Source organism: Oryctolagus cuniculus, chromosome 7, assembly GCF_051225735.1.
Source record: "Oryctolagus cuniculus isolate XC-2025 breed Fujian yellow rabbit chromosome 7, ASM5122573v1, whole genome shotgun sequence".
NCBI classification, from domain to species: Eukaryota; Metazoa; Chordata; class Mammalia; order Lagomorpha; family Leporidae; genus Oryctolagus; species Oryctolagus cuniculus.
The window spans coordinates 21,353,195-21,424,947 of NC_142873.1; the positions used below are offsets into that span (position 1 = coordinate 21,353,195).

General features: G+C 43.3%; 1 protein-coding gene and 1 non-coding gene across 3 annotated transcripts; one reads left to right on the plus strand and one right to left on the minus strand.

Annotated features, from left to right (window-relative positions):
- Window positions 1-386: 386 nt before the first annotated feature.
- On the minus strand, window positions 387-493 carry LOC149125359 (U6 spliceosomal RNA). The gene has a single exon (XR_016211463.1). It is a non-coding gene; the product is annotated as a U6 spliceosomal RNA (small nuclear RNA).
- A 7,197-nt stretch (window positions 494-7,690) lies between these two features.
- XRCC2 (X-ray repair cross complementing 2) lies at window positions 7,691-45,829 on the plus strand. 2 transcript variants are annotated; one of them, XM_008263926.5, is made up of 3 exons: window positions 7,691-7,875; window positions 32,238-32,319; window positions 44,842-45,829. In XM_008263926.5, the coding sequence occupies exons 1-3, from the start codon at window positions 7,837-7,839 to the stop codon at window positions 45,561-45,563; spliced, it is 843 nt and encodes a 280-aa protein (XP_008262148.3). In that variant the 5' UTR covers window positions 7,691-7,836; the 3' UTR covers window positions 45,564-45,829. The 2 variants fall into 2 exon arrangements, with proteins under 2 accessions (XP_008262148.3, XP_069933398.1); XM_070077297.2 differs by having other exon boundaries at window positions 7,693-7,875; window positions 32,238-32,343.
- Window positions 45,830-71,753: the final 25,924 nt, after the last annotated feature.

Sequence of the window (71,753 nt, forward strand, 5' to 3'; positions counted from 1 at the left end):
ACCTCACATAAATGCCTAGAAATCTTCTTTATTCTTTATTTTTTTTTTAAGATTATTTATTTGAAAGTCAGAGTTACACAAAGAGAGAAGAGACAGAGAGAGAGAGAGGGGTCTTCCATCCGATGGTTCACTTCCCAATTGGCTGCAACAGCCTGAGCTGCACCAGTCCTAAGCCAGGAGCCAGGAGCTTCTTCCAGGTCTCCTACGCGGGTGCAGGGGCCCAAGGACTCCGGCCATCTTCTACTGCTTTCCCAGGCCATAGCAGAGAGCTGGATTGGAAGTGGAGCAGCCGGGTCTCAAACCGGCGTCCATGTGGGATGCTGGCGCTCTAGGCCTGGGTTTAACCCGCTGCACCAGAGCGCCAGCCTTCTTTATTATTATTTTTTTAAAATATGGAACGCTTCAAGAATTTGCATGTCGTCCTTGTGCAGGGGCCATGCTAATCTTCTCTGTATCATTCCAATTTTAGTATATGTGCTGCCGAAGCGAGCACTCTGTCTTTATTCTTTATTAGTGCTTCATAGTGCTCCATTATGTGGCAGTGATTTTTTTTATTCAACCATTCTTCTATGTATGCACATTTAGGTCATTTCCAATATTTTACAATTACAAATAATGCTACAGCATATATATTTTTTGCATATGTGTTTGCAATGTTGAGAGTATGACCTCTGAGGTTACTGCCTGTGACACCAACATCCCATATGGGTGCCAGTTTGAGTTCTAGCTGCTCCACTCCCGTTCCACCTCCCTACTAATGTGCCTGGGAAAGCAGCAGCAGATGACCCAATTCTTTGGGCCCCTCCCCCCACATGGGAGATCTGGAAGAAGCTCTTGGCTTTGGTCTGGCCCAGTCCTGGCTGTTGTGGCCATTTGGGGAGTGAACCAGTGGATGGATGCTCTCTCTGTCTCTCTCTCTCTCTCTCTCTCTCTGTGTAATCATGCTGTTCAAATAAATAATTTTTTTAAAAAAAGAAAGTATGGGCCGGCGCCGCGGCTCACTAGGCTAATCCTCTGCCTGCGGCGCCAGCACACCAGGTTCTAGTCCCGGTCAGGGCGCCAGATTCTGTCCCGGTTGCTCCTCTTCCAGGCCAGCTCTCTGCTGTGGCCCAGGAGTGCAGTGGAGGATGGCCCAGATCCTTGGGCCCTGCACCCGCATGGGAAATCATGGGAAGCACCCGGCTCCTGGCCTCGGATCAGCACGGTACGCCAGACACGGCAGTCATTGGAGGGTGAACCAGTGGTAAAAGGAAGACCTTTCTCTCTGTCTCTCTCTCATTGTCCACTCTGCCTGTCAAAAAATAAAAATAAAAAAAAAAGAAAGTATGACATCAAGGTAATTCCCTGGATGTAGGCTAGCTCAGTAAAAAATTAATGATTGTATCATTTGTTGGAAATTGCCAAATTCCCCTCCAAAAAGATTCTATACTTCCATTTCTACCAGCAGTATATGAGTGCCTAAAACATCTTTTACATAATAAGCGATGCAAATTACGGGAGTAATTTCAAAACCATGTTGTACAAGATGGCTAAAACAAACAGGTGTGTGGTTAATGGACCAAACTAGTTAATCTGACAGGTAGTCTTCATTAGGCACATTGCAAGGACTCAGAAACTCATTTAGCCTGGAGTGCCTATTTCATTGCAAAGCCTTCTTTCTCAAATCCTGGTTTGTTGTATGTAAGCTTCTCTTTGAATTGAAGTGAGTAGAATGGAAGAGATGGGTGACCTACAGATGTGATTTTGGATGTATGTGTCTTCATGGTGGAGGATGCAGTGAAAACAGCTTGTCCTACCCAGCATCCACCACCCACTTCTCTTGCTAACCATTTAGATTTTATTATTGTTGTCATTACTGTTATCCATACCTTTTTTCACAACACCTATATACTTTAAAAAATTAAATTATTTGAAAGGCAGAGTTACAGAAAGAGAGGGAGAGACAGAGTGGGCGAGTGAGAGAGAGAGAGATATCATCCATTCCCTGGTTCACTCCCCAAGTGGCAGCAACGGCCTGGACTGGGCCAGGCTGAAGCCAGGAACCAGGAGCTTCATCCACATCTCCCATGTGGGTGCTGGGGCCCAGGCACTTGGACCATCTTCTGCTTTCCTAGTGCGTTACCAGGGAGCTGGATAGGAAGTGGAACAGCTGGCAGACAAACCAACACCCATATACCACAACAGTGCTGCAGGTCATGGCTTAACCTGCTAAGCCACAGTACCAGCCCCATTACCTATATGCTTTCAAAGCAAGTACCTCTACTGCTGGGTCTAGAAGTGGAACACATAGCTCAGGCTTAAGCTACCCAGCCCAAATTCATTCCCTGCTTGTTATTAATGTTTCAGGTGTGCACACACTATAGGGACCTAGGTTGAGAATAGGAGTCTACAGAGAGGGGAAGAAAACTAGGTACATTTGCCTAATTGAACCTTTCAATTAAACTAATCTTCAAACTTGTCTTCCTCTTGCACTTTCAGTTATGCGTCCCCACAAATACCAATTATTATTTAAATAAGAGTTTGGTTTTCTGATTGCAACCCCAAAACATTCTAATTTATGCAATGAGTAACTTAAATCACATCATGAAGAAATAAATTAAAAAAAAAGAAATATTCAATAAGTCATGTTATTCCCTCAGGTTTTTTTTTTTTAAGATTTATTTATTTTATTTGAAAGGCAGAGTTACAGAGAGGCAGAGGTTAGAGAAGAGAGGGGTTCTTCCATCTGCTGGTTCACTCCCCAGACAGCACAACAGCAGGAGCTGCACTGACCCGAAGCCAGGAGCCTCTTCTGGGTCTCCCAAGCAGGTGCAGGAGCCCAAGGACTTGGGCCATCTTCCATTGCTTCCAGCACTGGCCCCTCTTGCCTTTCTTAACTACGGTTACATTCCCACTGCCCTAAGCCTCTGCTTTGCTCATACAAAAGTGTTTATTTAGGGGCTGGCACTGTGGCATATGAGCTTAAGCCTTTGCCTGTAGCACTGGCATGCCATATGGGCAACTGGTTGGCATCCCAGCTGCTCCACTTTCGATCCAGCTCTCTGCTATGGCCTGGGAAAGCAGTAGAAGATGGCCTGCACCCGCATGGGAGACCTGGAAGAAACTCCTGGCTCCTGGCTTTAGATTGGCCTAGTTCCAGCTGTTGCAGCCATTTGGGGAGTAAACCAGAGGATGGAAGACATCTCTCTGTTAACTCTGCCTTTCAAACAAATAAATATATCTTAAAAAAATGTTTATCCTGTTACAGATTATTTAGTAGAAGTTGTCAAGAACTGTAAAGAGTCAAAGATTTTTTTTTTTTTTTGACAGGCAGAGTGGACAGTGAGAGAAAGAGAGAGACAGAGAGAAAGGTCTTCCTTTGCCGTTGGTTCACCCTCCAATGGCCGCCACGGCCAGCACGCTGAGGCCGGCACACCGCGCTGATCCGAAGTCAGGAACCAGGTGCTTCTCCTGGTCTCCCATGGGGTGCAGGGCCCAAGCACTTGGGCCATCCTCCACTGCACTCCCGGGCCATAGCAGAGAGCTGGCCTGGAAGAGGGGCAACCGGGACAGAATCCGGCGCCCCAACCGGGACTAGAACCCAGAGTGCCAGCGCCGCTAGGCAGAGGATTAGCCTGTTAAGCTGCGGTGCCGGCCAAGAGTCAAAGATTTTACCCTTCTTGCAAGTTGTAGGTCTACCACAATTTCATAGATTCTGGCAGAACATGCCAGAGTCCAGTCAGAGACAGAACTTTATTACTCAAAGCAACAGCAGTAGCCAGAATATTGGCACTTTTTTGCGATGATTATCGTAGCCTAAATAAGCTCAAGACAATGAAAAAAGAGGGCCACGCAATACCTACACATGGAGTGGGCCATGTTACAGGAGAGGAACTCTAACCTTTTATAATGGACAATAAGCATGATTTGACTCCTAAGAGAGGAATTATGTATATTTTCCATGACTTTTCATTATACAAATAATTCTGACAACCTGGAGAATAAAAAAAAGTAAGCTTCATAGGAAATCCAGGATCTCAGTTCAAAAGGAACTATTGCCCAATTCATCAATATCAACATTATAATCAGAGTTGGATTAAGATTTGTGGATTCGCTCAAAGAAAACAAATTAATTTAGCACCTCTTCTAAAGGTTCTATTTTAAATATTTGTACATTGTTAGAGATTCAGAATCCCCCATCTTGGTGCGGGAGGGTAGGGAGGAGGCTGAGTAGAGTTGGCTGTTATCAGTGAAAAGACACCAGCTTGTTCATCTTATTTCTATCACAATCTGCTAACCCTCATGTGCTGTCAGGTACCTGCGCTGCTCAAGCAGGTCTTTGCTGGTGTCTCTCATCTCTCTTCCCCAGTGCCTTATCTTTCGCTTGAAAAGACTTGCAACGTGGGGAGGCATTTGGCATGGTGGTTAAGACACTGCTTGGGATGTTGTGTCCCCTGTCAGAGAGCCTGGGTTTTAGTCTCAGCTCAGCTTCTTTTTTTTTTTTTTTTTTTTTTTTTTTTTGACAGGCAGAGTGGACAGTGAGAGAGAGAGACAGAGAGAAAGGTCTTCCTTTTGCCGTTGGTTCACCCTCCAATGGCCGCCGCGGCCGGCGCGCTGCGGCCGGCGCACCGCGCTGATCCGATGGCAGGAGCCAGGAGCCAGGTGCTTTTCCTGGTCTCCCATGGGGTGCAGGGCCCAAGCACCTGGGCCATCCTCCACTGCACTCCCTGGCCACAGCAGAGGGCTGGCCTGGAAGAGGGGCAACCGGGACAGAATCCGGCGCCCCGACCGGGACTAGAACCCGGTGTGCCGGCGCCGCTAGGCGGAGGATTAGCCTAGTGAGCCGCGGCGCCGGCCTCAGCTCAGCTTCTAATTCTTTTCCTACTGCATACCCTGGGAGGCAGCAGGAGATACCGCTAGTGGTAATGTCCCTACCACCCATGTTGGAGACTTGGATTGAGTTCCTGGCTCCTGACTTCAGTCTGACCCACCCCTGGCCATTGCAGGCATTTGGGGAATGCACCAGTGGATGCAAGATTTCTATCTCTCTCTACCTCACAAGTAAATTAACAAACAAACTTTAAAATTTAAATATTTATATATATTTATTTACTCGAAAAGGCAGAATGAGAGAAACTGAGGGAGAGACAGAGATTGAGATCTTTCACGTATTGGTTAAGTTTTCAAATGCCTACAACAGCTGGAGCAGGGCCAGGCTAAAGCCAGGAGCCTGGAACTCCATCTGGGTCTCCCACATGAGTGGCAGGAACTCAAGTACTTGGGTCATCATCGGCTGCCTTCCCAGGTAGATTAGCAGGAAGCTGGATAGGGAGTTAAACAGCCAGAGCTCGAATTGGCACTCCAATACAGGATGAGAGTCGGATGCAGTAGCTTAACTCACTGTGCCACAATGCCCACCTCAGTTAAAAAAAAATTTTTTTAAACTACATGACTTACAGTCTATAAGGGGAAAAAAGGTTACAATAGAACAAACAGAGTTCCAATAAAATTTTTTTTTTCCATTTGATAGCTCTACAATTGTTCAGTATGTAGAAGAGTTTTTAGCATCTTTTATGGTCTACTACCATGGACAACTGCCAGACAGCTCATGCCTTAATCAGGCCTTAATTACTGCTATCATCATGAACAGTAGCTCTATACTGAGTATTTATTGTGTCTCTGGCACCAAGTTAATTGATGACCTAAGAGAGATAGGGAGGTTAGGAAAGGAATCAATATTTTTGTGCTAGACTCTTCACTGATTTTTAAAGTACATTATTTTATTTAGTCATCACAGTACCGTTCAGAGTGGTTCAATAACTTGCATTGTGGTAAAAGAAAAAACTGGATTTAAAATTCTAGGAAAATGTGACACCAAAATCCCTAGTGTGCTCAGAAAACTTGTCTTGGAATTCAAGAAAACTATAATGCAGTCAGAGAGAAAAACTCGATGCACTGAATAGCTTTAACATACGCTGAGCATTAACCGTGATTATAGAGAGGACCACAGGAAATCACAGAGTCAAAGTTATCGTCATACTCCATGCCAGTATAGTAGTTTAATTCTATCACCCCTGTCTGTATACTAAAATAGATCAAGAACAGTTTCTGAGGAAGATTTTTTTTTTAACCAAAACCTATGAAAAGGGTAACAATCGTATAGGTACTTTACTTGATTAGGCATCTTCATTTTCCCAAGAGAAATCTAACTCAGGACTCTGAACATCACTCTTTCTCAACATAAGCCCTCAGGACTGGCGCTGTGGTGCAGTGGGTAAAGCTGCAGCCTACAGTGCCTCCACTTCTGATCCAGCTCTCTGCTATGGTCTGGGAAAGCAATAGAAGATGGCCCAAGTCCTTGGGCCCCTGCACCTGTGTGGGAGACCTGGAAGAAGCTCCTGACTCTGGATCGGCCAGCTCCAGCTGTTGCGGCTAACTGGAGAGTGAACCAGCGGATGGAAGACCTCTCGCTCCCTGTGTAACTCTGCCTTTCAAATAAATAAATAAATCTTAAAAAAAAAAAAAAAAAAACCTAAGCCCTCAGACTAAAACTTCCTGAACCTTTTTACACTAATCACCAAATTTATCTGCACCTGTTCTTGACTAGTTGTCTATGGTCACAGCTGAAGAGATCCTGGCCCTTATCTAAAAAAAAAAAAATCCGATTCCTAGAACTTTCTTCTTCAGATCCCAACTCCATCAAATAACACTTTTCAGATCATATATTTAACCGTTAAGACTCTACAAACTCTCTCCTGTTTGCATTTAAATATGCCATTGTCTTTGCTTTCTTAAAAAAAATCATCCTTCTTAGCTCCTGTATGTTTTTGCTAGATATTATCTCTTTCCCTCACAGTCAAGCTTCTTTAAGGGCCTCTCTGAACACCTGGTCTTCATTTCCTGTTTGCCATTATTGTTATCAACCCACTACAAGCTGATCAACAAAGCAATATAAGCCAACATCATGACTCAGTTTCTTTATCTATAAAATGGGGATAATTGTACCCACCTTATAGGACTGGACGGTTATTAAATGTAAAGCCCTTGGAAGAGTCCTTGGCATATACTAAGCACTGTAAATATTAACTCGTATTATAATCATTATTTCTTACACAGCTGCAAGAGAATTGGAAGAGTGCCAGCCTCAGTTTTAGCCAAGTAATGAACAGCTGTTGAAAGTGAGTTTTTAAAACACATTTCAGTAAATAACTTAATAGTTTGTAAACTATTTAGGCATGTCATATGCCCAGAACGTAATCCAAATTTGGTATATGGCAAATATTCTCTCTCACATATTACAAATATATGCTAACATATCTTAATTTTTTATATTAGATATACAAAATATGTATCAATGAATGGACACAACAGTAATAGAATTATTCTCTGTGAAAAGGACTTGGAAAAGCTGAAGGTTTCATATATTTTCAGAATTCTTTTAATTTCGTGTTCCTTTATCTTTTCCAAGGACTAATCACACAATCAGACACGGCTTTCCATCCCAGCTTGGAGAAAAGAGCCTCACTGCTAAGTAAACGTAACTTCAAAAATTAAAACCTGTTAAATACATGGGGAAAAAGTTAAGTATATGCTGTTATTTTCACCCAACAAAAACGAATCGGAGTACAGGACGCTCGGTCTCCAAGGAGACGGAAGACAGCCCGGCGCGCGACGCCGAAGTCTGACGACACGGCTCTAGTGCGCATGCTCCCTCCTCGCCGGCGCCGGCCGGGCGCAGTGCGCACGCGCCGCGGGTCAGCGGGTGTCCTGGTCTGACTGGCTTCGGTCCTCTAGCTGTTGGTCAATGGCGTTGGTGGCGGGAAAGTTGAGTGCCTCGCGCGCTGAGCCTTCGGGGCGATGTGTAGTGACTTCCATCGGTCTGAGTCCGGGACCGAGGTGAGAGCTGTCGGGATGGGAACGTGGGAGAAGAGAACAGGGCCGCTGGGTCGGGGCGGCGCGGCCTGGGCAGCGTCCGCTCTGGGACTGGCCGGACAGGGACGGACCAGGGACAGGGCGCCCGCTAGCCGCACCCTCGCCGCGCCCCACGAGTTGGCTGCTTCGGAGCTGGGAGCCTTCCGGGAGGTCCGAGCAGTGGTGCAGGGTTTACTACGTTCGTTCCCAGATTTGTGTAAAATATGAGGTCCCTATTCTCAAGGATTATGGTCTGAAACCTGTATCCAATTAACATCCGTCAGAGATGGCAAACTATTCAGGAGAAGCTAGGAAAGGGAAGAGGTCACCAGTTGGAGCGTTTACGGAAGCTTTTCCGGCACTGCCGGTATTTGAATGGGTTGCGCCACCGTCTCCGTGTGGTCCACATACCTCTGCCTGTGGCATCCAGCCCTCGATATCCCAGGATACATTTCCAGTATCTCTGGAGCCGCAGCAGCCGGTTGATGCCCTGCAATAATTCATTCAGGGCATTGCCACGCAAGGGGTTAAGTCACAGCCTGTGACACCCGTATCCCTTATGGGCGCCGGTTGGAGACCAGGCTGCTCAACTGCCGAGCCAGCTCCCTGCTAATGCGCCTGGGAAAGCAGCAGAAGATGGCCCAGGCCCTTGGGCCCCTGCACCCTGGTGGGAGACCCAGAAGAAGCTCCGGGCTTCAGCCTGGCCCAGCTCTGGCCAGTGGCAGCCTCTTGGGGAGTTAACCAGTGAATGAAAGATCTATCCCTCTCCCTCTCCCTCTGGAACTCTGCCTGTCAAATAAATAAATAAATCTTTAAAAATAAGAATTGATTCAGGAATGGAACACTTAAGTGTACAGCGCTTATTGTGTATCAATCACTGGTTAAGGAGTAGGAGTAAGAAACAAGACACAGCTGTCACTAAGGAAGGGAGGCTGCTGTGGGAATTGCAGCGCTCCTGACGGTTGGCCTAGGGCTTAAAATGCCAGGTAAGATGACCGACGCATCCTGCTTAGGAGTACCTGACTTCCTTCCATACCCTCCTCCCACTCTTGATCCCAACTTCCTGCTAATGAAATCCCTGGGATGCAGCAGGGGATGGCTCGAGTAATGAGGTTCCTGGCATTTACCTGGGAGACCTGGATTAAGTCCTTGGCTCCTGGCTTCTGTGCGGCCAAGCCTTCTCTGCAGACCTTTGGATACTGAGCCAAGGGTGGGAATTTGCTCTCTGTTTTTGCCTCTTAAATCAATAATTGTAAAGAATTTTTAAAGTTACAAGATATGTAGTAAAAGCATGCTGTCCAACAAAGGAGTGGGTGTAATCAAAGACTAACTGCAGGGGATAACTTGGAGTTTGGGGAGGTTATTTGTTTTGTTTTTCTAAAAAAGTTTTAAAAGATTTAGTTATTCCTTTATTTGAAAGGAAGAGCAAGAGAGAGAAAGCTCTCCCATCTGCTGGTTCACTCCCCAATTGGCTACAAAATCCAGGTGTAGTCTAGGCCAAAGTCAGGAGCTCCATCTAGGTCTCCACATGGGTTCCAGGGGCCCAAGTACTTGGGCCATCTTCTGCTACCTTCCCAGACACGTTAGCGGGGAACTGGATGGGAAGCCAAACAGCCAGGACTGGAATTGGCACTCTGATATAGGATGTTGAAATCACATGCCATGGCTTAAACTCCTGTACAATGCTGGCCCCCTAAAGAAATTATTTTAACTAAAGTAGGACCATTTGCAGTGCTTTTGCAAGGAGAGGAGTAGCAAACAGAGGTTTTGAATTAAGAGCATAGCTATGTAGGGGAACAGCAAATAGTTCTGTACATTGGAACAAAAAGGTAGAACAGTGTTGGCAAGGAAGCCCTGAAAAATAGGTGGAGTAAAAAGGATCTTTTATACAGCGAGGAAGAGGATTGCTTCAGTCAGCTGAAAGTCAGCGAACTTTCTATGAGGACCAGATAGTTAATATTTACTTTTTGCAGGCCATGCAGTTTCTGTCACAACTTTTTTGTTCTCTTCCAGCGTGAAGGCAGTCATAGATAGTAAGCAAATGAGCTTGAGTGTGTTTCACTTTTAAGCTTTTGGATTTGGCTTGTTGGCCATAGGTTGACAACTCCTGCAACTTAACAGAAAAGCCACTTCTTAGTATAAGAACTGCTACAGTTAAAGGCTTACTTACTTTTTTTTTTTTTTAAAGATTTATTTATTTATTTGAAAGTCAGAGTTACACACAGAGAGTGGAGAGGCAGTAGGGAGGGGAAAGAAGGTCTTCCATCCGATGGTTCACTCTCCAATTGGCCACAATGGCCAGAGCTGCGCCGATCCGAAGCCAGGAGCCTCTTCTGGGTCTCCCACGTGGGCGTGGGGGCCCATGGATTTGGGCCATCTTCGACTGCTTTCCCAGGCCATAGCAGAGAGCTGGATGGAAAGTGGAGCAGCTGGGTCTCGAACTGGCACCTATATGGGATGCCGGCGCTTCAGGCCAGGATGTTAACCCACTGCGCCACAGCGCCAGCCCTTACTTACGTTTTTAAAAGTTTATTTATTTGTTTTTATTTATTTAAAAGGCAGAGTGACAGAGATCTTGTATCCACTGGTTTACTTCCCAAATGCTCAAAACAGCTGGAGCTGGGCCAGGCCAAAACCCGGAGCCAGGAGCTCCATCCACATTTCCCATGTACCTGAGCCACTATCTGCTGCCTCTCAAGGTGTGCATCAAAAGGAGGCTGGATCAGAGGCAGAAGTCAGACTAGATCCCATACACTCATGCTGGCCTCCCAAGCCATGGCTTAACCCCCTGGGCTACAATGCCTGTTTCAAACGTTACTTATTTAAATGATAATTTAAAACACAGGTTAAACTCGGATGACTTTTTGTAGTCAGAGCAAGCCTAGCATCCAAAAATGAGGAGTCTAGCACAGTCAAGTCATAGAACAAACAATTGAGCATCATATCCTTGGGATCAGCGCTGTGGCGCAGCAGGTTAACGCCCTGGCCTGAAGCGCCAGCATCCCATACGTGCGCTGGTTCTAGTCCCGGCTGCTCCTCTTCCAGTCCAGCTCTCTGCTATGGCCTGGGAAAGCAGTAGAAGATGGCCCAAGTCCTTAGGCTTCTGCACCTACGTGGGAGACCTGGAAGAAGCTCCTGGCTCCTGGCTTTGGATCAGTGCAGCTATGGCCATTGCGGCCATCTGAGGAGTGAACTGGTGGATGGAAGACCTCTCTCTTTACCTCTCTCTGTAACTGTCTTTCAAATAAATAAAATAAATCTTTTTTTTATTATTATTATATCCTTTGCCTACCATGTTTGTCTGACAATCTTAAGTAGGGTTGCCTAGCTAGTATTATTTGCAGTAGAGTAGGATGAGGGGAAAAGAGTAGGAAGTTAAGCAATTGGTGCTATTCTTTTTTTCTTTTTATTAACAAAACCAACTAAGCAAGTCTGTTCTCTTTTAAGTGTCTTTTTTAACTGTATAGCTGCTGCTTAATTTGTTAGGATGCTGTTTTCTTTCTCTGTTTATTAATTTATGAGCTCTGCTTGGAGGCATTGCATTGAAGATATCTGAAGATATAAACTATTCCAAAAATCTCAAAAGGGTACTTTAAAGTTTTAGTTCACTGGAGTTATAATCTTATAAAGTAGGACGTTAACCTTGTGAGTAGTAGGAGAAAGACAGCTTCATACGAGGTCTTCAAGAAAACAGAATTTTAAGGGCCAACACTGTGACTCAGTGGGTTAAGCCACCACCTGCAGCACCAGCATCCCATATGAGTGCTGGTTCTATTCCTGGATGTGCCATATCCAATCCAGCTCCCTGCTAATGCACCTAGGAAAGCAACAGAAGATGGCCCAAGTACTTGGGTCCCTGTACCCACATGGGAGACCTGGGTGAAGCTCTTGGCTCATGACTTTGGCCTGTCATAGCCCTGGCTGTTTTGGCTGTTTGGGAGTGAACCAGTGGATGGAAGATTGGAAGATTCTCGCTCTCTTCCTTTCCCTCTGTATCTCTGCCTTTCAAATAAATTAATAAATCTTTAAAACAAACAAAATTGCAAATAATATTACCTTTTAACAGATTCTGGAGATGCAGCTCACTATGTGGCAGGGACCCAAGCCCTTGAGTATCATCTGTTGCCTCCCAGGATGCACACTAGCTGGAAGCTGGATCAGAAGCAGAGAAGCTGGGAATCAAACCAGGCATTCCCCTATGGGATGTAGGTGTTCCAAGCAATGACTTAACTGCTGTGTCAAATGCCCACCCCTAATCACAGACTTTTGGAACAGTGTTTATCTCCTTCTGTCTCCCTTTCTTACCCAGAGTAGAATCCATGCTCTATTGTTATAATTATTTTGTTATAAATATCACCAACTTCTTTGCCTCTTTAGCCCTCTAGTCTACTTGTTTAGCCATCAGTAAACTCAACTTTGTATTTTTAGTGTGTCAACACCCACTGAGCTGAATATCGCTAGAGGAAAAATTACAAAGGATGATTGATTTCATTTTGTGTTTAGAATCATCAACCTCAAATAGATCCCCCAGTCCAATTAGATTTCCCTGGTAATTTACTCGTTCACTATAAAATATGTTATAAAATCCAGCCTTACCCCTGAATCCCAGGAACATGTTATATTTTCCTCTTTTATTTATTATTTTTATTTTTAAGGTTTTATTTATTTATTTGAAAGGCAGTTACATTGAGGGAGAGAGAAAAAGAGATTTTCCATCTGCTGGTTCACTCCCCAAATGGCGGCAACAGCCAGGACTGGATCAGGCCAAAGCCAAGAGCTTTACCTGGATCTCCCACCTGGGGTACAGGGGCCCAAGCATTTGGGCCATCTTCCATTGCTTTCCCAGATGCATAAACAGGGAGCTGAATTGGAAGCAGAACAGCTGGGACTCGAACCAGTGCTCATATGGGATGCTGGTGTCTCAGGAAGCAACTTAACCCACTTACTGTGCCACAATGCCGGCCTCTCTACTTTCCTCTTGACATAGCGACATGTATGTTTAATAGGCATTCCACACTTAACATGTTCATCCTTGATTGACTCCTTATTCAGGGAAAGTACAATAGTTTGTATTATAGAAGAGTATTTTTACTCTTGTTAAATTTATGAGCAAGCTCATTGTAATGTGGTTATGAGGAAGAATGTGATTTTCTTAAGAGGTACATATTAAGTATTTGAGGGGACTTGGTTTAGCAACAGAAAAAGTTAAATTTGATAAACAGTAATTAGTGAATCTAGGTATAGAATATGCATGTTCATTGTACAATTCTGATAGTTTCTCTGTAGGCTTGAGATTTTTACAAAATTAAAGAATTGGAAGAAAAAATTTAGTATGTCCCAAACTGAAGACTTGGTTTACTTACCAGCACCCCCATATACTCCACCTCAACTTGCTTCTTCTCTTGTCTTCCCTAGCTTAGTTGGTAACTGTATTATACCTGTTGTATAAGCCAGACACCTTGGAGTCATCCCTGGATCCACTTTTTCTCTTAGATCAGTTCACATCCATTTCATTAATACGTTCTACTTTGCTTTCAGAATACATCATGAATTTGACCATTTTCACTATGTTTATTGCAACCATTCCTATTCATAGTCTCCATCACCTACTTTATTGCAGTATGCTAATTGGCTTGCTTCCTACCTTGCCTCTTAGACTAGTGTATTTTCCACATGATATCTAGAGTGATCCATTTAAAACATAGGCAGACACTGCTGCTCAGAGCTTTCCAGAGGCTCCTCACGTATCGTTTATTAAAAAAAAAAAAAAGAAAGAAAAGTCTAGACTCTGCCATTTCTTAAGTGATTTGCCTTTCAGTTCCACCTGTAACCTCGGATATCTGCTGCCTTTTTAAATTTCATCTACTCATCTACGTTCTCTGTCATCCTTCTTCACGTGTTTCTTTGAATATGCCAAATACAATTCAACCTCAGGTTTTTGCACCTTTTTTTTTTTTTTTTTAATTTGAAAGGCAGAAACACAGACACATATCTGTGATCTACTGGTTCATTCTCTAAATGCCTGCAACAACCAGGCAGGCCAGGTTGAAGCCAGGAGCCCAGAACTCTTATCTAGGCCCTACCAAGCAGATGGTAGGACCCAACTATTGCTGCCTCTTAGGGTGTACGTTACCTGGAAGCTGGGATTGGGAGCAGAGCTGGGACTCAACCAGGCTCACAGATTGGGATGCCCGCCCCCCTTTTGCACTTCTTGTTTATTCTGCCAAGGTTGTTCTTCCCTCAGAAATTCACATGCTTACTTTCTCACATGAGTTCTGTTTCTGTTCAGATGTCAACTCACAGGAGAGTCCTTTCCTGATCGCCCACTGTAACACAGTTCTTCCTACAGTCAATCTTTACTCTCTTATCCTCCTTAGCACTTGTTACACTTGACATTTCATATTGTTTATGTTGTCTTCCCATCTCCTGCCTCTGCCATTTAAAGTTCATAAGAGCAGACTTTGTTCTCTGATGGGTCTCCTCCCATAGGTCCAGGGTTTAAAACGATATTTAGCTTACAGGCTGTACTCAATAATACTTGTTTAGTGGTTGAATTTCATGCCTTCATTTTATTCCCTCTTTGGACTTTGCCTCATTTGTCAAAAAAAAAAAAAAAAAATTAGAGGATTTTAAATTTTTAAAATTTTGTTTAAAAAGGAAAAAGATCTTCCATCTGCTGAATCTCCCCCACAAATGCCCACTTTGGCTAGGCCAGGTCCAAGCTAGGAGCACAGAACCAAATCTGAGTATCCCAGGACTCAAGTACTGGAGCTATCATCTATCTGCTGCCTCTCAGGGTGTAGATTAGCAGGAAACTAGAATTGGAATTGGAGCTGGGATTCAAACCCAGGCCCCCTCATGTGGGGTGGAGGCATCCCAAGTGAGATCTTTTTTTTAAAAAAAATTATTTTGAAAGAGTTATAGAGAGTTTCCATTTATTGGTTTACCCCCTAGATGGCCACAACTGCCAGTGCTGGGCCAGACTGGTACCAGGAGCCAGGAGTTTCTTTTAGATCTTCCATGTGGATGCAAAGGCCCAAACACCTGGGCCATTTCTGCTGCTTTTCCCAAGCCATTAACAGGGAGCTGGATCAGAAGTGGAGCAGCCAGAACCCAAATCAATGCCCAAATGGGATGCTAGTGTCACAGGCAGCAACTTTACCTACTAGGTCACAGCGCCAGCCCCCCAAATGATGTCTTAATCCAGTGTGCCAAATGTCTGCTCCAAGATATTTGATGAGAATGCTCTAATTTTTTCTGTTACTGATTTCTAATTTGTTTCATTATGGTCAGAGAACACTGTATATGATTTCAATTCTTTTAAATTTCTTGAGGTTTGTTTTATGGCCTGGATATCTCTATCTTGATGAATATTCTACAGGCAATTGAGAAAATTGTGTATTATGCCGTTGTCAGGTGAACTGCACTATTTATGTGAATTAGAGCCTGTTGGGTTGAGTGTGCTGTTCAGATCTTTTATGTTCTTGCTGATTTTCTGTCTAGTAGTTCTGTCATTTATAAGGAGGTAGGTATTGAGTTTCCAGCTATAATTGTGGATTTATGCTTCTCCTTTCAGCTCTATTAGTTTTGCTTCATGTATTTTGAGGCTCTGTTTGATATGTGTACTTTAAGGATCGTTACATCCTCCTGGTGGATTGATCCTTTAATCATTATGTAATGTCCTTTGTCTCTAGTAATTTTCTTTGCTCTAAGTCTACTTTATCAAATATTAATATGAAAATTCTGCTTTTTCATCAAATTTCTATGATAATATATGTACTGCTTTTTCTCTGAATCCCCTCCTCTTACAATAGAATAATTTTTGCTCCTAAAAAGGGACAACTTTTCTACTTGTGATAGAGAGTGCATCCATCCCAGTCCTCCTCAAGGACATCACTCCTGCAGTTAATCCCACTCTTGTGGTCATTTTTCTCTGCTTCTGTGTCCTCTTTTCTACCATTTTTTTCCATCAGCATCGCAACTGAAAACAATAGATAAATTTTTAAAAAATGAAAGACTGAGAGCCGGCGCCGTGGCTCAATAGGCTAATCCTCCACCTTGCGGCGCCGGCACACCGGGTTCTAGTCCCGGTTGGGGCGCCGGATTCTGTCCCGGTTGCCCCTCTTCCAGGCCAGCTCTCTGCTATGGCCAGGGAGTGCAGTGGAGGATGGCCCAGGTGCTTGGGCCCTGCACCCCATGGGAGACCAGGAAAAGCACCTGGCTCCTGGCTCCTGCCAGGATCAGCGCGGTGCGCCGGCTGCAGTGGCGGCCATTGGAGGGTGAACCAACGGCAAAGGAAGACCTTTCTCTCTCTGTCTCTCTCTCTCACTGTCCACTCTGCCTGTAAAAAAAAAAAAAAAAAAAAATGAAAGACTGAGGCTGATATTGTGGCATAGCAGGTAAAGCTACCACCTGCAATGCTAGCTCCCTGCCAAAGCAGTGGAAGATGGCCCAAGTTCTTGGGCCTCTGCACCCATGTGGGAGACCTCTATGAAGTTCCTGGCTCCTGGCTTTGGTCTGGCCCAGGCCCAACCTTTGCGGCCACCTGGGGAGTGAACCAGAGGAAGGAAGATCTTTCTGTTTCCTCTCTCTGCCTTTCAAATGAATAAAATAAATCTTAAAAAAAAAAAAAAAAGAAAGGAAGGAAAAAGAATGATCTCCCTCGATACACTTCCCCTCCAATCCCTGAATGCTCCTTATCACAGCAAAGAACTGCTTGTGCTCTGCTTCTGCTTCCTTATCTCTCAATAATACTTTAGCCCAGTATATTCTGCATCTCTTCTCCAACTAAAACACCAAAAGCATTCTTCTCAGAGTTATCAGTGACCTTTATGTTGCCAATGCAGAACTCATTCTTTGTCTTCATCATACTGGACTTTCCACTATTGATCTCAAATCTCCTTAAAGCATTTTCTTCATTTAGGACTCTTAAGGACCTGCCTCTGTCAAAGGTAGGGCCTGAAGGAACAGAGGAGAATATGTGCTTCATGCAGGCAAGCTTCATGCAGGAAAGGTAGATCAGTGCATGTCTACTTCCTGCTTTAAAATTACCCATAAGAGAGGCCTTCATTGTGTTGGTAGTGGTAGAGCTACTACCTGCAGCACTGCATCCCATATGGGTGCTGGTTCAAGTCCTAGCTGTTCTATTTCCAATCCAGCTTCCTGCTAATGTACCTAGGAAAGCAACAGAAGGTGGCCCAAGTACTTGGGGCCCTGCACCCACATGGAGACCCGGAAGAAGCTCCTGGCTTCAGATCAGCCCAGCTCCTGCCATTGTACCCATTTGGAGAGTCAGTCTCTCTCTCTCTCTTTCAAATAAATAAATAAATCTTTTAAAACAAAAATAAAATAACCCACTAGACATTAGAAGAGCTCTACTCTCTTGGGAAAGAGAGGAGAGGAAGGAAAAATACACTGAAGTGTTTCTCCTGTAGGATTCCTCCCATACCAGTGAAGTAATGAGTGTTCTGCCATCAGAACACTCCTGCAGTTTTGATGTAATGCTTTCCTTCTCTAGCTAGCATCCTGCATAAAGTTGACTTTTCTGTCTGCATAAAATTTTGAAGCACAGTCTGTTATAACTTCCTAAATTATTTTTTGACTAGTACATTTAGTCTCCTTTATTTTTTTAGTTTTTAAAAATTACTTTAGAGACAGAGTAGTTGCCCCTTATCAGCAGGGGCTATGTTCCAGGATCCTCAGTGGATGCCAGAAACCATAGATAGTACTAATCCCTATATATATTATGTTTTTTTTATTGTTTACATACACAGATATGATGTCTTTTCCATCTTACCTAGCACTGTCACACACTGGAGCCATAACTTTGCAGTTTGAGAAATAAGAACAAAACTAACACAAAATTCTTTTTCCTTCATAATTGCACAAATAGAAGATTGATTCTTACTTTAGATCTTAGCATACAGGTTTTTTTTTCCTCCCTAGATCCAGAATTTTAACATTTTTGCTTAAAGAAGCCCTTTATGGCTTCTTTTTAGCATATCTGAATTGCTGGCATCCCTACTGTAGTACTTTGGGGCCATTACTAAATAAACTATGTAAAGGTTACTTGAACACAAGCACTGTGGTATCACAATTCATAATAGTAAGTGTTGTACACAGTGCAAAGGAATATTCACTGGACAAAGGAGTGACAGGCAGGTTTGAGTGACATGACTTGAAATTTCATCATGTTACTTACTCTGAACAGTGTGCGATTCTAAACATATGAGTTTGTTTCTGGAATTTTCCATTTAATGTTTTTAAAATGTTATTTCATTTCTATTTATTTGAAAGGCAGAGCAATAGTGAGAAAGAAGTCTTCTTTCTACTGTTTTACTCCCCAAATGCCCACAATAGTTGGGGAATAGGTCAGGCCAGATCCAGGAAGTCCAGGATGTCCAATTGAGTCTTTCACATGGGTGGCAGGGATTCAGTACTTGAACCATTATCTGCTGCCTCACAGGCACATTAGCAGGAAGCCACGTTGGAAACAGCGAAACTCAAGCACAGGCACTCCAATATGGGATACGGTTTGTCCCAGGCAGTAGCTTAGTCCTCTGTGCCACAATGCCTATCCCTCCATTTAATATTTTTGGACCTTGATTGACTACAAGTAACTGAAACCACAAAAAGTGAAACCTAGGATCAGTGGGGGGACTACTGTATATACCTTAAATAAATACAGTAGTTCAGTCAAAATCAAAGGTGCTTCTCACCTAGATTAGGATGGACTGTTAATGCGCCTAGAAAAGCAGTGGAAGATCCAGCTAGCTCCCTGCACCCATGTGGGAGATCTGGATGAAGATCCTGGTTCCTGCCTTCAGCTTGGCCCAGCCCAGGCCATTGAGGCCATTTGGGGCAGCAGATGGAAGATCTCTGTCTGTCTCTCTCCATTAACTCTGACTTTGAAATAAAATAAAGAAATCCTTTAAAAATTTTCAATTATCCCTCATAAAATTCTTTTTTAAAATTCTTCAAAATTTTTTAAATTTATTTTTAATGTTTATTTATTTATTTGAAAGCAGAATTAAGAAGAGAGAAATAAATCTTCCATCTGCTGGTTCACTCCTCAAATGGCCACAATGGCCAAAGCTGGACCAGGCCAAAGCCAGAAGCCTGAAACTCCATCCGGGTGTCCCACATAGCTGGCAGGCACTCAAGTACTTGGTCTGTCTTCCATTGCTTTCCCAGGTGGATTAGCAGATAGCCAGATCAGAAGTGGAGTAGCAAGAATGTGAACTGGTATCCATGTGGGATGCAGGCATCGCAGGTGGTGGCTTTACCTATTGCACTACAACATTGGCCCTTTCATTAAATTCTTTGAGGACAGGAACTATGGAACTGTGTCTGGTATATCCATGTATCTTCAGCACTTACCTCAATTCCTGGAACACACTTGACCATAAGAATATTTACTGCTGACTACCTATATAATTTGTTCTATTCCTTTTGAAGACTATACTTTTTCCAGTAATGATACTATTGCTGAAAACATTTGGGGCTCCTTGTTGGGGTTGGAGTTTCAACTAGGAGAGATGGCTTAAAGAAGTCAGCTTAATTCCCAAGACAGGGTCTCAGATTGATTTTGACCTGCATTTTAATAGGTCCAAACACTTAATTTAGTGCCTGTACTTAGATTTGGGTAGACTCAGTGATACTGACTTGCGGTATTTATCATAATGGAAGATTTTCAGGTTTGGTAATCAAAAGAGATCTTGGTGAAATCATGGCTCTGTCATTTACTAGATTTTCCCATCTGAAAAATAGAGTAATGGAGTGGGAGTTTGGCCTAGCAAATGAAACATCTACATCCTGTATCAGAGAACTTGGGTTTGTGTCTTAGCTCCACTCTTGATCTTAGCTTACGGCTAAGGTGCACCCTGGGAGGTAGCAGGTGATGGCTCAAGTACTTGGGTTCCTGTCAGCCACATGGGAAACCTAGATTGAGCTTCAGGTTCCTGACTTCAGCTTGGTCCAGCCCCAGATGTTGTAGACATTTGGAGAGTGGCACCAATAGTTGGCAGTGCTCTTGCTCTCTCTCTCTCTCTGCCTCTCTATTTATGCTTCTCAGATAATAAAAATGAAAGGTATTTTATGTAAAAGAAAATAGAGTAATAACAATTAAAGGAGATAATGTATTAAAGTACATACTGCTGATACTACAGTAACCACAAGTATTAGCTATTTTAAATAGCTGCTGTTAATGATAATGAAAACATAAAAGATAATAATTTGCAGTCCAAATGTCAGATGTATTAATTTGCAATGCTATTTAAGCTGCCAAATAGATTAAAATTGTGACATCCACTGTATCTTCTTTCCTATACAGGAAATTTAGCCTCACAAAAGTTGCTTAGAGAATCAAGAGAAATAACAGCCATGAGTTTGCCTCTGTACATTCAACCAACTCTAGTTGAAAAATATTCAGAAAAAAATGATTTTATCAGTAGTGAACATGTACAAACTTTTTTCATTATTCTCTAAATAATACAGTATAACAAGTATTTATATAACTTTACGTAGTATTATAAGTAATTTAGAAATGATTTAAAGTATACAGCAGGATATATATATATAGATAGATAGATTTTATGCAAATTTAGTGAAATTTTTTGAATATCTGTAGATTTTAGTATGGGAAACCAGTCCTCCTCAGATACTGAATTATCTTAATGGCTACCATCACCAAATTCTGATTGCCTGATACTATCATGTCAAGTAGAATTTTTTGTTTCCCTTTACCCTGGACACTGAACAAACTTTTCTTTTACTTCTGAAATTACTAGGTGACTATACCTTGGAGCTGCTGGTTTTTTTTTTTTGTTGTTGTTTGTTTGTTTGTTTGTTTTTAAGATTTATTTATTTTTTCAAAAGGCAAAGTGAGAGAGAAAAAGAGAGACCTTACATCTGCTGATTGACTTCCCAAATGCCCAGAACATCCTAGAACTCTATGCTGGTCTCTGGCATAGGTAGCAGGGACCCAAGAACTTGGGCAGTCATCCTCTGCTTTTCCAGGTGCCATTAGCAGGGAGATGGATTAGAAGTGGAGCAGCCAAGGCTCAGACTGGTGCCAGTAAGGGATGTGGGTACTGCAAGTGCAGTTTAACGCACTGCACTATAGTGCTGGAGCAGCTGGGATTCGAACCAGCGCCCATATGTGATGCCAACACTGCAAGTTGAGGGTTAGGTTAACCTTCTGCATCACTACGCCAGCAGTGTAAGATAGTGAATACTATCTTACAAGGAGTTCTGAGAGGACGGTTCTAAAATATTTTGAACAATGACAGCAATAGTAAACATTTGGAGTAAGTAACGTTGCACACTAATTGTCTTGAGTACACTATTCATTTATGCACATGCTTTAGAGACATTTTATAGTTGTTTTATATGCTTCGTCTTATCCATGAACATTGCTTTGTCTATTTGTCAAGCTGGACTCCTTGAATCTTTTAATTTAGTGCTTCTCATAATTTTTGGTCTTTAAGATTACATTACAGGCTGGCGCCGTAGCTCACTAGGCTAATCCTATGCCTGCGGCGCCGGCACCCCAGGTTCCAGTCCCGGTTGGGGTGCCAGGTACTAGTCCTGGTTGCTCCTCTTCCGGTCCAGCTCTCTGCTGTGGCCTGGGAGGGCAGTGGAGGATGGCCCAAGTGCTTGGGTCCCTGCATGGGAGACTGGGAAGAAGTACCCAGCTCCTGGCTTTGGATCGGCACAGCGCCGGCCGTAGCAGCCATTAGGGGAGTGAACCAACAGAAGGAAGACCTTTCTCTCTGTCTCTCTCTCACTGTCTATAACTCTCTCTGTCTTTCTCATTGTCTGACTCTGCCTGGCAAAAAAAAAAAAAAAAATTACATTACGGGGCCGGTGCTGTGGTATAGTAGTCTAAGCCTCCACCTGTGATGCTGGCATCTATCTGGTTGCCAGTTTGTGTCCCGGCTCTCCCTCTTCTGACCCAGCTCTCTACTAATGGCCTAAGAAAGCAGCAGAAGATGGCCCAATTGGATGGGCCCCTGCACTTGTGTGTCATGTGGGAGACCCGGAAGAAGCTCCTGGCTCCTGGCTTCCCAGCTCCAGCCATTGTAGCCATCTGGGAAATGAACCAGAGGATGGAAAACCTTTGTCTTTGTTTCTTCCTCTGTCTATAATTCTGCCTCTTAAAGAAATAAATAAAATCTTAGGAAAAATTGCATTTTACTTTAAAAAAAAGATTTATTTATTTGAAGGGCAGAGTTACATAGAGGAAGAGGCAGAGAGAGAGAGAAATCTTCCATCAGCTGGTTCACTCCCCAAATGGCCATAATGGCCGGAGTGGGGCCAATCCAAAGCCAGGAGCCAAGAGCTTCTTCTGGGTCTCCCACTCGGGTGCAAGGGCCCAAGGACTTAGGCCATCTTCTACTGCTTTCCCAGGCCATAACAGAGAGCTGGATCGGAAGTGGAGTAACTGGAATTTGAACCAGTGCCCATATGGGATGCCAGCACTGCAGGTAGTGGCTTTACCTGCTAGGCCACAACTCTAGCCCCTACATTACACTTTTAAAAATTATTGAAGGTCAAAAAAAAAAATATTGAAGGTCCCAAAGAATTTTTTGTTTATGTAGATTATATCTTAATGAAACTGAGAAATGTAAAATATTTGCATTCATGTACAAGTGACAGTTAACTCATTGAATATTATAATAAATATACATTTTTATGAAAAATAGTTATATTTTCCTAAACAACAAAAAGTAAAAATAACACTATTTTACATTTGCAAATTTTTTTAATTAATTAATTTATTTGTAAGGCAGAGTTACAAAGCAAGAGAGGGAGATCTTTCACCCCCTGGTTTAGTCTCTAAATGGTTACAAAAGCAGGGCTGAGCTAGACCAAAACCAGGAGCCAGAAGCTTCATCTGGGTCTCCCACATGGTGGCAGGGACCCAAGGACTTGGCTGTCTTGCACCCCTTTCCCAGGTGGATTAGCAGGGAGCTGGATCAGAGTGGAAAAGCTGGGACTCCCCGGTTGCCCCTCTTCCAGGCCAGCCCTCTGCTGTGGCCAGGGAGTGCAGAGGAGGATGGCCCAGGTGCTTGGGCCCTGCACCCCATGGGAGACCAGGAAAAGCACCTGGCTCCTGGCTCCTGCCATCGGATCAGCGCGGTGCGCCGGCCGCGGCGGCCATTGGAGGGTGAACCAACGGCAAAAGGAAGACCTTTCTCTCTGTCTCTCTCTCTCACTGTCCACTCTGCCTGTCAAAAAAAAAAAAAAAAAAAAAAAAAAGCTGGGACTCGAACGAGCACCCATAGGATGCTCACATTGCAGGTGGCAGCTAAGCCCACTGTACCACAATGCTGGTGCCTGCAGGTTTGTTTTTTTTTTTTAGGAGAGTTCCCAGTGTGGAGTTTCCATTTGTCCTCTCCCAGTGGAATTGTGGGCAGTGCTAAATTTCCCAGCAGCAATGTATGATAACAGAGAAAATGGGCAACCAAGGAAAACTCATCCAAATTCTGGTGTCCAGAATCTTTAGTGGGCCTTTGCCATGCAGACATAGCCAACTGTCCATACAGCTGACCACAGCCTCCAGCCCCTTAGAAGGTCAATCTGGTAACCACATGATCCAAAGCCCCCACCAAAAGTCAAACATTCAAAGACTCTAGTGTGCCTCGGAGTCCCCAGGTAAACAAAAGACACTTTGTAATCAGATAGGACATTCCAAGGGTTTAGAGATTGCTGTCTGGGAGCCAAAGGTAAAGGCCAGACCTCTTTAACCAAGGTTAAATTATTTACTACACAGTGTGCTTCCTGTGTCATCACAAACAATATTGTAGAAAGTGTACTTATAATTTAATAAAGCTAATAATTTTTACTGCTTCATCTAAGGCTTTTCTTACATAAACCTATTCTGTTCTGTAAGTGCATAGTGTGTTCTAACACATTACTGTGCTACTGCCTTGATTGTACTAGGTGCTAGCATTTTTACCCACCTTTGCTTTTTATTCTATCAGTGTAAATGTGAACCTATTGAAAAGGCAAATAATGTCTTAACTTTTTGTGTTTTTCTGAAAATAGTTTTGACCATGAATATTTACTCCCAAATCTCTGCTCTAATCCTCTAAACACTGTCTGGGTAAGGTATCATGGCCCAGCGGATTGAGTTAAGCTGCTGCTTGGGATACCCAAATCTCATATCAGTGCCTGGAACTGAGTTCTGCTTCCACTTCTAATCCAGCTTTCTGCTAATGCACCTGGGAAGCATTGGATCATGGCCCTGGTACTTGGGTTTCTGCCACCCATGTGGGAGATCGTAATGGAGTTCCTGGCTCCTGGCTTCAGCTTGGTTCAGCCATGGCTACTGCAGGCATTTGGGAAGTGAACCAGTGGATCAAAGCTCTCTGTGTCTGTCTCTCCCCCCAACCTTTCAAGTAAATAAATAGACAAATCTTTAAAAAAAAAAAACTGTATTTTTATCTACTTTTGTAATAGACTCTCATCTTCTAAGGATGTAGACCATAAGTTCTGTGAGGGTAGGTTGTTTTCATGTTTGTGGTCTCCATTTTATCTAAGCATAGGCAGATAGTTTTGTTTTTGAAGGTACAGGTGCATTTGATTGGTACATAATACAATTCAGATTTTCTTCATATATAAAGCTTTTTCATTACTTTGGAAAATTTTTCCTAAAGTTTTACTTCCATTAAAAAACACATATGCAAGTAAAGAGGACTACTTTCCTTCCCATTTGGGATATGCTTTATTTTTATTTCTTCTGCGGTATGGACAGGTTGTCAAATATATACTTATTTCCTAGAAACTTGACAATCAGCTTTGATTATGACATTTGAATTGTCATCCAGTTTTTCTTCCTGCCATCCTAACTGCTTCTGTCATGGCACAGGCACTCTCCTACAGATTAGCATCACAGACTCTAGCCTTCTTTCCATACCTCTGTCTGCTTTCCTGTAATCTATGTCCCAATAACCACCAAAACAGTCTGTTTGAAATGCAGATGATAATAGCTCACACTGACAGTGCTTACTCTGTGCCAGGAACATTTAAGTCTCAAAAACCTTAGGAAGTAGGTACAGTTTGTTACTCTCACTTACAGATGAGGAACCTAAGGACCAGAAAAATGACCTAGCAAACCTTGTTCTGGAATCTCAATTGTCTGCTCGCTCTTTCTTTCTTTCATTCTTTCATTCATTTGAAAGTCAGAGTTACACAGAGAGAGAAGGAGAGAGAGAGGTCTTCCATCCACTGGTTCCCTCCCCAGTTGGCTGCAAAGGCTGGAGCTGTGTTGATCTGAAACCAGGAGCCAGGAGCTTTTTCCACGTCTCCCACGCAAGTGCAGGGGCCCAAGGACTTGGGCCATCCTGTACTGCTTTCCCAGGCCATAGCAAAGAGCTGGATCGGAAGTGGAGCAGCTGGGTCTTGGACCAGCACTCATATGGGATGCTGGCACTGCAAGCAGCAGCTTTACCTGCTACGCCATAGCATCGGCCCCCAACTGTCTGCTCTTAACTATACAAGACTGCTTCTCAGTGCTTCACTCCAAACCACTTGCTCTATTTATAACCTCTGTACTTTGGCTACTGTTTTCGCATATGCCTGGCAGTCCTGCCTATGCCCTCATGCTCCTAATGGATTCCTACTTACCTTTAGAGACATGTATCAGGTGGAGCTCCTCAAGAAATTTTCCTCCACCCTTTTCCTTTGTCTGTTTCCCACCCTAGATAGAGCTGATGATAGAATGGAGCACACAAATGAAAGCTTATAACTGTATAAGAGGTATTATAAGTTAGAAAGATAATTTTAAAGTGTAAAAGAGGATAGATGTTGGGGCCCTCGCTGTGGCACAGTGGGTTAGCGCGCTGGCCTGAAGTGCCGGCATCCCATATGGACTCCAGTTCGAGACCTGGCTGCTCCACTTCCTGTCCAGCTCTCTGCTATGGTCCGGGAAAGCAGTAGAAGATGGCCCAAGTCCTTGGGCCCCTGCACCCATGTGGGAGACCTGGAAGACGCTCCTGGCTCCTGGCTTCGGATTGGCACAGCTCCGGCCGTTGAGGCCATCTGGGGAGTGAACCATCGGATGGAAGACCTCTCTCTCTCTCTCTCTGCCTCTCCTTTCTCTGTACAACTCTGCCTTTCAAATAAATAAATCTTTAAAAAAAAAAAAAAAGAGGGTAAATGTTTTGTAATTGACAGTTTCCCCTATATCCTAAACTATACTTATCCATTCTATTAAGAGCATAGACTCATATCATCAGTATTTGGTATATAAACAGTGAGTGGATTTGTTTAAAGATTTATTTCAAAGTCAGAATTACAGAGAGAGAAAGAGATCTTCCATCCACTAGTTCACTCCCCAACTGGCTACAGTGGCTAGGGCTGGGCCAAGCTGAAGCCAGAAGCCAGGCGCTTCATCCAGGTCTCCCACATGTGTGCAGGGTCCCAGGCACTTGGGCTATCCTGCGATGGTTTCCCAGGCACATTAGCAGGGAGCTGGATTGGAAGTGGAGCAACTGGGACTCAAACTGGCGTACATATGGGATGCTGATGCTATAGATGGCTGGCTTAACCCACTGCGCCACAGCACCAGCCCAGCAAGTGAAATATTTAAGAATAAATGGGAGCCACTAATGTGGCGTGGCGGGTAAAGCCGTCGCCCGCAGTGCCAGCATCCCATACTGGCGCCAGTTTGAGGCCCGACTGCTCCACTTATGATCTATCTCTCGGTTATGGCCTGGAAAAGCAGTAGAAGATGGCCCAAGTACTTGGGCCCTGCACCTGCATGGCAGACCCAGAAGCAGCTCCTGGCTCCTGGCTTCGGATGGGCACAGCTCTGGCCATTGTGGCCAACTGGGGAGTGAACCAGTAGATGGAAGACTTCTCTCTCTCTCTCTCTCTCTCTCTCTCTCTCTGCCTCTCCTTCTCTCTCTGTGTAACTCTGACTTTCAAATAAAATAAATCTTTTTAAAGAATAAATGGGCCGGTGCCGCGGCTCAATAGGCTAATCCTTCACCTAGCAGCACCGGCACACCAGGTTCTAGTCCCGGTTGGGGCGCCGGATTCTTTCCCAGTTGCCCCTCTTCCAGGCCAGCTCTCTGCTGTGGCCCAGGTGCTTGGGCCCTGTACCCCATGGGAGACCAGGAGAAGCACCTGGCTCCTGCCTTCAGATCAGCGCGGTGCGCCGGCTGCAGCGCGCCAGCTGCGGTGGCCATTGGGGGGTGAACCAACGGCAAAAGGAAGACCTTTCTCTCTGTCTCTCTCTCTCACTATCCACTCTGCCTGTCAAAATAAATAAATGAGCATAACATTACTCCTAAATTGTATTTTCTATTCATATTTTTCTCCAACTCCTCAAAATTATGAAATCTGTCATAGTGACTTTTGGAAAACTTCTAGACTTCTAGAATTTTTATATATATCATAGTATATATATATATATAATTTTATCTCCAGAACCTTTTATTTAAGGTATACAAACTTTATGCATTTCATAAATACAACTTTAGGAACGTAATGATTCTTCCTACAATATCAGCCTTCCCACCCTTCTTCCTCCTCCCTCTCCTATCCCCATGCTTATTTTTTACTATAATCTATTTTCAATTAACTTAATATACAGAAGGTTAACTCTGTACTAAGTATACAGTTCAACAAATAGTATGGAAAAAGATCTTCCTCAACAGTTTTGATTTCTCTTTTGATTTCTTCAATGACCCATTGTTAATGCAGAAGCATGTTGTTCAATTTCCATGTGCTTATGTATCTTCTAGAGATTCTTGAGTTGTTGATTTCCAAGTTCATTCCATTGCGGTCAGAGAAGATGCATGGTATGATTGATTTTTTTTTTTTTTATTTGCTTAGATTAGTTTTATGGCCTTGCCTGTGGTCAGTCCTAGAGAAAGTTCCATACACTGGTGAGAAGAATGTGTATTCTGCAACCATAGGATGTAAAGTTATTTAGATATCTGTTAGGTCCATGTGGTCAATGGTGTTAACTCTGCTGTTTCCTTGCTGATTTTCTGTCTGGTTGATCTGTCCATTGCTGAAAGTGGGGTATTGAAGTCCTCCATTGTTGTTGGATGGGAGTCTATGTCTCTTATGATCCATTAACATTTCTTTTAAATAGTCAGGTGCCCTGTAATTAGGTGTGTATACATTCATTATAGTCACATCTTCCTGTTGAATTGATCCCATAATCATTGCATGGTACCCTTCTTTTGTCTCTTTTAACAGTTTTTTGTGTTAAAGTCTACTTTGTCCTGTATTAGGATGGCTATGCCAGCTCTTTTTTGGTTTCTGTTAGTATGGAATCTCTTTTTCCATCCTTTGAGTTTCATTCTGCATGTATATTTGTTGGTGAGATATGGTTTTTGTAGGCAACAAATAGATGGGTTTGATTTTTTTAAATCCATTCAGCTAGTCTGTATCTTTTTTTTTTTTTTTTTTTTTTTGGACAGGCAGAGTTAGAGAGAGACAGAGAGGAAGGTCCTCCTTTTTCCGTTGGTTCACCCCCCAAATGGCCACCACGGCTGGCGCGCTATGGCCGGCGTGCTGCGCCGATCCGAAGCCAGGAGCCAGGTGCCCCTTCCTGGTCTCCCATGCGGGTGCAGGGCCCAAGCACTTGGGCCATCCTCCACTGCCCTCCCAGGCCACAGCAGAGAGCTGGACTGGAAGAGGAGCAACCAAGGCAGAATCAGGTGCCCCAACTGGGACTAGAACCTGGGGTGCCAGCGCCTCAGGCAGAGGATTAGCCTAGCGAGCTGTGGTGCGGGACCAGTCTGTATCTTTTAACTGGAGCATTGAGGCTATTTACATTCAAGATGACTATTGATAAGTAGCAACTTGGCTCTGCCATTTTTCCATAAATATTCCTATTGTTTACTTTGGATTTTCTTTGTACTTTTACTGAGAGATTTTCTGCTTTCACATTCTTTCATAGTGATGACCATGTTTCCATCTGTGTCTAGCACATCCTTAAGCATCTTTTGTAAGGCTGGACGAGTGGTGACAAATTCTTTGAATTTCTGTTTGCTATAAAAAGGTTTTTTTTGTTGTTGTTAAAGATTTCTTTCTTTATTTGAAAAATCAGAGTTACACAGAGAGAGAAGGAGAGGCAGAGAGAAAGAGAAGTCTTCTATCCACTGGTTCACTCCCCAATTGGCCACAACGGCCAGAGCCACACCCATTCGGAGCTAGGAGCTTCTTCCGGGCCTGTCATGCAGGTGCAGGGGCCCAAGTACTTGGGCCACCTAGTACTGCTTTCCCAGGCCATAGCAGAGAGCTGGATTGGAAGTGGAGCAGCCAGGTCTCAAACCGGCACCCATATGGGATGCCAGCACTGTAGGCAGCGGCTTTACCTGCTGTACCACAGTGCCAGCCCTGGAATGTCTTTATTTCACTTTCATTCATAAATGAGAGCTTTGCAGGGTACAGCACTCTGGGTTGACAGTTGTGTGTGTGTGTGTGTGTGTGTGTGTTTTTAAGGGAAAGGGTTTATTGGGGAACACCCTACAGACCGGAGTGAAGGGGCGGCGAAGGAAAAAGAGAGAAAGAGAGTATAAGAAAGAAACAGAGAGGAGAGGAGCTAGCAGAGAGCAGCCAAGAGAAAAGAACCAAGAGCCAAGAGAGCACGTGTTCAGGAACAGGCCCTTTTAAAACTTCACCTGAGGGTGGGCGGGAAGCAGGAGCAGCGAATCCCATTAGGATGGGGGTGGAGCCTGGCTCAGGTAGCTGGGCCATGTGGCCACCTGGCTAAAACTGCCAGTTTCCTAACATTCCCCCCTTGAGTTTTTTGACAGTTTTTTTCTAAGACTTGGAATATATCTTGCCATTCTCTCCTAACCTGTAGGGTTTCTGATGAGAAGTCAGCTGTGAGTCTAATAAGAGATCATCTGAAAGTAACGTGGCATTTCTCTGGTCTGCATTTTAGAATCTTTTCTTTATGTTTTACTGTGGAGAGTATTTTTCAATGTGTTGTATTAAAGATCATTTCTGGTCATGTCTATTAGGGGTTCTGTGTGCTTCCTGTACTTGAACATCCCTTTCCAAATTAGGGAAGTTTTTGTAATTATTTCACTAAGAAAGCCTTCTAATCCGTTCTCTCTTTCCACACCTTAGGAAGCCCTAAGACTCATATATTGGGTCATTTGGTAGTGGAAGGCCACCACAGAACATACCAAACACTGGAGTAAAGGAAAGGGTTTATTAGGGGAAACCCAACAGACTGGGCAAAGAAGGAAAAGAGGGAGAAGGAGAGTGTAAGAGAGAGAACAAGAGACAGACAGAGAGAGAGCCGTGTGTTCAGGAACAGGTCCTCTTAAACCTTTGCTGGGGGGTGGGCAGGGAAATAGGAGCAGCAAATCCCACTAGGGTGAGGGTGGAGCTGACACTGGTGGTTGGGCCATGGGGTCACCTGGCTTCCAGCCTTGGTGGTGGGGACTAGAGCCTAGGATGGTGTTCAGGGTGTAGATCGCACCATAGATAAGACTACCGTTTTATTAACAGATAGTATCCCATAAGTCTCCAATGCTGTTTTTTAGTTTTCTAATTTTTTTTTTTTGATCTGACTGTAAAATTTTCAGATTTGTCTTCTGTCTCATGTATTCTTTCTTCTGCATCACTGAGTCTGTTGCTAAGGCTTTCCACTGTATTTTTAATTAGATCTCTTCTTTGTGTCCAATATTTCATTTTGATTTCTCTTTAAAAATCTCAATTTCATGGGAAAAATGTTCATTCATGTCATGTATGGATTTCTTTAATTTATGCATTTGCTTCTGATTACTTCTAAGTAATCCTACGATCAATTTTTTTGATTTCTGTTTCTGGCATTTCTTCAGTCTCTTCATTTTCACATTCTAGTGTTGAAGTATTGTGTTCCTTTGAGGGCATCATGTTGTCTTCCTTATTTTTGTTTCTTGAATTGTTGCATTTATTATTCAGCATTTGTGGAGATACTTGTTATATTTTTCTCCCTGTGATGGCTTTTATCTTTGAACTATGCCTCTGTAGATTGGTGGAGTGTCTGCTCTTTCAGTAAATACCCTGAGGCCTGTGCTGGGTGTGGCCAGGGAGCTCTATTCAGTGCTCCAGGGTGAGGGGAGTGTCCAAGCTGACACCCAAATTGGGCATGGTAAATTTTTTTTGTTTTTTAAATCAGATAGGAGTCTGCACTGTTATAGTCTCATGCTTACCTCTCTTCTCCAAGGAGAGCAATGCCTGGGTGCTAGCCCCAGTGGTATAATATTCATTCGCACTGCCACAAGAACCACACAAAGGATCCCTGCAGTCCTGGTGTGAGCATGGATCCTGCAGCGATGACCCTCAGCAGGAACCCTGAGCATATGGAGCTGCCCACAGTAGTCACTGTCCAAAGACACAGCCACACCCTGTGCCCTCACATGCAACCACAGTGTTTCACAGTCCCAGCACACAAGGCTTCCACAGTCACAAGCTTCCGGCCCCTAGTCAGTTCTCCCAGCTAGAATCAGGCACTGGGGCTGGCGCTGTGGCATAGCGAGTTAAGCCATCGCCTGCAGTGCTGGCATCCCACTGCTCCACTTCCAATCTAGCTCTCTGCTATAGCCTGGGAAAGCATTGGAAGATGGCCCAAGTCTTTGGGCCCTTGCACCCACGTGGGAGACCCAGAAGAAGATTCTGGCTCCTGGCTTCAGATCGGTGCAGCTCCAGCCGTTGCGGCCAGTTGGGGAGTAAACAGATGCAAGATCTCACTCGCTCTCTGCCTCTCCTTCTCTGTGTAACTCTGACTTTCAAATAAATAAATAAATCCTTAAAAAAAAAAAAAAAAAGGATCAGGCATCTCCTCTCTGCTGGTTGCTGGGCTCATGGACACGAGCTGGCACAGCTGTTGTGTGTGTTCAAAGTGGCGCTTGCCACCCCCACCCCTCACCCCCCATCTAGTTACAGGACACTGGTGCCAGGTGGCTGGGGAGAGAGAAGTGTGTCCCCTCTTTCCCCCTCTAGGTTGGCAGGTACACTGTCCCCCACAGGGTTCCAAAGCCAGACTCACACCAGACCCTTCTTGCAGCTTTATTGCCAGTGGCTTGGGCTGCTGCACTGTGATCTCACTTCACTCTCCAAAGCTGGTGCTGAGGCTCTTGGCTGCTGTGATCCTAAGTTCTATGTGTCCACACCCTCCACGTTTATCGACAATGTCCCTCTGATTTGCATGGAGCTTCCTCTGCCATTTTCTCCCTAACTCTTCCCTATGACACTCACCACACTTTTTTTTTTTAAATCTATCTTCCCCTAGATAGAGCAGTAAACTCTCTCCCTATTTTGCCATCTTGGTCAGAATTTTATATTTTTTAAGTAATGTGTTTTCTTTCTCACTTTTCATTTGTCAGCTGCTTGCCCGACTTGAAGGTAGAAGCTCCTTGAAAGAAATAGAGCCATACCTGTTTGCTGATGAAGATTCACCTGTGCATGGTAAAAACACAGCCTCAGATAAAAGTATAGTGTCATAAATCAAGTTTCATAAAATAAGTTTTTCCCACATGTTTGTATACATACATATACCCCTAGCAAGAAATTATGTAAGAGAAACAGGTCACAGAAAATTTTATCCATCCCTACTGTGTCAGATGATAAGCTTGGCTTATCTACAGTAACTCTTCAGAATTTGAGAACTTCAGAAAATTCATGGAAAAATGAAATTGAAAGATAAGTTTGTGCATTTTTTAAAATTTATTTTATCTCAAAGGTAGTTAGAAAGAATCTTCCATTTGCTGTTTGCTCCCCAAATGGCCACAACAGCTGGGGGGCTAGGCTGAACTGAAGCCAGGATCGGGGAACTCCTTCTGGGTCTCCCACATGGGTGACAGGGGCCCTATCACTTGGGCCATAATCTGCTGCTTTCCCAGGCACAGTAGTGGAGAACTGGATTGGAAGCAGAGCAGCCTAGACTTGAACCAGTGCTCATGTGGGATGCTGGCATTGCAGGTAGTGGCTTAATCCACTGTGCTACAACACTGGCTCCAAAGATAAGTTTATTTTGGTGTAAAATTTTGAAATCTGTGCAAGGTTTCTTCATTATATGCAGTTTATGTTAACTTTCTGAAGATCCCTTGTACATTTACTTTTCTCTTTTATCCCAGTACCCAATATTTATTTATAGAATTACAGGAACATTCTTAAGTGCTCATTTATTCTTTTAGTATTTCCTTTTTGTTTTTAATTATTTATTTATTAAATTATTTGAAATCAGAATTACAGAGAGAGAGAGGGAGAGACAGAGAGACACAGAGAGAGATCCCCTATCTGGTTCATTCCCCAAATGGCCACAATGACCAGGTCTAGTCCAGGCTGAGTTGAACCGGCACCCATATGGGATGCTGGCACTGCAGGCAGTGGCTTGACCTGCTATGCCACAGCGCTGGCCCCTATGTTTTTTTTGTTTTGTTTTGTTTTTAATTTTATTTTAAAAAGGCATAATGCAGGAAGAAAAAGAAGTAAGTCTGTCTTCCATCTACTGGTTTGCTCTCTAAATGCCCACACCAGCCAGGCATAGTCCAGGCCAAAACCAGAATCTCCCATGGGAGTGGCAGAAATTAAATACTTAGGCCATCACCTGCTGCCTCCCAAGTTTATTAGCAGCGAGATAGATTGGAAACAGGTGTGACTCCATCCCAGGCACTCCAACTTGGCATGTGGGCATCCCAAGCAACAGCTTAGCCCACTGTACCACAACGGCCACCCCTCTTTTGACTCATTGGTGTCTAGTAAAGCACAAAAGCTACAAGTTTTGGTGAAATCCATTTTTTTTTCTTTTATTGCTTATGCTTTGGTGTCACAGCTAACAAGCCATTGCAACGACAAGACTTAACAGCTTTTGCTTTTGCTGGATTGTGTTTTCATCCAATTTTTTGTGATTGGAGAATGGGCCTAGCATATGACTTATTCTTAGAGAATGTTTCATATACGCTTGAAAAGATTGTATATTCTCTTATGATTGGATCAAGTGTTCTCTGTGTCTCAGTTCTGGTTGAATTTCAGTATTATTCAAGTCCTATATTTCCTTGCTGATCTTCTGTTTAGTTCTACCCATTTTTTTAATTAATTAATTTATTTTTAAAGAAATACAAATTTCGTAAGTACAACTTTAGGAATATAGTTCTTCTTCCCACTATACCTGCCCTCCCACCCCTCCTCCACCTCCCGCTCCACTTCCCAGTCCCGTTTGCCATTAAGATTCATTTTCAGTTAACTTTGTACACAGAGTTCTATCTATTATTGAAAGTAGGATATTGCAGTCTTCAAGTATTATTGTTGAATTGTCTTTTTCCCTTTAATTCTGTCAGTTCATAATTCATATATTTTAGTCCTTCATATATTGTTGAGCGCATATAAATTTACTGTTACATATCTTTTTGCTGCTTGACCCATTTATTTATTTATTTATTTTTTTGACAGGCAGAGTGGACAGTGAGAGAGACAGAGAGAAAGGTCTTTGCCGTTGGTTCACCCTCCAATGGCCGCCACGGCCTGCGCGCTGCAGCCGGCGCACTGCGCTGATCCGATGGCAGGAGCCAGGTGCTTCTGGTCTCCCATGGGGTGCAGGGCCCAAGTACTTGGGCCATCCTCCACTGCACTCCCTGTCTACAGCAGAGAGCTGGCCTGAAAGAGGGGCAACCGGGACAGAATCCAGCGCCCCGACTGGGACTAGAACCCGGTGTGCTGGTGCCGCAAGGCGGAGGATTAGCCTAGTGAGCTGCGGCGCCGGCCTGACCCATTTATTATTGTAAAATATTTTAGTTACTTTTTCTCATAAGGATGACTACTTATTTAAAAAGAGAGAAAATAAAAAAAAATGGTGATGATTTTGAGAAATTGGCATCCTTGTGCAATGTTCAGATTGTAAAATGGTACAACCACAATGGAAGATGGCATTTAGGTTTCTCAAAATTTTAGAAATAGAAATATGGTCTAGTAATCCCTCTTCTGGGTATATATCCAGAATTGAAAGCAGGATCTTTAAGAGACACTTGCACACTCATATTCATCAGCTGCATAATTCCAAATAGACAAGTAGTTAAAACAATCCAGATGTCCATCAGTAGTTGAATATGTAAACAAAAATGTGGCAAATTCGTACAATGGAGTATTACTCAGCCTTGAAAAGGAAGGAAATCCTGTCACATGCTGAAACATGGAGGAAAATAAGGACATTAAGCTAAGTGAAGTAAGCCAGACACAAAAAGACAAACTGGGTGCGATACATGGTATCTAGAGTAGTTAAGTTCATAGAAACAAAGTAAAATGGTAGTTACCTGAAAGGAACTGGAGAGAGAGGGAGGAGGAGTTATTTCATAGATAAAGAGTTTCAGATGTGCAAAATGTTTTGGAAATCTGTTTCACAGCACTGTTAACTTATTTAACACTAATGACCTCTAAACATAAAAATGGTTAAGGTGTGGATGAGGTGGGCATTTAGCATAGCAGTTAAGATGGATTAAGCAGTTGGATTGCCTACATCCCATATTGGAAGACCTTGGTTTGAGTCCCAGCTCTGCTCCTGATCCCAGCTTCCTGCTAATGCAGACCTGGAAGGCAGCGGTAATGGCTCAGGTAATTGGATCCCTGCCATCAACGTGAAAGACCTGGATTGAGTTTCTGGCTCCCAGTTTTGGCCTGGCTTAGTCTTGGCTGTGTGGGCAATTGGGGAACTGAACCAGAAGGTAAGATACTTCTCTCTCTGTCTCTGTCTCTGTGTGTGTGCACATACACACGTTAACTTAAAATTTTTAATGGTTAAGAAGGTAAGTTTTATATATAATATATTTTTCACAATAAAAGAAGTCCTTTGACTCTAATAGTAAGTTTTGTCTTAAACATCTCTTTTGTCAGATATTAGTATAACCACATCAGCTCTCTTTGATGACTGTTTCCATAGTGTATCATTTAAAAAAAAAAAGATTTATTTATTTACTTGAAAGAGTTACAGAGAGGCAGAGAGAGAGAAAGAAGTCTTTCGTCTGCTGTTCTACTCCCCAGTTGACCACAGTAGCTGGAACTGGGCCAGTCAGATGCAGGGAGCCTAAAGCTTCTGGGTCTCCCACTCAGGTGCAGGGGTCCAAGGACTTGGGCCATTTACTGCTTTCCCAGGCCATAGCAGAGAGCCAGATTGGAAGTGGAGCAGCCGGGACTCAAACCAGCGCTCATATGGGATGCCGGCACTGCAGGCAATGGCTTTACTGACTATGCCATGGTGCCAGCCCCTATAAATTATGCTTTTGTAATGCTCATCAATTATATTTTGTATGCCCATCAACACATTTAATATTTTACTGAATTAAATGATTACTTAATAGTTATTTCTTAAATACTATAGATGACAAAGTTACAAATATTTATATTATGTTTAATTTTTAAAAAGGATTTATTTATTTGAAAGAGTGACAAGGAAAGAGAAACACACAAAGAGGGATATATTCTATCCTGTGATTCACTCTTCAAATGCTCATAATAACCAGGAATGAAGCCAAATCAAAGCCTGGAGCCAAGAACTGTATCCAGGTCTCCCACGTGGGTGGCAAGAACCCCAGTAATCAATAATAAGAGATAGGGGCCAACATTTGTGGCCTAGTGGGTAAAGCTGCCACCTGTCACGCTGGCATCCCGTATGGGCAGCAATTCAAGATCTGGCTGCTCCATTTCTGATCCAGTTCTCTGCTAATGTGCCTGAGAAAGCAGCAGAAAATGACCCAGGTTCTTGTGCCCCTGACTCTCATGTGGGAGATTCAGAAGAAGCTCCTGGCTCCTGGTTTCGGCTTTGGCCTGGCCCAGCCATTTGGGAAATGAACCAGCTGATGGAAGATCTCTATCTTTTCCTGTCTCTATAAGTCTGAGTTTCAATTAAATAAATAAATCTTTAAAAAATAAATATAACAAATTTTTGTCAAATATATTGGGCAAAAAACTGAACTGTCTTTATATTCTCTGTATAGGAAAGAATATTATTTAGGCAAGCTATATGAAACTGACATTAGTATGTTAAATGGGTTTGTGACACAAGTTCTACATTAAAATATTACAGAAACTTTCAAAAACCAATATGTTTAGTCACTAACAAAAGTGTTTACTTAAGGGTACAAAAATGACTAGTAAAACTAGTTTGTTTTTTTGATCAATAGCAGATACAAAACTGGGATTATAAGGATTATATATCAACAATATAAGTGGTCTATGAGAAATTGTTACAGGGAAACTTAAGTTGAAGAAATAAGAGATTTAGAGGTTACAGGATTCTCTAATGCTACTGTAAACATATTAAATGCATTTTTGGATAGTAGTTATGCAGTACCATGTATTAATTCATTACATCTTCAGACTGTACTGATTATAATGTGCAAATTCAACATATTTGTTATATAGTTAGTTGGTTGATACTAAGATGAAGTATTTTTTGGCTTTTCTTTCTTTTCCTAATTTTGAAGGATCTTTAGATTCATAAACTCTTTTCGACAATCTGTTACCCAAACTCCTTATTTGTAAGAGTAACTGTCAAGGCCAAACCATCCAGATTTTCTGATTTAGTTTAATTTTTTCAAGTGCCAAATGGTAGAGATTTTTTTTTTACTACAAGTTGTCAAATTCAGTACTTAGGCTGGACAAGGGTGCTATTTTTTGTAACAGCTCACAAACGTGAGATAATGACTTCAAATAAAATTTAAAAGACTATATCCCCTCTTTAGAACATGTTTGAATGTGATTTTTTTATCTTAAAAATTAAGCAGTAAGATTTATAAAAGCAGTAAAACTGATTTCAATTCATTATTAAAAGTATTTGTCGAGAGTCAATTCAAGGACCTTAATAATATGTGTAGTTTGCATGTTTTGTTTTTTTTTTTTTTTTTTTTTTGATTTATTTATTTATTTGAAAGGCAGAGTTAGAGAGAGAGGGAGAGACAGAGAGAGGCATCTTCCATTCACTGGTTTGCTTCCCAAATGGCAGCAACAGCCAGGACTAGGCCAAGCCAAAGCCAGGAGCCAGGCGCTTCATCCAGGTCTCCTACCTGGGGTACAGGGGATTAAGTACTTGGGCCATCTTTCTCTGCTTTCCCTGGTATATTATCAGGGAGCTGAATCAGAAGTGGAGCAGTGGGACTGGAACTGGCCCTCATGTGATGCCAGCATTGCAGGCGGCAGCTTAACCCATTGTACCAACAATACCAGCCCCTGGGTGTTACTTATTATCTGACTTTTTTTTTTTTTTAATAATAAGGATTTTACTTAGTTTTAGTGTATTAAGTGGAGGATATTCTTATAAGCTATAGTTGTGTCTTTGGTTCTTCAAAATTAATTAAGTTTCTCAAAAAAGAATGCTTAAAAAACTAAATCCAATGACTTCTTTATACCTGCTGTGGTATAAAGAAGTTAACCTCTTAACCATGAATTTAACCTTCAACTTGATTCATGCCAAACCAAGGACTTGAGGAATCCATACACTTAACCTCAGATATTTCTTTATTTTTTTTAATTTCTATACACATTCAGTTCAGTTTGCTTTTGAGTATTTTTTAAAATATTTATTTATTTGAAAGGCAGAGTAACAGAGGCCAAGGCAGATATAGAGAGAGGTCTTTTATCTGCAGGTTCACTTCCCAAATGTTCACAGTGGCTGGAGCTGAGCCAATCTGAAGCCAGGAGCCTGGGGCTTCTTCAGGGTCTCTCACATGGGTGCAGGGGCCCAAGCACTTGCGCCGCCATCCACTGCTTTCCCAGGCCATAGCAGAGAGCTGGATCTATAGTGGAGCAGCCAGGACTGGAACCATCGCCCATATGGGATACTGGCATTGCAGGTGGCACCTTTACCCACTACACCACAGCACTGCCCCCACCTTAGGTATTTCTTAATGTATGGATTTAGAAAGGCCTGTTAAACCTTGTAGATTAAGCCATTTGAAGTATTTAGTCTTTTTAGTTATACTGATAGGTTTTATGCTAAATCACTACTCTTTTGAGGAAAATAATTGATGAAATTTTGGTTATTGCTCTTTTCTGGGAATTCCGGAATACTCAGAGATACCTCACAGTTACCTTTGGATGAGTATCATGTATTTCTCTTTATCTGTAGTTTTCTTTCTTTTTTCTTCAGAATTTATTACCGTTCTCTTGCCTTAGATTATATTTATTTTCCTCCAGTTCTCATGAAACTACTGTTGAATGTTTTACTTCTAAAATAATGAATATAAACCATTACTAATTACTCATGTATTCCCTAACTTTCTACCATCTGATTTCTGTCACTACTCTAAAAGTAGTGAATGCCCAATATAGTGCCTCTTCATTCTGTCTTCTGAATGTTTTAAGTTTACTCCAAAAATATTACTTATGTTAAATATGTGTTAGCATACTATGTATTTCCTACTGTTAAGGTTACTATCTGGATTATTTAGTAATCTTTGTGCTACCTTTCCCCTGTCATTTTTTCATTTTTATGACTACTACATTTGTTATGTGTTACTATTTCATTTTCTTGAAATTTCATTTTCTTGTTTTTCCTATTAAATGTCTTTTTTATTTTAAAATATCTATTTTCTTTTCCTTTTTTTTTTATTTGACAGGTAGAGTTATAGACAATGAGAGAGAGAGAGAGACAGAGAGAAAGGTCTTCCTTCCGTTGGTTCACTCCCCAAATGGCTGCCATGCCAGCACTGCACTGATCCCAAGCCAGGAGCCAGGTGCCTCCTCCTGGTCTCCCATGCAGGTGCAAGGCCCAAGCACTTGGGCCATCCTCCACTGCCCTCCTGGGCCACAGCAGAGAGCTGGATTGGAAGAGGAGCAACCAGGACTAGAATCTGGCACTTACATGGAATGCCGGCGCGGCAGGGGGAGGATTAACCAAATGAGCCACGGCTCTGGCCCCTAAAATATCTATTTTCTTAATTATATAAATTTCTGTTTTATCTGTCTTCTGCTGGCTCTTCTAACTGTGGATGTATACCAAGCACTGGGTTTTGGGACTTTTATTCTTTTTTTTTTTTTTTTTAATTTATTTATTTAATTGAAAGAGTTACACAGAGAGAGGAGAGGCAGAGAAAAAGAGAGAGGTCTTCCATCCTCTGGTTCACTCCCCAAATGGCCGCAATGGCCGGAGCTGCGCTGATCCGAAGCCAGGAGCTAGGAGCTCCTTCCAGGTCTCCCACATGGGTGCAGGGACCCAAGGACTTAGGCCATCTTCTACTGCTTTCCCAGGCCATAGCAGAGAGCTGGATCGGAAGAGGAGCAGCCAGGACTAGAACCGGTGCCCATATGGGATGCAGGTGCTTCAGGCCAGGGCATTAACCCACTGTGCCACAGTGCCGGCCCAAGGGCCTTTTATTCTTAATTTTAAGTTCATATCCACCCATCAAAGAGTTTTCTGTTTTCCATTATTTCTGTGTAGATTACTCCCAGATTGCTATAACCAGCTTCTTGTTACATCTTCCATCTTAAATCTGAGTGACTGCAAGATGTTTTTATTTTGTGGAACATAGATACATCAGAATGTCCCATTTTGAGTGCTTAATCCTTGTTAGGATGTCTCTTGAGGATTTTAAAGAGAAAATAATCTGATGAAGTACATTCAAAGAGTGCTGTATTTTGTGCTAAGAATAGAAAACGCAAGTCGAACCTTAAAGAAGCTAATAGGAAATATGATCAGATAAGTATTAATATATTGCATGACAGTGTGTTGATGGGAACATGTTAAGTTTGCTTTCCTCCCTCGGAGCATTAGCAGGATCAAGTGAGACTGATACAGAGAAGCCCCTTTTCAGACACAGAACACTGAAAGGTTAGTTGCTGCTGTGCAGCCTTTTCTGGTGAAAGGAGCAGGCTTTGGTGTAGTCTGCTTCTAGGGCTCCCAGCTCATGTTCTACAAACCACTTTCAGATTTGACTTTTCTTCACTACTTTTAATAATGGTTGTATACTAACGTTTCTTCATCTGGTACATTTAATGTATATAGGGCAGTGAAAGTCATTTATGGGGTGAGGGCATTCACCTTATCTCCTCACGATTATAGTGGCATAGGTAAACTGACCGTCTAGGCTAAATACTATTTAGTCATTGTATATCCATGAATAATTGGTTTTTGTTTCATTTTGTAATAGATTTATTTATTTATTTATTTATTTGAAAGAGTTACAGAAAGAAAGAGAGAGATACAGATCCTCCATCCACTGGTTTACTCCCCATATGACCACAATGGTCAGGGCTGGGCCAGGCTGAACCCAGGAGCCAGGATCTTCATCTGGGTTTCCCAAGTGGGTGGCATGGGCCCAAACACTTGAGCCATCTTCTGCTGTTTTTCCCAGGTACATTACCAGGAAGCTGGATAGAATTGGGTTAGCCCAAACTTGAACCAATGCCCATTTGGGATGCTGGAGTTACAGGAGGTGGCTTTACCCACTATGCCACAACACTGGTGCCTGGACAATTGTAATATTGATAATATATGTACTCCTTCATTTGTCTTTAAAGATTTATTTATTTATTTGTAAGGCAGAGTTATAGAGAGAGGCAGAGAGACTCTTCTATCCACTGGTTCATGCCCCAAATGACAGCAATAGCCAGGGCTGGGCCGGGCCAAGCCAGAGCCTAGAGCCTGGAACTCCAACTAGGTGTCCCATTTGGGTGCAGGGGCCCAAAGACCTGGGCCATCTTCTGCTGCTTTCCCGTCTTCCCTGCTTTCCACTAGCAGGGAACTGGATGGAAGGTAGAGCAGCCAGGACTTGAATCAGTGCCCATATGGGATGCCATAACGCCAGCTCCTAGAATAATTTTTAAAACTCTTTTTTAATGTGAATTTGAATTATAAGTTCTATGTTAGATTACAGTGGAAATTGGCTGAAGTTTTATAACTCTATTATAATGTTGTATGAGAGGACTAGTGTTGTAGTACAGTGGGTTAAGCTGATGCTTACCAATACTGCCATTCCATATCAGTGTGAATTCAAGTCCCAGCTTCATGGCTTCTAATCCAGCCTTTTGCTAATGCACCTGGGAAGGCAGTGGAAGATGGCCCAAGTACCTGTGCCCCTGCCACCCATGTGGGGGTCCTAGATGGAGTTCCAGGCTCCTGGCTTCAGCCTGACCCAGACTTGACTTACAGTCATTTGGGGTTGGAAAATTCTCAGTCTGTCTCTCTATCTCTATCTCTATCTCTATCTCTATCTCTATCTCTATCTCTATCTCTTCCTGTCTCTCTGCTTTTCAAATAAATAAAGTGTAGTGTGTGTGTGTGTGTGTGTGTGTGTATGTATTATGGTGACATCTTGCTAGAATATCTTACACAGCACAGTCATGTGCTGCATCACATTTTGGCCAGTAGTGGACTACATATACAACAGGGTAAAAGTATATTGTCTATTAACTTTAGTAGGCGTCTTACTTTGTTAAAGCATACTCTGATGTTTGTATCATAACAAATTGCCTAATGATGCATTTCGTAGAGCATGCCTCCTGGTTAAGTGACACGAAACTGTAGTTGTGGATGTTCCAACATACACTCATTTGTAAAAATAGTAAATAATCGAGGCCGGCGCCGTGGCTCACTAGGCTAATCCTCTGCCTAGCGGCGCCGGCACACCAGGTTCTAGTCCCGGTCAGGGCGCCGGATTCTGTCCCAGTTACCCCTCTTCCAGGCCAGTTCTCTGCTGTGGCCAGGGAGTGCAGTGGAGGATGGCCCAAGTCCTTGGGCCCTGCACCCCAAGGGAGACCAGGATAAGTACCTGGCTCCTGCCATCGGATCAGCGCGGTGCGCCGGCTGCAGTGCGCCGGCCACGGCGGCCATTGGAGGGTGAACCAACGGCAAAGGAAGACCTTTCTCTCTGTCTCTCTCTCTCACTGTCCACTCTGCCTGTCAAAAAAAAAAAAAAAAAAAAAAAAAAAAAAAAAAAAAACGATTGCTTAGATTTTGATTTGGTTTAGGCGCATGGATTGCATTTTTAACATGGCATTTCCAATCAGGTGGTTCAGCCATAAATAGTGATACACACACTTGCAAGAATTGGAATGCCACTGTTTAGATTTTGGAAAGCTCTGGAAACAGAACACTTTCCTCAGGTGTTTTATTTAGCTTGTGCTATCTTCAATGAAAGAGAGTTACTGGAATTCATAGAGATTAGAGTGTTAAGTTCAGAGTTGCTGACTTTGATTTAAATGCTAGGAAAATAACTTACAATGTAGCCAAATAACAGTTCCAAGAGATAGTCAAATAGCAAAGAATAACTGAAGGCAGTTTGGAAACGTATAAGGCTGTTTTCAGTTGGAAGGTGCTACTGGCACATAGAGTCCAAGAGCCATGGGTACTCATCATCTAAAATGTGTGAATCTAAAAACTCAAGAATTGTTCCAATCATAATGGCAGTGATATTGAGAAACCCTAACAGAAATCCAGATGAGTGGCTTCCCCAGATACAGGCTTATTTTCCTCACCTCGTAAGTGATACAGAGGCAAACTACACAGCTGCTGCTGGGCTCCATACTGTCGTCACAGCCCTGGGCGTCTTCTCTGTTCTTGCTCCACCATCTTTAAGTTGTATCATCTTTTATTTCATGCTCCCTGTTTGAAGATAGCTGCTTCTCCTCTAGGAAAGGAAGCAACAGGGCAGAAGTGGCACCTGTATAGGAAAGAAAAACCTAGGGAAAGAGCACACATTTTGGATCAATAGATCTCTCATTTCCAAAGACTGCCAGCTTCTTGAAATAAACCCTTTTGGAGGCTGGCGCTGTGGCATGGCCACTTAAGCTGTCACTTAACGTGGTTGGTTAAGCAATGTCCGGATCCTTTATGGGTGCCTTTCCGAGTCCTAGCTGCTCCACTTCTGATTCAGCTCCCTGCTAATGTATCTGGGATAGCAGAGGGGGATGGTACAAGTGCTTGGGCCCCTGCCACCCTTGTGGGAAACCCGGATGGAGTTACTGGCTCCTGTCCTTAGCTTGGCCCAGCCCTGGCCCTTTTGTCCATTTGAGGAGTCAACTAGTGAATGGAAGATTTCTCTCTGTCTCTCCCTCTCTCTAACTCTGCCTTTTAGATAAATAAAATAAATTAAAAAAAAAAAAAAAAAAAAAAGCTTGACTCTTCTAAGAAAGAGATAGAGAGGCTTAGAAATCACTAACAAACATGTCTCATTGGCTACAACTTTGTTACCTGTTGGCTCCTCTTTGCAAGTGAGACTCAGAAAATTAGTTTCAAGGTAGACATATTGCCTTATACCTCCAACTTGGGTTTTATGCTTTAGGATAAAGGGGAGAATGGATAAGGTATAATCAACTATCAAAATTGTGTGCACAGTATTAAATCTGTGCACTGGGACCTGTGCTGTGGTGTAGAGGGTGGAGCTGCTGCCTGCAGTGCCGGCATCCCATGTGGGTACTGGTTTGAGTCCTGGCTGCTCCACTTCCAGTCTGTTCTCTGCTATGGCCTGAGAAGGCAGTGGAGATGGCCCAGGTCCTTGGACCTCTGCACCTACATGAGAGAGGTTCCTGGCTCCTGGCTCCTGGCTTCAGGCTCCTGGCTTCAGCCGTTGCAACCATCTAGGGAGTGAGCCAGTGGATGGAGGACCTCTTTTTCTCTCTCTGCCTCTCCTTCTGTCTCTGTGTAACTCTGACTTTCAAATAAATATATAAATCTTTTTAAAAAAATATGTAGCACTTTATTCTTAACTCACCAGTGTCAGTATTTAAATGTAAGTACACAGGAACCCATTCTCTAGAGATTCTCCTAGGTTCCTTTCAGTCTTATCAATGTTTTTTAAGTTTTCTTGGTGCTATTTAATAGTTGACCCTTTTCTCAGAGCACTTCTTTTATCTATTTGTATCTGCCTTATCTGGCTATACCAGACCCATTTTGGCAAGAAGATTAAATTTTCTTTCACATTCCAGTAAATGTCTTTTTGGCAGACTTCATTTTGTAGCCAACTATTGTGCTGCTGCATTTGACTGACATTTTTAAATTTTATACAGGTGACATTCTTGAATTTCATGGTCCAGAAGGAACAGGAAAAACAGAAATGCTTTACCATTTAACAGCACGATGTATACTTCCAAAATCAGAAGGTGGACTGGAAATAGAAGTCCTATTTATTGACACAGATTACCACTTTGATATGCTTCGGCTTGTTACAATCCTTGAGCATAGACTTTCTCAGAGCTCCGAAGACATCATAAAATACTGCCTTGGAAGATTTTATTTGGTGTACTGCAGTAGTAGCACCCAGTTACTTCTCACACTGTACTCACTAGAAACTATGTTTTGTAGCCACCCCTCTCTCTGCCTTTTGATTTTGGATAGCCTGTCCGTGTTTTACTGGATCGACCGGGTCAACGGAGGAGAAAGTGTTAACTTACAGGAGTCTACTCTGAAGAAATGTTCTCAGTTCTTAAAGAAACTTGTAGATCAGTATCGCTTGGTTCTTTTTGCAACAACACAAAGTATAATGCAAAAAGCCTCCAACTCACCCGAAGAGGTGCCTTCTACCTTTAAACGTGCCTGTGATGCAGAGGTGGACTACAGACCTTATCTGTGTAAGGCGTGGCAACAGCTGGTAAAGCATAGGATATTTTTCTCCAAACAAGATGATTCCAAAAGCAGCAACAAGTTTTCATTAGTGTCACGGCATTTAAAAAATAACAACTTCAAAAAACTTTTTTTTATTATTGCAGAAAGTGGGGTACAGTTTTGTTGATATATTTTGTAAGATAGTCTCACAAGATACTAAGTGTTACAAAGTCTCAGGCTTTCATTCTGAAGTTTCAACCTCTGAAGGAGTTAATATAACAGTATTTCAACACAGAATGTATTTCTTAAACCACTGCAGTAAAACTTCAGACTGTTCTATTTCTGTATTATTGAAGATTAATCTGTATGATAATAAATTAAACTTTGTATTGTTTCTTTTATAAAATAAATAATATACATATTCCAACCTAAATAAAACAGACTTTTATATAACCTTGTCTCATATTTTTGGGATTCATTTTAACTAATTTAGGAAAGTTTAAATGTGTTTCTAATCATATAGTTCTTTAGGAAGATGTGACTTTGGAAAGTGTTTCTGTAGAGCTGGTATTTTCCGTATAGGGATGGGAACAAGGAGCTACCTTGCCATCTGCCTTTTGGTGAAAACACCAAAGCTATGACATGTCAGCGCTTTCTGATCTGAGTTTCACTGAATTTTAAGATGGAGTTACACTGTGATTGAGTTTCTGTATAATTTAAAATTTAAGGAAATAAGATAACCATTTAAGGAACTCTGAAATTTGTTTTGAAATACGCATTTTTGGGGGCTGGCATTGTGGCTTAGCAATTTAAGCTGCTGCCTGCATCCCATATGAGTGCCAAGTGCCGATTCGAATCCTGGCTGCTCCACTTCCAATCCCTCTCCCTGCTAATAGCCTGGGAAAGCAGTGGAAGACTGTTTAAGTGCTTGGGCCCCTGCACTCATGTGGGAGACTCAGAAGAAGCTCTTGGCTCCTGGCTTCAGCCTGGCCCAGCTCCAGCCATTGTGGCCATTTCGGGAGGGAACGAGCAGATGCAAGACTTCTGTCTCCCTCCCTCTGTCTGTAATTCTGCCTCTCAAATAAATAAATAAATATTTAAAAAAATTTTAAGTAACTGTTTTTAAAAAATACTCATTTTTTTCTTCATTGAGTAATAAACAATGCTGAAACTATATCAGAACTGTATGTTACTAACATTTTGTTATCTGTTCAGAATAATCAGACATATCTTGAAATGAATCAAATCATTTCCATCTTGAGTGGCCAGAATGGGGAACATATACGTTAAGGGATATACAAGATAATGCGTTGTGGCTGGCGCCACGTCTCACTAGGCTAATCCTCCACCTGCGGCGCTGGCACCCCAGGTTCTAGTCCCTGCTGGGGCTCCTGATTCTGTTGCTGCTCTTCCAATCCAGCTCTCTGCTGTGGCCCGGGAAGGCAGTGGAGGATGGCCCAAGTGCTTGGGCCCTGCACCTGCATGGGAGACCTGGAGGAAGCACTTGGTTCCTGGCTTCGGATCGGCGCTGTGGCGGCTATTTGGGGGGGTGAACCAATGGAAGGAAGACCTTTCTGTCTCTCTCTCTCTTTCTCACTGTCTAAGTCTGCCTGTCAAAAAACAAAACAAAACCAAGATAATGCGTTATGGTAGGGGAAGAAAGTTTTAGAAATTCTATTTGTGTTTTCATTGAAGAAAATATTAGATTATATCAACATTTGATGTTGGGATTGATCCCAGTGGTCTTCACTCTGTGTGCCAGAATGCCTTATATCACATATGTGTCCAAATTTCTCTGGGAAAAGAAGAAGGGATTGACAGCAGTGTTCCTAAGAGTTTGTTCATGGGTATGTTACCTATTTAGTTCAAACTAATGTAAACTGACTTGTTGAACGGCTGTTCTTGTAAAGGTTTGTTTTTTTTTTTTTTTTTTTTTTTTAAATCCTGAAATGAAGCCACAATTACAGATAATGTTCTTCCTAATGTGGGCATAGCCCCACCTGTGTGCTCTGGCTCACTCATAGTTTCCCAGATCAGGGCTGCTTAGGGTGTCTTCTGGATGCTAGTGCTTGCTCGGCTGCAATCTGGACAATCCTTAACCCTATGAGGGGCAGAATTTGGTATATAAAAACCCCAGCTCCCTTGGCCGTAAGTGAGAGGACACTGAGTTGCGAGTGTACTTCAAAATGTGTGTGGAATTAAATGGAATTAAAACAAGTTTATTTTGTTGCAAAGAGATTTTGAAGTCCATTCATAGAATCTTCAAGAAATTCAGGGAAAAGGTATATTGTAAAAAAAAAAAAAAACCTATACATGGATTTAAAAGCTCTTTGCACCAAAGGAAACTTCTTTTGCTGAATATTTCCCATGTTCATTTTGAAGAATGCGCGTGTTTCTCAGAGTGGCCCCAGGAGCCTTGAGTCCTAGTTGTTTACGGTGATGATCTGTTCATTAACACATGAGTTTTTGGCTTTGGTGCCTCCCTCCTCCCACTTCCTCACTCTCATAGGGTTGCTTCCTGAGACTGTTTTCCTCATAAACAGTAATTCCTTGTACAGGAGCCGCTGTGTGTGAGGGATAAAGGAAAACCAACTGTCCGCAGACAGCAAAAAGTCATCAGACTAAAAGCTTTTCTGCAGTATTTGCCCTCTAGCTACATTATGAAATTTAAAACGATGGCAGTCTAATTGCCAATCAAGTTCAGTTCCATTGGATCACATTACTGTTGTTCACACCCACACACCTATGTGGTCTCTAACTAGTGTTATTACTTTGAACATTTTATCCATAGTTCATCCTTTTTCAATTTTTATTTCTGTATTTTATGACATAAAATGTATATTACATGTAAGTAATTTGTAAGTTTTTGAATTGGGAAAATATGCTAATTTTTCTCTCTGCTCAGTGTGTGATCAGTGAAATCTATTGCTCTCTTCTAGAATTCTGCTTCTTTCAGCTATTAAGTAAAAGATAGGAAAATTTAGTTACCTTCCTTCTTAAGCTCTGTAGTGCAGTGAAGTGTGTGACAAATATATATGAAAAACTTAGCAAGTCCTAGGCAGAAGTCTAGCCTTGAATATGATGAGTTTTTCCATTTCTCCTTTATATAAATGAAGTGTTAATCTAATGGACTGTTATTCACAGATTTATCACTTATTCTTCAGGAATAAGATTAAAAAATAAAGAACTTTTACATTAAATTATCAATTGTATATTAATGTGTCAGACCAAAGACTTAGTTATCTTAAGGAGATTTGTTATCTGACATGTTGGAAGGAATTAAGAATACTAGTTAATAAAATTTCTTTTAAACTAAAAGTCGCTGTAATAAGACTTTGTGAGTGTTATAGTATTTGAATATTTGTAAAAAGAATAAGGTTTAAAGATAAAGGAATAAAAATGGCCTGTATGAGGTTACATAAATAATAGATACTAGGGACACTGTATAGAACCCAAAGAATATCCCATTTTTAAAAGATTCATTTATTTATACAGAGAGAGATCTTCTATCAACGGATTCACTCCCCAGATGTCCACAATGGCCAGCACTGAGCCTAGCCACAGTCAGAAGCTTTAGCCAGGTCTCCCACGAGAGTGTAGGGGCCCAAATACTTGGGTCATCTGCTGTTGCTTTTCCCAGGCCATTAGCAGGGAGCTGGATCGGAAGAGGAACAGCTGGGTCACAAACCAGTACCCATGTGATAAGCCAGAATTGCAGGCCGTGGCTTTACTCACTACATCACAACTCTGGCCCCTATCCCATTTATTCTGTTTACCTGTAAGCAAGCATCTCAAGTTCTGTGAGAATCTAGAGGGAAAAAATGCGTGTGAAAATAATTCAGTCACCTAATAAACAGTATACAAAATTAAGATAGTGCTTACCTTATCACTTTCTTTGAATGTATAAAATTTTCAACTTTAAACTATAAAATACTGTACTATTAATATTTTTTAACACTTTCATGCAGACTACTTTTCTCTGTAGATTACTTAAGAATAAGAATAGGGACTAGTGGCCGGCGCCGCGGCTCACTAGGCTAATCCTCCGCCTAGTGGCGCCAGCACACCGGGTTCTAGTCCCGGTTGGGGCGCCGGATTCTGTCCCGGTTTCCCCTCTTCCAGGCCAGCTCTCTGCTGTGGCCAGAGAGTGCAGTGGAGGATGGCCCAGGTGCTTGGGCCCTGCATCCCATGGGAGACCAGGAGAAGTACCTGGCTCCTGCCATTGGATCAGTGCGGTGCGCCGGCCGCAGCGCGCTGGCCGCGGCGGCCATTGGATTGTGAACCAACGGCAAAAGGAAGACCTTTCTCTCTGTCTCTCACTGTCCACTCTGCCTGTCAAAAAAAAAAAAGAATAGGGACTAGTGCTGTGGCGTAGAGCGTTAAATCATCGCCTGCAGTGTTGGCATCCCATATGGGTGCCGGTACAAACCCAGCTGCTCTGCTTCCCATCCAGCTTACTGCTAATGCGTCTAGGAAAGCAGCAGAAGATGGCCCAAGTACTTGGGCCCTTGTACCCAGGTGGGAGACTCAGAGGAAGCTAGCCTCAGCTGTTGCAGCAATTTGGAGAAAAACCAGTACATGGAAGATTGGCTCTGGCTCTCCTCTGCAGCTCTCCAAGTAAATAAATAAAACCTTTAAAAAAGAAAACAATAAGGATAAAAATAAAGACATTTACAAACTAACAAAACCAGAATTTGCCAGGCCAGTGTTGGCACAGCTTGTAACATGTGCATTCTATATCTAATGTTGGTTCAAGTCCCAGCTGCTCTGCTTTTTCATTTTTCTTTTAAAGATTCACTTATCTATTTGAAAGTCAGAGAGAGAAAGGCAGAGAGAGAGAGATCGCCCATCTGCTGGTCCACTCCCCAACCAGCTGCAATGGCCAGAGCTGCGCCTATCAGGAGCCAGGAGCCTCCTTCCGGTCTCCCACACGGGCGCAGGGTCCCAAGGACCTGGGCCACCCTCCACTGCCTCCCCAGGTCATAGCAGAGAGCCAGATCAGAAGTGGAACAGCTGGGACATGAACCAGTGCCCACATAGGATGCCAGCACTGCAGGTGGCAGCTCCATCTGGTACGCCACAGCCCCTTTGCTTCTGATCCAGCTTCCCACTAATGCACCTGGGAAGTCAGCAGAAGATGGTCCAAGTACTTGGGTCCCTGCCACACATATGGAAGACCAGAATGGAGTCTCTGGTTCTTGACTTCTCCTTGGCCCAGACCTGGCTATGATAGCCATTTGGGGAGTGGAACAGTGTCTGGAAGCTTGCTGTCCCTCCCTCCCTCTCTCAGTCACAAACCTTAAAACATTACTTCAGAAATATATTTTATAAAGGGTTAAGTTGGTGAAAGACATAAAGCAAGAATGGTAAAATATTTATAACTTGGGGCAGGCATTGTGGCATTGTGGGTTAAGCTGTCACCTGTAATGCAGGCATTCCATATGGGCAGTGATTCAAGTCCCAACTTCTCCACTTCCAATCCAGCTCCCTGCAAATGCACCAGGGAAAGCAGTGGAAGATGGTCCCAGTATTTGTGCTCCTGCACTCAGTGTGGGAGACCCATTGAAGCTCGTGGCTCCTGGCTTCAGCCTGGCCAGCTGTGGCAGTTGCGGCCATTTGGGGAGTCAAACAGCAGATGGAAGCTCTCTCGCTGTCTTTTTATTTTAATGGTGTCTGTTTGTGTGTATGTGTTTATTTATTTGAAAGTCAGTTACACAGAGGAAGAGAGAGAAAAGTATTTCCATCTGGTGCTCTCCCCAGGGGGCTACAACAGCCAGGGCTGGGCCTAGTCCAAGCCAGGAGCTTCTTCTGGGTCTCGCACAGGGGTGGCAGGTGTACAAGCACTTGAGCCATCCTCTGTTGCTTTTCTCAGGACATTAGCAGGGAACTGGATTGGAAGTGGAGCAGCCAGGACTCAAACTGTGCCAATGTGGGCTGCATTGCAGGCAGTAGTTTTACCTGCTATGTCACAACACCAGCCGTGTGCGATCTCTCTCTCTCTCTCTCTCTTTGTAACTCTGCCTTTCAAATGAATAAATCTCAAAAAAAAATTATAACTTAAATCTGAGTGCTATTAGCTAAAGTGATCTCAGATTTTTAGTGTCTCCAGGTTCAACCAAAACAAGCAAAAATCCTCCCTAGAGAGTAACATCATCCTAAGCTTCACAATGTTTCTTCCTTTTTTTTAAAGATTTATTTATTTATTTGCAAGTTACAAGAGGTTGTTACAGAGGTTGAGGGAGAGACATCCACTGGTTCACTTCCCAAGTGGCCGGAATGGCCGGAGGTAGGCCAGTCCAAAGCTAGGAGCCAGAAGCTTTTTTTGGATCTTCCACATGGGTGCAGGGGCCCAAGTACTTGGGCCATCTTCTGCTTTCCCAGGCACATTAGCAGGGAGGTGGATTGGAAGTGGAGCAGCCAGGACTCAAACCAGTGCCCACATGGGATGCCAGCCTTACCCATTACGCCACAACACTGACCCCTTCACATTGTTTCTAAAATTCACAGGGGCTACGGTCTAAAATGCAACCTAAGATAACATAGCACACAAATAGGCCAGTATCTGTGTGAGAAACTGCAGAAATAAATGACTCCCTCATTACATAAACATATATCCATAACATAAATAAAAATAATGCATGGCAAAAACAACATATAAGTTGGGACCAGAGATAGATGGGGGTTAGTGTTCAAAGCTCCTTTCATTGTCCTAAGAAGGGAAAGTATATCAGTCAACACTAGATACCAATAAAGAGATTGCATCTTACGATTTCTAGAATAACCAGTCAATAGAAAAAGGGTATAAATTCTGAATGAATAGAAGAAAAATGATGAATGATTTTATAAATTTTTAAAAAACAGGTCGGTGCCGTGGCTCACTAGGCTAATCCTCTGCCTGTGGCACTGGCACCCTGGGTTCTAGTCCCATTCGGGGCACTAGATTCTGTCCTGATTGCTCTTCCAGTCCAACTCTCTGCTGTGGCCCGGGAAGGCAGTGGAGGATGGCCCAAGTGGTTGGGCCCTGCACCCACATGGGAGACCAGGAGGAAGCACCTGGCTCCTGCTGTGGATCGGCGCAGTGTGCCTGCCGCAGCACACGAGCCGTAGCGGCCATTTGAGGGGTGAACCAATGGAAGGAAGACCTTTCTCTCTGTCTCTCCCTCTCACTGTCTAACTCTGCCTGTCCAAAAACAGAAAAAAGAAAAAGAAAAGAAAAGAGGGGCCAGCACTGTCTACAGTAGGTTAAGCATCTGCCTGCTGCACCAGCATCCCATATGGGCGCCGGTTCGAGTCCCTCCTCCTTTTCTGATCCAGCTCCCTGCTGGCGGCTAGGAAAGCAGTAGAAGATGTCCCAAGTCCTTGGGCCCCTGCACTCACATGGGAAACCCAGAAGAAGCTCCTGGCTGCTGGCTTCAGATAAGCTCAGCTCCGGCCATATGGGGAGTGAACTAGCAATGGAAGACCTCTCTCGCTCTGTCTTTCCCTCTGTCTGTAACTCTGCCCCTCAAATAAATAAAACTTAAAAAAAAAAAAAAAAGTGAAGGGAAGGAAAAAACTTGCTTATCTTAATCTGTTTTGTGTTGCTGTACTGGAGACTGGGTAATTTGTAAACAGCAGAGATGTATCCTTTTTTTGAAAGCACTTGGGTCATTCACCTTTTTTTTTAAAGATTTTTTAAAAGATTTATTTATTTATTTATTTGAAAGTCAAAGTTACAGAGAGAGAGAGAGAGAGAGAGAGAGGTCTTCCATTCGCTGATTCACTCCTTGACTGCAACAGTCAGAGCTGTGCTATCTGAAGGCAGAAGCCAGGAGCTTCCTCCGGTTCTCCCATGCGGGTGCAGGGACCCAAGCACTTGGGCCATCCTCTACTGCCTTCCCAGGCCACAGCAGAGAGCTGGACTGGAAGTGGAGCAGCCGGAACTGGAACTGACACTTACATGGGATGTCAGCAGTGCAGATGGAATATTTACCCACTACACCACAGCACCAGGCCCCCCCAAAAGGATTTTATTACCAGTTTTTGTGTTTTTTTCTTCCTCATACAAAATGTTGAACTCTTTACCTAGAATAGAGTCAATGTTCTGTGTATAAAGTTAAATGAAAATAAATCTTAGTGAAAAAAACAAGACTGGGAACAGGAGAGGGAAGAGGACAAGATAGGAGTGTGGATGGGAGGGTTGGTACGGGCAGAATTACAGAGAGAGAGAAGTCTTCCATCCACTGGTTCATTCTCCAAGTGTCCGCAACAGCTGGAGCTGCACCAATCCAGGAGCCAGAAGCCAGAAACTTCTTCTGGGTCTCCCATGTGCGTGCAGGGGCCCAAGCACTTGGGCTATCTTCTCTGCTTTCCCAGGCCATAGCACAAGGCTGGATTGGAAGTGGAACAGCCAGGACTCGAACCAGTGCCCATATGGGATGCCGACACTGCAGGCAGAGGCTTTACCCGCTATGCCACAGCACCAGCCCCAAGAGATGTATTTCTTAAAATTCTGGAGCTGAGAAGTTCAAGGTGAAGGGACCCACAAGTGGCTGGAGCCTTCTTGCTGCCTCATCCCATAGAAGAGGCAGAAGGGCAAGAGAGCAAGCAAGCATGTGAGCAAGAGGTGGCTGAACTCCTTTTATAACAGGTTCACTCCTGAGATAGCATTAATCCACTCATGAGGGTTACACATTAAAACTGCAGCAATAATATATGAGGACAACGTGAAAAAAGATGATACAATGCTATTTCTAAACCAGTTATACCAGTGATTAGATGTAACTGGACTAAGTACTCTAAAATGACAATTTTAGACTGGACTTTTAAAATACATATTTTAGATTTATTCATTTGGAAGGCAGAGCAACAGAGAGTGAGGGAGAAACAGTAAGAGAACGGCTCATTTCCCAAATGGCTGCCACAGCCAGGTCTGGGTCAGGCTGAAGCTGGGAACCAGGAAATCCAACCTGGTCTCCCACATGGGTGGCAGGAACCCCACTACTTGGACCATCTTCTATTCTCTTCAGGGGCATCAGCAGGAAGCTGGATTGGAAATGGAACAGTGAGGACTTGAACTGACAATGCAGTATGGGATGCCAGTGTTGCAGGCAGCTGCTTAGTCCACGTTACAACAATGCCAGCCCATAAAATATGTATTTTAAAATACATATCTTTAACAGATACCTAGCATTTTTGTTTTTGTTTCACTTTTGAAAAGCAGAGAGAAAAATGACCTGCAGTAATCAGGGCAGGGCCAGGCCAGAGCAGGAGCTAGAACTCAGATTCTCCCCATGTGGGTAGAAAGCACACGAGTATTTGAGCTGCCTCCAGGAAGCACATTAACAGGAGGCTGGAATGGAGAGCAGAGCTGACACTTAGCCCAAACACAGGATGCAGGTGTCACAAACAGTGCCTTGACCACTGTGCCAAACGGCTGCACCCACATTTTCTGTTTTAAAGAGACACATCTACCCATGAGAAGACAAAAAATTTGACATTAAAAGAATGAGGAAAGATCTATGAAAAAGAAATTGAAAAAAACCTAGTATACCCAGAATAATATCAGACAAAAGAAATATTAAGGGGCTGGCCCTGTGGCTTAGTAGGTTAAGCCTGCCCCTGTGGCACCAGCATCCCACATGGGTGCTGGTTTGAGTCCCAGCTGCTTCACTTCTGATTCAGCTTCCTAATAATGGCCTGGGAGTGCAGTGAAAGATGATCCTAGTGCTTGGGCCCCTGCACCCACGTGGGAGACCCAGAAGAAGCTCCTGGCTCCTGGCTTTGGATCGGCCCAGCTCTGGCCATTGTGGCCATTTGGGGAGTGAACCAGCAAATGTCTCCTTCTCTCTGTCTATAATTCTGCCTCTCAAATAAATAAGTAGATAAATCTCTTAAAAATAAGTAAATAGGCCGGCTCCGCGGCTCACTAGGCTAATCCTCCGCCTAGCGGCGCCGGCACACCGGGTTCTAGTCCCGGTCGGGGCGCCAGATTCTGTCCCGGTTGCCCCTCTTCCAGGCCAGCTCTCTGCTGTGGCCAGGGAGTGCAGTGGAGGACGGCCCAAGTGCTTGGGCCTTGCTCCCCATGGGAGACCAGGATAAGTACCTGGCTCCTGCCATCGGATCAGCACGGTGCGCCGGCCGCGGCGGCCATTGAAGGGTGAACTAACGGCAAAGGAAGACCTTTCTCTCTGTCTCTCTCTCTCTCACTGTCCACTCTGCCTGTCAAAAAAAAAAAAAAAAAAAAAAGTAAATAGAAATTTTAAAAAACCATTAAGACAAGAACTATTTCTAGAGGCAAAGATAAAATGATAAAATTCAGTGGAGGACGGCCCAAGTGCTTGGGCCCTGCACCCGCATGGGAGACCAGGAGAAGCACCTGGCTCCTGGCTTTGGATCAGCTCGGTGCACCGGCTGCAGCGCGCCAGCCGTGGTGGCCATTGGAGGGTGAACCAACGACAAAGGAAGACCTTTCTCTCTGTCTCTCTCTCACTGTCCACTCTGCCTGTCAAAAAAAAAAAAAAAAAACAAAAACAAAAAAAAACCACTTTTGATAATAAGAGGATAAGATAAATTCAGAATCACAGTGGGAGATTTTAACACCTCTGTGCAATTGGTTGAAGAAATAATGAGAGGTAAGGTGGGGCTGGCACTGTGACATAGTGGGTAAAGTCAAAACCTGCACTGCTGACATCCATTATGGGCACCAATTCAAGTCCTGGCTGCTCCTCTTCTGATCCGGCTCTCTGCTATCGCCTGGGAAAGCAGTAGAAGATGGCTCAAGTCCTTGGGCCCCTGCACCCACATGGGAAACCTGGAAGAAGCTCCTGGCTCCTGGCTTTGAATTGGCCCAGCTCTGGCTGTCACAGCCATTATGGGAGTGAACTAGTGGATGGAAGACCTCTCTGCCTCTGCCTCTCTAACTGCCTTTTAAATAAATTAATAAACTTTTAAAAAGAAGAAGAAATAAGGATACTAAAGACCAAACAACATGATTAACAAACAGCAGCCCACACATCAAGTGAAAAATGCTTTAAGTATGCTTGTAACATTGTTTTAGTGGCCATAAATCTGTCAACAAAATTTAAGAATGGATCCAGTGTTGTGGCACAACAAGCGAAGCTGCTGCCTACAATGCTGGCCTCCTGTATCAGAATTCTGGTCTGAGTCCTGGCAGCTCTGCTTCTAATCCAGCTCCCTGCTCATATTCCCAGGAAAGCAGCAGAGGATGGCCCATGTACCTGGGCCCCTGCCACCCACGTGGGAGACCTAGATGGAGGTCTGGGCTCCTGGCTTTGGCCTAAACCCACCCCAACTGTTGTGGCCATTTGGACAGCGCACCATCACATGGAAAATACCTCTCTCTCTTTTTCTCTCTCTTTCCAACTCCCCTCCCCTTCAAATAAATAAATAAATCTTTTTTTAAATCACCAATTAAGTTCCTCAGTGACAACACAATTAAACCAGAAATTAGTAGCGAATAAATCATTGGAATATTATATTTTGCAATTAAGGAATGAACTTTAGAAGAAAATATGGATTACAGATATTGCAGTGAAAAAAATCAAATCTTTTGAACTCAGTAATGAAAAGCCTCAAGATTGAGGAGTATGACTAAAACAATACTTAAGGGTGAAATGGATAGCCTTAAATCATATTACATAAGAAGAAAGACTTGGGGGCTGGTGCCGCGGCTCTCTAGGCTAATCCTCCGCCTGCAGCACTAGCATCTCATACGGGCGCTGGGTTCTAGTCCTGGTTGCTCCTCTTCTAGTCCAAGCTCTCTGCTGTAGCCCAGGAAGGCAGTGGAGGATGGCCCAAGTGGTTGGGCCCTGCACCCGCATGGGAGACCAGGAGAAGCACCTGGCTCCTGGCTTTGGATTGGCGCAGCGCCAGCTGTGGCGGCCATTTGGGGGATGAACCAACGGAAGGAAGACCTTTCTCTCTGTCTCTCTCTCTTAAAAAAAAAAAAAAAAAAAAAGACTTGGGACAGGTGTTGTGGCACCCATGTTGGAGTGCCAGTTGAAGTCCCAATGACTCTGTTTCTGACTCAGTTCCCTGTGAATGTGCCAGGGAAGCAGTGGGTGATGCCCCAAGTCATTGGATCCCTGCCACCCATGTGGGAGGCTGAGATGGAGTTCTGGCTTCCTGGTCTCAGCTCAGCCCTGGCTGTTGTAGGTATTTGAGGAAAACCAGCAGTTGGAAGCTCTGTCTCTGTCATTTTGCCTTTGAAGTGAATAAATAAATACGTTTTTTCAAAAGAACAATTTAAAATGAGCTTAATAAGCATTTATTTCAAACAAAATGAAGTGACTTAAATCCAATTCCCAAATAAAAGAAATGGAATAAGAAAAGCAGAGATTAGAAAAGCTGAAAGCCTTTCTCCTCAGATCTGGAACAAGACTAGGATATCCACTTTCACTACTCTTATTCAATACAGTACTGGAAGTATTAGCAAGAGCATTTAGGGAAGAGAAATAAATAAAGGGCATACAAATCAGAAAAGAAGTCAAAATATCTATTTGCAGATGATGGGATTTTGTACATGTAAGAACCTAAACACTCCACCAATAAGCTATTAGAACTTATAAGCCAATTCAGTAAAATTGCAGCTTACAAAATAAACATACCTGGAAAAGTAGCTTTTTTATACACTAATGGTGAGCTCACTGAAAGAGAAATCAAGAAAAAAGATCCTATTCACAATAGCCACAAAAAAATTTAGGAATAAATTTATTTTTAAAAGATTGATTTATTCTTTTATTTGAAAGGCAGAACTACAGAGAGGCAGGGGCAAAGAGAGAGAAAAATCTTCTAGCCACTGGTTCACTCCCCAGATGGCCACAACGACCAGAGTTGGGCCAATCTGCAGTCAGGAGCCGGGATCTTCTGAGCCCTTTACACAGATGCAGGGGCCCAGGGACCTGGGCCTGCTTTCCCAGGCCACAGCAGAGAGCCAGATCAGAAGTGGAGCAGCGGGACTTCAACCAGTGCCCATATGGGATGTTGGCAACTGTAGGCAATGCTTTACCCACTATGCCACAGCACCAGCCTCAGGAATAAATTTAACCAAAGAAATGAAAAATCTCTACAATGAAAATTACAAAACATTGATAAAAGAATTCATCAAAGACAAAAAATATGGAGAACTATTCCTTGCTCATGAATTGAAAGAATCAATATGTTTAAACTGGGGCCAGTGCTGTGGTGTAGAAGAGTAAACCTTTGCCTTCAGTACTGGCATCCCATTTAGGTGCTGGTTCAAGTCCCTGCTACTCCATTTCTGATCTAGCTCTTTGTTAATAGGCCTGAGAAAGCAATGGAGGACAGCCCAAGTACCTGGAAGAAGCTCTTGGTACCTGGCTTTGGCCTAGCCCAGCCCCAGCCATTGTGGCCATTTGGGGAGAGAATCAGCAGATGGAAGATCGATCTTTCTCTCTCTCCTCTTTCTGTATCTCTGCCTTTCAAATAAATAAATAAGTAAATACATTTTTAAAAATATATCATTAAACTGTCTATACTACCTAAAGTGATCTATAGATTCAGTGCAATCCCTATCAAAATATCAATGACCTTCTTTATGGATTTAGGAAAAACAATCCTAAAATTCATATGAAATCACAAAAGACCTAGAATAGCCAAAGCAATCTTGAGAAAAAACAATCAAACCTCAGGCATCACAGTACCTGACTTCAAAGTACACTAAAAAGCCAGATTAATTAAAACAGCATGGAACGGCATAAAAACTTAACACATAGACGAATGGAACAGAACAGAGCCCAGAAATTCATTCACAGACATACAGCCAACTGATTTTTGACAGATGTACCCAGACATTGGAGTAAGGTTAATCTCTTCAATAAATGATGCTGGTGGGACCGGCACTGTGGTGTAGTGGGTAAAGCTGCCACCTGCAGTGCCGGCATCCCATATGGGCACCAGTTCAAGTCACCGCTGCTCCACTTCCAATCTAGCTCTCTGCTATGGCCTGGCAAAGCAGTAGAAGATGTCCCAAGTCCTTAGGCCCCAGCACCTACATGGGAGACCCAGAAGAAGCTCCTGGCTTAGGATGGAAGTCCTGTCTCTGTCTCTGTCTCTCTCTCCCCCTCCCCCTCCCCCCCTCCCTCTCCCCCTGCCTCTCTGTAACTCTGCCTTTCAAATAAATAAATAAATCTTTAAAAAAAAATGATGCTTGTAAAACTGGATATTTATATGTAGAAGAATCAGATCCATACCTCTAACCATTTACAAAAATCAACTCAAGATATATCAAAGGCCTAAATGTAAGACTGAAAGCTATGAAGTTGCTGGAAGAAAATGTAGAGGAAATACTCCAAGACATTGGTGTAGGTGATGACTTCTTAGGTAAAACCCCCAACACAAGCAACAAAAGCAAAACTAAACAAGTGGATCTTATCAAACTCATAAGTGTATGCATTGCAAGGAAAATTATCTGTAGAGTGAAAAGACATCCAACAGAATGGGAAAATATACTTGCTTGCTACCTGACAAAGGATTAATACCTAGGATGTATCTGCAACTAAAAAACTCACCAAAAACAACAAAATGACTTTAGTTAAGAAATGGGCAAAGGAGGAGCTGGTGTTGTGGTACAGCAGGCAAAGACGCTGCCTGCGATGCCAGCATCCTATGTGGGCACCAATTCCTGTCCCAACTTTTCCACTTCCAATCCTGCTCTTTGCTAATCTGCCTGAGAAAGCAGCCAAAAATGACCCAAGTACTTGGGCCTTTGTCACCCATGTGAGACCCAGATGAAATATCTGATTCCTGGTTTGACCTGGCCCAGTCCTGGCTGGTGCAGCTATCTGGGGTGTGAACCAGCAGATGGAAGATATCTTTCTCTCCATCTCTCCCTCTCTCTCTGTAACTCTGCCTTTCAAATAAATAAATAAATCTTTAAAAAAGGGGATGTGTGTGGCATAGTGGGTAAAGCCACCACCTGCAGTCCCAACATCCATTATGGGTGCTGGTTTGAGTCCTGGCTACTCCACTTCCGATCCAGCTCTCTGCTATGTCCTGGGAAAGCAGTAGAAGATGGCCCAAGTCCTTGGGTCCCTGCACCCATGTGGGAGACCCGGAAGAAGCTCCTGGCTCCTGGCTTTGAATTGGCCTAGCTCCAGCCGTCGCAGCCATTTAGGGGAGTGAAGCAGCAGATGGAAGACGCTCCCCTCCCCCGGCCCGGTTCTCCTTCTCTTCCTATGTAATTCTGACTTTCGAATAAATAAACTCCCAGTTCCTGCTATCATGGGTATTTGGCTAGGGAAGCTGCAGATGGGTACTCTGACCTTATCTTTCTCTGTCTCCTTATCTTTCTCTCTGTGTGTCTCTCTCTCTTTCCCCTATCCTCCCTCTCAAAGAAACAAATAAAAATTTTAAAATAAAATTGGGTCAGCCGAATAATTTGTCCCTGGAGATCCAATTCTTCAAATTGTCTTGAGAGGAAAATACAAGCTTTTCATGGCATAGATACTACCCATCTACCAGCTATTGGCTATTTAGAAATTTGTTGGTGAAAATTTTGCCCAAACTTTGCTGCCTGTTTTACAACACGTAGTGCAGCCTGGTTCTACAATTCATTCTCTGCAATTCATGGGCTCTGTTTAATAACATTCAGATTCTCCTTGGTTCGATTCTGTTCTGTTCTTTTTTTTCTTCCTTCCTCCCTCCTTCCCTCCCCTCCCCTCCCCTTTCCTTCCCTTCCCTCCTTCCAAGATTTATTTATTTGAAAGGCAGAGTTAGAAAGGGAGAGACAGATCTTCCATCCATTAGTTTACTCCCTAAATGGCTGCAACAGCCTGGGCTAAACCAGGCCACAGCCAGGAGCCTGAAACTGCCATCTGGTCTCCCATATGGGTGGCAGGGGCCCAAATACTTGAGCCATCTTCCACTGCTTTTCCCAGGCATATTAGCAGGGAGCAGAATCAGAAGTGGAACATCCAGGACTCATACCTGCACTCATGGGCTGCCGACATCACAGGCTGTGGCTTAACCTGCTGTGCCTCAGTGCCAGCTCTTCCCTTCAGTTTTCAACACCCTCAGGTTAACCATAATGACCACAGCTTCTGTTTGGTGTCACTTGGTATGCATACCCAAAACATAGAATCTTATTGGAATGAATGTAAGCAAAGCACAAGACTGTAAGAGGAATTCATTTCAATATGTGGGGGTCATATTTGGCCAAATTTACCTGGGATGATCAATTTGGGAATAGTTCTTTCAATTCCCTTTTGCTGTGTGTATCAGAACAATTTCAAGTTAATAATATGATGTTTGCGGGAACAGTTGTTTGGCATAGCAAGTAAAACGCTGCTTAAGATACCCATATCTTTTCTTTTTTCTTTCTTTCTTTCTTTCTTTTTTTTTTTTTTTTTTTTTTTTTTTTTTTTTGACAGGCAGAGTGGACAGTGAGAGAGAGAGACAGAAAGAAAGGTCTTCCTTTTTGCCGTTGGTTCACCCTCCAATGGCCGCCGCGGCCAGCCACCGCACTGATCCGATGGCAGGAGCCAGGTACTTCTCCTGGTCTCCCATGGGGTGCAGGGCCCAAGCACTTGGGCCATCCTCCACTGCACTCCCTGGCCACAGCAGAGGGCTGGCCTGGAAGAGGGGCAACCGGGACAGAATCCGGCGCCCCGACCGGGACTAGAACCCGGTGTGCCAGCGCCGCAAGGCGGAGGATTAGCCTAGTGAGCTACGGCGCCGGCCAAGATACCCATATCTAACACCTGAGTGCCTGGGTTTAATTACCAGCTCTGGGCTGGCACTGTGGCATAGCAGGTAAAGCTCCCACTGGTGGTGCCAGCATCCCATATAGGCACTGATTCAAGTCCTGGATGCTCTGTTTCCAATCCAGCTCCCTGCTGGTACATCTTGGAAGGCAGTGGAGGAAGTCTGTGGGCCCCTGCACCCACATGGGAGACCCAAAAGAAGCTCCTGACTCCTGACTTCAGACAGGCCCAGCTCAGCCCAGTTGCATAAATAAATAAATCTTAAAAAAAAAATTACCAGCTCTGCTTCCAATTCCAGCTTCCTGCTGATATGCACGGTGGATGGCAACAAGTGATGGCTTGGGTGCTTTGGTTCCTGCCATCCACATAAGGGACTCCTGGCCTCTGGCTTTGGCCTGGCTCAGACCCATTTGTGAGATGCAGGAAATGAACCAGTAGAGAATGGGAGATACCTCTCTCTCTCTGAAGGTAGGAGAGAACGTCCACTTTGATTATGGCCCTGTCTAAATAATGTCAGAGTTTGTGGACTCTGGAAGCTTCCATAGCCTTGACAGTTCATGACAAGAGCCTCGGGTGATCACTGACGTCATAAACAAGAGTGTCAATTGTTTAATCAACAACAGGAGTCACTGTGCACTTGCTCCCCATGTAGGGATAAATAATTTTAAAATAATAGCATGATGTTTTGATTAATATATTTCTTTTTATTGTATATATCATCAGGGCCAAATTTCTTCAATTTTATGTGTCTGAGAAATAAATTGTTCAGTTGACTCATAAAATGAATAAAAGGCATGTGAAAGAAACAAAATTCTCAGTAGTTAAAGATTGCATAATTGTATACATGGAGATCCAGAATCCCCTAATAATCAGATTATTAGGATAAGAGTTTAGAGAATTTGTTACTTAAACTTTTAAGTTTTTCTAAATACCAGCAACAGAATTAGAAAATGAAGTTTTTAATATATACAATTTTCAATCCAACTAAAAATATTCATATATGCCTCCTAGAAATAAATCTAACAAAAATATGCAAGGACCCTCCCCTCTTCTTTTTTTGTAAGGCATTTTTGGAGAAACTCAAAGCTCCATTAAAAGAAGCTTCAAAGGAAGCCTGACTAAATGGGGAGGTTAGCATGTCCATGATTGGAAAGCTCGATATTATAAAGACATCAGTTTTATGATTGAGCAAATGAGCAATTCCTGTCAAAATATCAACAAAAGTATTTTTGTTTGTTTTGCTTTATTTTGGAACTTGGTAGTCCGTTTCTTAAATCTACTAGAGTAAGGAGCCAAGAAAATCCAAGCCTCTTGTTATGGTTTGGATAATAATTTGGGTGTCCCCCAAAGGCTCATGTTTAAGGGCTTGATCCCCAAAGTCTTTTTTTAAAGATTTTAATATTTGAGAGGTAGAGTCACAGACAGTGAGAGGGAGAGGAGACAGAGAGAAAGGTCTTCCTTCTGCTGGCTCACTCCCCAGATGGCTGCAACCTTCAGAGCTGAGCTGATCCAGAGCCAGGAGCTTCTTCTAGGTCTCCCATGTGGGTACAGGGGCCCAAGCACTTGGTCCATCTTCTACTGCTTTCCCAGGAGCATTAGCAGGGAGCTGGATTGGAAGAGGAGCAGCCAGGACTAGAATCAATGCCCATAAGGGATTCGGTGCTGCAGGCAGAGGATGAACTTATTGTGCCACAGCACCCCCCCTCCAAAGTCTTAATATCAGTGGATTGAGGGTGAAAATCCAATTATGGTATCTGAAGGTAGGGCCTTGGAAAGTGCTTAGATTGGATGAAGCTGCTAGGATAGAGCCAATGATTGAATCAGACAGATCTGTAAGGGGAAGATCACATGCAGGCGTAGGGGATGTTCAGCCTATGGGCCATATATGGCCCTGTGAAGTCCCCGGCACTGCCTAGGCAAGTGCAAGTGGAACTTGAAATTCAATAAATCTGTAGCATGCTAAATTTTAAGTTGATAATTTCGTATGCTCCAGAAATGGTGTTATAAAAATACCCAAATGGCCCTGGACAGAAGGACATTTTCCCACCCTGATAGAGAATAGATGATGAGTGTGGGCTTTGTCTCCTCCTCTCAGCTTCCTGACTGACCTTGTGATCCTCCCTCTGCTTGGCTTCTGCCATCCTTTGCCCTCAGCAGATGCCAGACCTGATCTTAGACTGTGAGTCCCTAAGTGTCAAAGGGATCACACAAATAAAATCAATATCTGCTAATAATAACTGATAGAATTAAAAAGGAGAGAACCATTCAACATGGGAAGCAGGACACACAGCAGACTCATAGAATGACAAATACCCTAAACAGCACTCTGGCCTCAGAATCAGCCCTTAAGGCATTCGGATCTGGTTAAAAAAGCCCATGAGAGTTTCTCAGGCATGGAAAGCCAAGACACTGGCAAAAAATGACCTAAATGAAAGATCTCTGTGAGTGAGGTCCCAGTGGAAAGAAGGGATCATTAAAGGAGGAGGTACCTTTCTCTGAAGGTAGGAGAGAACGTCCACTTTGATTATGGCCCTGTCTAAATAATGTCAGAGTTTGTGGACTCTAGAGGCTTCCATAGCCTTGGCAGTTCATGACAAGAGCCTCAGGTGATCACTGACGTCATAAACAAGAGTGTCAATTGTTTAATCAACAACAGGAGTCACTGTGCACTTGCTCCCTATGTAGGACCTCTGCCCTTAATGTGTTGTACTATGAGGATTAATGGTAAAACTAGTCTTCAAACAGTACTTTATACTTTGTATGTCTGTATGGGTGCAAACTGTTGAAATCTTTACTTAGTATAGAGTTGATCTTCTGTATATAAAGATAATTATGGCCAGCGCTGCGGCTCACTAGGCTAATCCTCCACCTGTGGCGCCAGCACCCCGGGTTCTAGTCCCGGTTGGGGCACTGGATTCTGTCCCGGTTGCTCCTCTTCCAGTCTAGCTCTCTGCTGTAGCCCTGGAAGGCAGTGGAGGATGTTCCAAGTGCTTGGGCCCCTGCACCCACATGGAAGACCAGGAAGAAGCACCTGCTCCTGGCTTTGGGTCGGCTCAGTGCACCAGCTGTAGCAGCCATTTGGGGGGGTGAACCAACGGAAGGAAGACCTTTCTCTCTGTCTCTGTCTGTCTCTGTCTCTCTCTCTCTCTCTCACTAACTCTGCCTGCCCCCCCCCCAAAAAAAGAGAGTTTGTGTAAAATAAACCAGCTCTACATTGAAAAGAAAAGATAATTAAAAATGAATCTTAATGAAGAATGGGGTGAGAGAGGGAGCAGGAGGTGGGATGGTGGTTTGGGGGTGGGAGGGTGGGTATGAGGGGAAGAACTGCTATAATCCAAAAGTTGTACTTTTGAAATTTATATTTATTAAATAAAAGCTTTCTATTAAAAAATAAAAAAAATTTAAAAAAAGACTGTGAATCCCTAAAACTGAGCCAAAATAAACCTTTCCTAAGTAACTTCTTTCTTTTAGTGGTAGTAATAAAAGGCTAATACACCACATCTACCAACTCAGATCCTCCAGGAAGCAGATGCTTAAGATGTGGTAAAAAGTGCAAGATGTGAAAGACCAAGGAGAGAACGGGGAGCAGGATTAGGCAGGCTCTTCAGACTGATTCAGGTCTGACATCTGTGGAAGAAAGAACGTCAGACTTCCTGCGCCACCCTGAGAAGTTCTTTGCCTCATTCTGGAGGGGTCCCACACTGGGCAGAAATGGCGAGGTCTTGGTACCCCTGCCTTGCTCAGGCATTGGGTGGTGGCCTGGATAGAGCATGGCATCAGCGCAAGTGCTGCAGCAGATGCTAGAAGCACTTTAGCTGCAAGCTGTCAATTAACTCCACCCATCAGGGCAGATTCACTCTCAAGGGAGAATTGAGCAGTGCACTTGTTAAGTGATTTTAAAGACTGAAGTAGAGGGAGTTAAAGTATGTTATGAGGCTGTTTAGCTAAAATAAGAGAATGTATTATTGGTACAAGGATAGAAAACTAGAATATAGAGCTCCAGACAAACCCACATGTTTGAAACTTTATTAGAGTCCAGAAGTAACAAATAAGTGAGAAATGGATGGACTATTCAATCAGTGTAACGAGGATGAATGATAAACATGGAAAAAATTAAACAGGATCATTATGTAATACCATATTGTTTTTAAGATTAATCCCAAGAGCTCAAAACTACAGATTAAATATAATATTATTATGATCTTCGAGAAGGGAAGTATTCTTTTCGTTCTTTTAATTTCATTTAAGAGGCAGACAAAGAGACAGAATAAGAGAGAAATCTCACCTCCACTGATTCACCCCCCAAATGCAAACAACAGCTGGAGCAGGGCCAAGCTAAAGCCAGGAACCACGAACTCAATCTGGATCTCCCACATCAGTGGTAGGGAACCAACCACCTGAGCCATCACCTGCCGCCTCCCAGGCAAATTGGGAAAAGATATGAAAATCTAACCTAGATACTCTGATACTTACTTAATCTGTGGTGGGGTTGGGTGGGGGGACAGATATTGCAAGTAGTGTCAACCACTAGACCAAATGCCCATCCCAAGGAAAGTATTTTTCAAAACAGACACCAAAAGCATTCATAAATGGGGCCAGCCTATATAGCAGGTCACACTCTGCTTACAGCAACCAGCATCCCATATGGGTGCCAGTTCAATACCTGGCTGCTCCACTTCCAATCCAGCTCCCTGCTAATGCACCTGGGAAAGCAGTGGAAGATGGCCCTAGTGCTTGGTCCCCTACACCCACATGGACCAGACTGAAGTTCCTCGCTTCTGGCTTCAGCCTGGCCCAGCCCTAGCCCCAGTCCCTCTGTCCATTTTCAGAGTGAATCAATGAATGGAAGCTCTTTCCCTCTCTGTGTAACTCTGGCTTTCAAATAAATAAATATTTGAAAAACAATCATCATAGAAAACAAATAAACTTGACTACATCAATACTTAGAATTTTTACTCATTAAATTTTTACTTATCATAGGGGGCAGACATTTTACAAACAAGTTGAATCACAGTGAAGATTGTTCAAGTTTTTGGGTCCCTGCCACCCACATGGGAGACCCCGATTGAGTTCCTGGCTCCTGGCTTCAGCGTAACCCAGCCTCAGCTATTGCAATCATCTGGAGAGTGAGCCAGCAAATGAGGGATTTCTCTGTGTCCTTCTGTCTGCCTTTCAAATAAATAAAAATGAATAAAAATACACTGATACACATTTGGGCTGTTTCCAACTTGGAACTGTTATGATTATGGCTGCTAAGACCATACATTCACAAGTTTTTGTATAAAGATACCTTTTAAAACAAGCAAAATTAAATTATCTTTGCTAAAATTAGAACAAGGAAGCAGCAGAATGAGATTTGATAATGTTCTATTCACTAAGACTCATTTTATTTATATTTTTAAAACATTTATTTAAAAAGGTACAGTTACAGAGAGAGGAACAGAGAGAGATCATCCATCTGCTGGTTCACTCCCCAAATACCCACAATGGTAGAACTGAACCAGGCTGAAACCAGGAGCCAGGAACTCCATCCAGATCTTCCACATGGATGGCAGAGACCCAAGTACTTGGTCTATCATCTGCTGCCTTTCATGCGCATTAACAGGAAGCTGGATTGGAAGCATAGAGCAGCTGGAACATGAACCAAGCACTCTGATAGAGGACAAACAATAGCGTACCCCCACTGTGCAACAATGCAAGCCCCAAGGTTCATTTTTTTAATGAGATTTATTTATTTATTTAAAAGGCAGGGTTACAGAGAGAGGGAGACATGGAGAGAGATAGATCTTCCATCTGCTGGTTTACTCCCCAAATGGCCACAATGGCCAGGGCTGGGCCAGGCTAAAACTAAGAGCCAGGAGCTTCTTCCAGGTCTCCCACATGAGCGCAGGGGCTCAAGCATTTGTACCATCCTCTTCTGCTTTCCCAGGCACGTTAGCAGGAAGCTGGTTTGGAAGTAGAGTAACCAGGACTTGAACCAGCACTCATACAGGATGCTGATGTTGCAGGCGGTGGCTTAACCAGCTACACCACAGCGCGGCCCCCCAAGGATCATTTATAATATGCCTTATAACTCGTTATTACATATTGCAGTCATCATACACAGAAATACATACAGATACAGTGGTCTGGGCTCCTTTTGTAGAAACTTCATGGTTGGAAATGGGAGAGAAAATAGTCTTTAAAAACTGCAAGTAGGTTTTGATTTCTTTTTTTATAAAGAGCATACTTTTCTTTTTTACTTACTTATTTATATATTTATTTATTTTATTTGACAGGTAGAGTTATAGACAGTGAGAGAGAGAGAGACAGAGAGAAAGGTCTTCTTTCCGTTGGTTCACCCCCTAAATGGCTGCTACGGCCGGTGTGCTGCGATGATCCAAAGCCAGGAGCCAGGTGCTTCCTCCTGGTCTCCCATGCCAGTGCAGGGCCCAAGCACTTGGGCCATCCTCCACTGCCCTTCCAGGCCACAGCAGAGAGCTGGACTGGAAGAGGAGCAACCGGGTCAGAATCCAGGACCCCCAACCGGGACTAGAACCCGGGGTGCCGGCGCCGCAGGTGGAGGATTAACCAAGTGAGCCATGGCACCGGCCCCGAGGTTTTGATTTCTTAAAGGAGCTTGAGTTCTTCTCATGTCTCATAGACTGATCCACTCTTTCCAATTTCATTCCCACTTTCCACTCCCACTTTCCAAATATGTCCAGGTCTTTGAGCTTTTCTTTTTTGAGTTCTGATGGATAAATCAGCCTATCTGAAAGCTGGTTCCTTGGGTATCTGCATCATCTGTTCTTGCAGGTCCACAGACCTATACCCATCCACCAGCTTTCTGGCTTTAAATATTGAATTACCACTGTCTCCTTTCCCTTGTCTCTGTCTATATGGGTTTATGCCTTTTCCCCACTTTTCTTTCTAGTGGGATTTCAGGAGGTAATACATGTAATTGGAGGTTATTAGAAGGAAATAGGCATGCTAAACAGGAATTTTGTAATGTAAAACTGATTTGGGGTTTTCTATTACCTGCAGCTAAAAATCATCCTGGCTTGACAAGATATCAATAGTATTTTACCACGGAAATCTTCTGTAATATGATTTTTTAAAAGATTTACTTATTTATTTATTTATTTGAAAGGCAGAGTCACAGAATGAGAGGGAAACACAGAGAAATACAGAGGTCTTCCATCTGTTGGTTCACTCCCCAGATGACCTCAATGTCCAGGGCTGGGCCAAGCTGAAGCCAGGAGCCCAGAGCTTCATCTGGGTCTCCCATGTGGGTAACAGGGGCCCGAGCACTTGGGCCAACTTCCACTGCTTTTCCCAGGTGCATTATCAGAGAGCTGCATTGGAAGTAGAGCAGCCAGGACATGGACTGGCACCCACCTGGGATTCTGGCATCTCAGGCAGTGGCTTTACTAGCTATGCCACAACCCTGGCCCCAGATTTATGTTTATTTGAAAGGCAGAGTAAAAGGGGGGGGAGGAGAGAGAGAGAAAGAAATCTTCCATCTGATTCACTCTCCAAATGCCTACAACAGTTAGAGCTGAGCTGGGGCAGGACCAGGCCAATGCCAGGAGCCCAGAACTCCATCCAGGTCTTGAGCCATCTTCTGCGGCCTTCCCAGGCACATTAGGATGGAACTGGATCAGAAGTGGAACAGCTGTTGTGATGCCAATGTGGCAGGTGGCGGCTTAACCAGCTGCACCACAATACCAACCCCCCTATAATATGATTCTAATGCATACATCGTATTCCGTATTATGTAATGGATATATAATTATTTAATCACTCTTGAAATATTTATATGATTTCCAATTTCCATAATTATTTCTTAAATAGGATTGTATAAGTTTTGCTGCAATGCTTTCGTGTTATCAGATGTTTCAAGAAGGTTTATAACAACCTTCATGCTTACCTTCAGTGGAGAACATCAGTAGCTTCACACAACAGGAGTTAACTTACTTTATTTCTGCCTTAAGCATTTATTTTTTAATTATACTCATTTGAAATCATTCAGAAAAATAAAATCAAAGTCAGGTCAGGCATTTGGTTCAGCAGTTAAGATGCTGCATGAGACTCCTGCACCCATGTCAGGGCTCCCTAGGTTCAAGTCCCAGCTCCTCTGCTTTCAATCCAGCTTCCAGCTAAAATGCACCTGGGAGACAGCAGATGATTGCCCAAATACTTTGTCCCTGCCACCCATGTGGGAGACCCAAATTGAGTTCCTGGCTGCTGGCTTCAGCCTGGGCCAGCCCTGGCTGTTGTGAGCAGTTAGGGAAAGAACCTGCAGATAGGGGACTTTTCTTCCTTTTCTTTTTCTTTTTCTTTTTCTTTCCTCCTTTCTTTCCTTTTGTTCTCTTTCTTTCCTTTCTTCCTCCCTTCCTCCCTTCCTACCATCCATTCTTCCTTCCTTTTTCTCCTGCCTTTTCTCTTTCTATCTCTCTTTCTCTCTCCATGCCTTTCAAATAAATAAGTTTTAAGTAAAAAATTAAATAAATAAGGTACAACCAAAATCCCACTAACCAGACCATTTGGAGTGTATCATTCAAAATTAATCTGTATACACAGATAATGTATTGTTTTTGAGATAATATTTTGACTTTTTGTTTTATTCTGTTTGGTTTTATTCTTAAAAAAAAAAAAATATTTAATTGAAAGGCAGAGGGCCGGCGCCGCAGCTCAATAGGCTAATCCTCCGCCTGCGGCACCGGCACACCGGTTCTAGTCCCAGTCGGGGCGCCGGATTCTGTCCCGGTTGCCCCTCTTCCAGGCCAGCTCTCTGCTGTGGCCCAGGAGTGCAGTGGAGGATGGCCCAAGTCCTTGGGCCCTGCATCCCATGGGAGACCAGGAGAAGCACCTGGTTCCTGGCTTCAGATCAGCACGATGCGCCAGCCGCAGCACACTGGCCGCGGTGGCCATTGGAGGGTGAACTAACGGCAAAGGAAGACCTTTCTGTCTCCCTCTCTCTCACTGTCCACTCTGCCAGTCAAAAAAAAAAAAAAGCAGAGTGACAGAGAAAGAAGGAAAGGCAGCAAAAGAGAGAAAAATTTTCTACCTACCAGTTCACTCCCCAAATGCCTGAAACAGCTGGTGCTGGGGCAGGAAGAAGCCAGGAGCCAAGGACTTTATCTGGGTCTACCACAGGGGTGGCAGGAACCCAAGCATTTGGGCCATCATCTGCTACCTCCTAGGCCCGTCAGCAGGAAGCTGGATTAGAATTGCAGAGAAGCCAGGACTGGAACTTTGTGCCCAAGCAACAGCTTTACCTGCTGTGCCACAGGCCTGCTCCGGGTTTTCCTTCCTTATTGTGCATACTCTTTTATTCTTGCTATGCTTACTTACCTTGTGTTTGGCCATCTTTCCACACCAATATACATTGGTCTAATTATTTCAAAGTTCTGTATCCATAGTTTATTTAACCTACTCCAACTGGTAGGTACTTAGATTATTTTTTCCCCTAAATCCTTTCACATGTAGCTTAGAAGTAATCCAATAATTTCCTTTAGATAGGTAGAGAGTTATTACTTGGTTAAGGAATGTTTATTTTTATTTTTATTTTTATTTTTTTTTAAGATTTGTTCATTTGAAAGGCAAAATTACAGAGAAAGACAGAGAGAGACAGAGATCTTCCATCTGGTGGTTCACTCCCCAAATGGCCA

Bases quoted from the DNA above. Each gene is read 5' to 3' on its own strand.
- XRCC2 (XM_070077297.2), top strand. From the start codon at position 7,837: ATGTGTAGTGACTTCCATCGGTCTGAGTCCGGGACCGAG. The intron at 7,876-32,237 runs GTGAGAGCTGTC...TTCATTTGTCAG, and splicing joins GGTCTGAGTCCGGGACCGAG to CTGCTTGCCCGACTTGAAGG. The intron at 32,344-44,841 runs GTATAGTGTCAT...AATTTTATACAG, and splicing joins AAACACAGCCTCAGATAAAA to GTGACATTCTTGAATTTCAT.